The 61304-nt window shown below is 46.0% G+C and overlaps 2 protein-coding genes across 3 annotated transcripts in view; one reads left to right on the top strand and one right to left on the bottom strand.

Moving 5' to 3' along the window:
- Positions 1-687: 687 nt before the first annotated feature.
- Positions 688-27617, bottom strand: PEX10 (peroxisomal biogenesis factor 10). The gene is made up of 6 exons (XM_083163322.1): positions 27350-27617; positions 20822-20902; positions 14492-14886; positions 13319-13494; positions 5372-5507; positions 688-4076 (listed from the first exon to the last, which is right to left on the bottom strand). Exons 1-6 carry the CDS (start codon positions 27459-27461, stop codon positions 4008-4010), a joined length of 969 nt encoding a protein of 322 aa, XP_083019448.1. The 5' UTR covers positions 27462-27617; the 3' UTR covers positions 688-4007.
- A 25595-nt stretch (positions 27618-53212) lies between these two features.
- PLCH2 (phospholipase C eta 2) overlaps positions 53213-61304 on the top strand; it is a 595308-nt gene continuing 587216 nt past the window's right edge. For both annotated transcript variants that reach the window (XM_083163311.1, XM_083163318.1), the window contains exon 1: positions 53213-53359. The gene's annotated coding sequence lies outside the window, so the exon portion shown is untranslated. The remainder of the gene's footprint in view (positions 53360-61304) is intronic.

Raw genomic sequence — 61304 nt, 5'->3', positions numbered from 1 at the left:
GGTCGACAATACAATCCACACCCCTGATCACTGCCACCCCAGGAATAAAGAGGATTGCCTGATGGCAGCGGGAAACTGTCATCTGTCAGACCACAGTCATTAGGTCGACCCCGGAAGGTCGACTGGCCCCAAGGTCGACATGGGTCAAAGTCGACGTGACTTAAGGTCGACATGGGTTGAGGTCGACAGTCATTAGGTCGACATGAGTTTTTCACTGTTTTTTGAGCCGACAGGCGGTATTTTATGGCCTACCATCCACTAGGGCGCGGTGGGAGAATAAAATAGTGTGCCCGAAGCATTGCGAGCGATGCGAGGGGCTGCGGTTCAACTCCAACTGTGTCCATGTCAACATTCGGGTAAAAAAACTGAAAAACTCACGTAGACCTAAACACATGTCGACCTTTGACCCATGTCTACCTTGGGGCCAGTTGACCTTCCAGGGTCGACCTAATGACTGTAGACCTAAGTCTGGTCTGACAGATGTACCGATTCCATGGCAGCATTGCCAGTGCTGACCTGACCTACCCTAAATAGCTTAACAAAAACGCTTGGCATACATCTGAACGTGTATGTATGCCCCTATTCTGCCTAAAATAGTAAAGCTAGGGTCACTTTTACCATGTATTAATGTTGAGACATTGACATTGAGATAACGGACCATTTGTGATAAAAACTGAGAAAAAAAAATTAATTCAAACACATAGTATTTAATCCTTTATAGCAAAACGTTACTGAATGGACTCGTTAATGCAGAAAACAAATGACATTTGAAACAATAGCAAACGTTTTTTTTTTAACACAAAGATTCAGTGATTATCAATTACATTTATCCAAACTTCTGTATATATTAATCAAACATTATTCAATCAAATCTGCTGTCAAACAATACAATAACAATACAATTAGGTGCAAGTTAGGAGTAGTTTTGGCGATGCCAGGTCAGAGATAAGCAGTAGTAAGTGGCTGATGGTCTTTGCACAGCGAAATACAGTACATACAAGTTATTTTATGAACAGGTTAAGCATTAGAGTGTTGTAAATGTCGGACTCCTCTCAAAAATTCAGCTATGCGTGAGCATTATAGTGCAATAATCCAATATAGTAGTAGCCTGGGCTCTGGTATTTCACTCAATGTGGGGGTCGGCCGACGTTTGCTTGGGCCCTGTGAATCTTTCCTCCAATACTGCAGAAATGAACGCTCAGTGGAATGAGGCGAGTATCACTGGACTGTCGGAGAGAGCAGCTACCCACCTCAATGGGATACCAGACCCCAAGAAATACTCTGTTTATATTCATCTACTTGTACCACCTAGAACTGAATTCCTTTTGTATGTAGAAGATGTTCTTGTGAGGCTTGAGAGAGTAAACCAGTCACTTAAGGTGCCCACACACTAGCCTTCAAATCTTTGGTCCGCCCTGGACCAAAGATTTCAGGCAAGCGCACATCTTTACCAAAGATTTTTCTTAAGATCCCGTGTGCGTTCCTATGGATCTTTTGTTAAATCTTCTGATCTTTTGTGCAGCACGTAAGATCAGAAGATTCAGCTAAAGATCCACGGGAGTGCGCATCGGACCGATATCGGCCGATTTTCGACAGATTATCAGTAAATATTGTACGATATATCGGCCGATTTATCGAAAATCGGACAATCGGCCAAAAAAATCGTTCTAGTGTGTGGGCACCTTTACACATTGTTGAGAAGTCTTTCAGTTGACTGGAACAACATTCACAAGAGCACAGCCTATTAATTCACTTAAAACCGATGGCACAGATGAGGCACGAGTGACTCTGCTTCAGTAACCAGCAAAGGGCCTACAGAATAGATGAGCAGGGTTACTCTAGGCAAGTGGTTCCGAAACTAAAGGTGCCCATACACGATACAATTATTGTATGCAATTTAGACTACTGTAGATTGAATTGCATACATTTTGCAATGTAATGCAATCTAGAACAAACAGCAGCACATACTTTTTGTGCTTTGTGAAGTTACGTGCACACATTGAATTTTTAAATTGTACCATCTACGTGCACCTTTAGTCCTCAAGCTAGGTACACACACAAAGATTTATCTGTTCAATCTTTCTGGTGGGAACAAAAATCTGTAATATGAGCAAATTACAATCAACATCTGCTCCCAAATGCAGAAAAATAGACAAAAACAATTGCTGGGAAAATTTGTTATATGACAATGATTTAAACAGTTTGTCTGACTGACCATTGTATGTTTTCCAGCGTTTGGGAGAACGTTTTTGAATGTCCTTTGCTCCCATGTTTTTCCATGTTTCTGTTCGCACCAGATAGTTCGGACAGATAAATCTGTAGGTGTGCATCTAGCTTAAGGGCCCAAGTTTTAACCCTTTGAGTGCCAAGTGAATTGGTCAGAATCGGTGTGAAAATTGCCGAGCAAACCTTTTTTATTCGTCATAATGACCTGTGATGTTTACCTTATATAGAAAATAATATTGTTTTACACATTTTTTTAATTTGAATTTATATAACAAATGTGGGTGATGCTGGCATTTTTCTACGTTATTTAGCATATCTCACAGCTGTTGGCACTCATATTTTGCGCATCTCTTACAGAGATGTTGGCATTTTTATCATATATTTTTGAGTCTCTCACTTCAAGGTATTAATGATAGGGTTAAGCACAGGTGACAATGCTTCATTTATTAGGAGTAAATCTCCTGTGTCAAGCATTGATATCCTCACAGCCTGGGCCGGTAGGGGGCCTTGAGGACAAAGGGGGTAATTCAGAACTAATCGCAGTTGTGCAAATTCCCACGGCTAAAGATTAGCAGACTGAGCATGCATATGGATTGCAGTATGCACGCACAAAGCCAACCAACTCGACTGACAGGACGCCGCCCATTTCCTGGGATTTGTAGCTGGATGATGAGGAGCGATATTTTTGCACACCTTTCGCAGTGTTGTGCAGGGCGAGTTCTTACACTGTCTGGGTGGTCACTATCTGGTCGCAGGGCTCTTCAAATTCACACAGCAGGGATCAGGTCTGAATGACCCCCAGCGTTTGAGAACCACGAAGCTAAACGATGACACTTACAGTATATTGCTACATGAAAGGCTCCTGACAATAAAACGTTCTCACTCCCCTGGCGCAGTGTAAAGGAAGTGACAAAAAAAATAAAAAAACAGTCGTAAGGACATGCTGAGATTTGTAGTTCTTCGAAATCTGAACTCTTCTCTTTAATTTAATCAAATCGGTGGAACTAGAAACTACTATTGGGCACTGTATTTTTTCTTAAATAGGTTTATGTGTTTTCTTTTTAGGTCTAAAATGAAAGGATATAAACATTGTGCAAACCCATAGTCTCAGCAACACAATATGTATACATCGGAGTTTGGGTGGGGTAGTGGGTGCAATACTGTGGTTTGGCAGCAGCTGTACTTTCTTGCAGCAGAACAGTAACAGGTAGTCAAAGCCTAGTTTACATAGCAAGAAGCACAGGAACCTGTAGCTTCCAGCAGATGGCACTAGGGGGCCGAGATACCTGCAGACTGCTGTTGAGAACAACAAAGTGCGCGTGTGTGAGTTCATGTTCTATATAATTATACAGAGTCACGTGTATGTATTGTATACTTGCTCTGATTACACATGGAGGCTGCAATCTTCAATTATGAAAGAGATAAAACCTTCAGAGTCCCAGCCTGCTAATCTAGATTGTTTCCTCAACATATGTACCTTAAAAGAAAGAATTTCAAATTCACTACAGAATTCTAATCACAAATCAGGTATTTGAGCCAAAACGTAGCTGTGTTGCCTGTGGCAGGAGTCCTGTCTGTACTGGGACACGCTCAGCTGACAGTTTACGCACAATCATGTGACAGCACACATCCTGTAAACATCATACTGTTAGTTTGGCATGGAGTACTTGTGCTTTCATGGAATGGGTTAGAACACGTCAACCCTAATTGTGATCCTAAGCAGCTGCTTAGGTAGATGCCTCGTGAAGCCCTCGGACATGGGGAGACCTATAGAAAAGTCTTCATCGGTAATGCCGCAGGTAGACCAGTTTCTGGGGGTGAAATTTCTCTCTGCATAACGGACATTCAGCCTGAAAAGATGACGAGTACAAACAGTTACCACATGAAGCGCGTACGGTTCCACAGCGTCATCATCTGCTTACAGTCTTATGACACTGGAGTGGGGGCAGCAGAAGAATTACTATGAAAGAAGCATGATCAGCAGTCAAACCTGAAATCTACAGATCCTTATTGTAGATCCTGATCTAAATCAATCCGAACATTACCAGTCCTGTTGACCAATCTTCCAACAGGACCTTATCACCCCAGAACAATGGGCTTAAACCTCTTCTCCTTTATGTGTGGCCTTTTCCCAATGTCCAAAGTGCAGCCTACCTAGAAGTCTCATAGAAATAGGGCTACATCCAACATGCAAGCCATCAGCCATATAGCCTCTCTCCATGCTGAAAAAGTCTGCACCGTGTAGAATATAGTATTATTAAAAACAATCTTCTAAGATGTAAATGTCATAATACAAAAATATCGTATGACAAATCAGACCATTCTAATTAAGGGGCTAAATCTGTTATCTGAAAATGAACTATTAATGCACTATTTTAAGTGTTTTCATTATGAGCATGAAGTAGTTCTGTCGATTCTATCTTTAGTGACCCATTTAAGTAATGAAAATGATGTACGATGTTATTCTGGAGCGCTGTAAATCAGGAAAACAGATGGCATGTATTTTTTCCAAGCCGCATCATATAGAAATTAATTAAGCAATTACAGCACATTCTGCGTACAACACTCTCCTTGATGTAACGGCATAATTCATGAGTAAACATCACAGCACATGCATTGTAGAACATAAGGCTTCGATAGTTTGTACACACATCTGTGACGTCTGGTGTTCTGTGAGATGCGTGTGTGGGAATAAGGGTCGTTACACAGAACGCAGATTTGGGCATCGAGAACCTGCTCTGCTAGAAGTACAAAATAATTGAATTAACATCAAGAGAGAACCTGACAGAGTACAATGTATAACCGTTTAGGATACATCGCAATAGGCAGATGGCTGTGAGGCTTAGCCCGAGCCAAATCTCATGAGAATATTCAAGAGTCACTAACACAACACACACACACACACACACACACACACACACAATGTCTGATGGGTAATTGGAACTTGAGTGTAGTTGCAATCTTGTTTATTTGTGGTTATCTACAGTACTCAATTCTTTGACTGCAAAACCAGTTATGCCCAAAAAAAATACATTAAGTTCTGTCAATTGCATGGATTTATAATGTACTTTTTATGTGTTGTTTAACTGGAGCTTGCAGGTGCTAGAACTACACCACACCGGATAAGAAAACAGCCAGCCCTCACCTTGGTATTACACCACTCCGTAATGCACTCCCAGCAGAAGAGGTGACCACAAGGTGTCGCTGTGCTGTGCCTCCGCTGTTCTAAACACAATGTGCATTTTACCGTCCGCTGATAGGATTTTTCTTGTGGTGGTGCCCTAGAAATACAGATACAAAAGAATTTCAAACACAATAGATTAGAATTAGGCTACTGTTTTTTCTCGGGGCAGCATATTTACAAAAGCCCATTTGCTTATCTTGACCAAACTAATGTGTATGTACTAGCTTATTTGCTACCAAAGATAAGGGGAGATTTTGTCCCCATTTCAAAGCAATCTCACTAGATCACTTCTGTAGGGTACACACCAGAACGATCATGATTGTGAGACGATCATGCGATGGTCGAGCGATCTGTTGGAGCACACAATCTGCTCATGATCTGTACCCAGTTGAAGGGATCGTTTTCAAATAGGATAGGTAGGATCTGCAAAATGACCAGCGGGGACTCACATCAGATCTAAAACATGCCCAATTTACATACAATCAGTCGAGATTGTATCAAAATTGGGGGGGGAATTGAGGCCAAATCGATCTGGTGTTTACCCAGCATTAGAGGGCAGGGCCTTACCAAGAACATCTGAACACCCCTGCTCTACTCCCTTCACTTAAGGCCCCCATACACTAGCCGATTTTGGTCAGATTTCGGCCAGATCAGTTGGATCTGGCCGAAATCGGACCAAAAAAGGGATTTTTGTAAGAACTTACCGTTCGAATCCCTTTCTCTGATATGGTCCTGGTGACACAGCTCAACACTGGGATGTAGGAGGGTCCGAAGGAGCCAGGCACCTATCCTAAAGTTTTAGAGGGTAGGCTCCTCCCCTACTGCATCCCTGGACTCTTCAGTTCAATCTTTCAAAGCCACTGGAATACATTAACTCAGTACAAACGCCTGCACATATTATATGCACATTTTATAACAGAAAACTGTTAACTTTTAACCATTTTAACATGAACATCATGAAACTTCTGGCATACTTACTGAGCGTAAGGGAGGGATCGCTGTGTCACCAGGACCATATCAGAGAAAGGGATTCGAACGGTAAGTTCTTACAAAAATCCCTTTTTCTCTTTCAATGGTCCTGGTGACACAGCTCAACACTGGGACGTTCCAGAGCCGGTCCTTTGGGAGGGTACGCTCAGGTCTGCAGCTCTCAGCACTGCTCGCCCGAATGATGCGTCCTCCGACGCGAACTCATGGAATCTATAGAATTTGGCAAATGTGTGAACAGATGACCAAGTGGCAGCTCTGCAAACCTGCTCAGCTGTGGCCCCATGTCGAACCGCCCAAGAGGTGGCAACTGACCTGGTGGTGTGCGCATTTATTTTGGCCGGTACTGGTCTACCCACTTTGGTGTATGCAAAGGCTATCACAGACCGCAACCACCTAGCAATAGTCTGCTTAGATGCAGGCCAACCAATTTTGTGTACGTCATACAATACCAACAATGTGTCAGTCTTCCTGACACTCTTCACTCTGTCCACATATATGCGTAAGGCACGCACAACATCCAAAGTTCTCAACTTGTCCCTTTTCTTAGAACCCTCTGGGGGTTGAAACACAGGTAGAACTATCTCCTGATTTAAATGGAAGGTAGATACCACCTTCGGTAAAAACTGAGGCACTGTTCTTAAAACAGCCCTGTCATCATGAAAAATTAAGAAGGGAGATTTACATGACAAAGCTCCCAATTCCAAAACTCTTTTAGCAGATGCTACTGCTAACAAAAACACCAGCTTCCACGTGAGAAACTTAAAGTCAGCCGACCTTAAAGGTTCAAAAGGTGCCTTCTGAAGGCATTCCAAAACCAGTGATAGATCCCAAGGTGCTACTGGTTGCTTGTATGGAGGTTTCAACCTGGATACTCCTTGTAAAAAGGTTTGAATTTCCGGCAAAATGGCTATCTTTTTCTGGAAATAGATGGACAAGGCCGAAATCTGCACCTTCAGTGACTGAAGGCTTAGGCCCGATGAAAAACCATCTTGTAAAAATGCCATCATTCTTGATAGCTTAAAATGAGATGTATGAGCCTTTCTTCTCTCACACCATCGAATGTAAGTCTTCCAGACTCTATAATAATTTGCCGAAGATACAGCTTTTCTGGCTTTTATCATCGTCTGTACTACTGCCTCAGAAAACCCTTTTCTTTTCAAAATGGTGGTTTCAATAGCCAGGCCGTCAAAATCAATCGATCTGAATCCAGGTGATTGAATGGGCCTTGTCTTAGAAGGCCTGGTCTCAGAGGTAGACGCCATGAGTCCACAGACAACCTCTGAAGCCTCGAGTACCAGGATCTCCTTGGCCAATCTGGAGCCACTAAGATCACTGGAACCTTCTGCCCCTGTATTTTCTTCAGAAGTCTCGGTAACATTGGTACTGGTGGGAATGCATACAGGAGATCTCCCTGCCAGTGAATAGTCATGGCATCCACTGCCTCCGCTAGTGGATCCCTTGTTCTGGCATAGAACCTGGGCACTTGACGGTTGATCCTGGATGCCATCAGGTCCACATCCGGAGTTCCCCACATCGAAGTGATTTGTTGAAACACCTGAGGGTGTAAGCTCCATTCCCCTTCCTTGAGCTCCTCCCTGCTCAGGAAGTCGGCTTCTATATTCTCTATTCCTGGGATGAATATAGCCGATACAGCTGGAACATTCTGTTCCGCCCATAGGAAGATTCTGGATACCTCCCACATGGCCAATCTGCTGCGTGTACCTCCCTGGTGATTCAGATACGCCACAGCTGTGGCATTGTCGGTCTGAATCCTCAAAGGGAGGTTCTGTAACCTGTCTCCCGCCAAGGAAATCACTTTCCAGACAGCTCTCAGCTCCAGGATGTTGATTGGTAACGCTGATTCCTCTGCCGTCCACAGGCCCTGAAGCCTGAGATCCAGGACTATTGCCCCCCAGCCCCTGAGACTGGCGTCGGTAGTTACTATCAACCAGTCCCAGGTCTGTAATGACCGACCCCACTGAAGGGAATCTACTTCTGTCCACCATTTCAAGGATTCTCGGGTGTCCGAAGACAGCACTATCATCTCGGATTTCATGGTCAAAGTGTTTCCTGACCAGGCTGACAAAATGTTCCATTGGAACCTCCGAGAGTGGAACCTGGCAAATTGAAGCGTCTCGAATGACGCCACCATCTTCCCCAGGAGCTTGAGGCACCTCCATACTGAAATGCTCTGAGCCCTGAGAATCTCCTGGACTAGGGTGACCAGATCCCTGGCCTTTACCTCCGGGAGGAATACCCGATGAAGATGGGTGTCCAGTATGACTCCCAAGAATTGGAGCCTTTGTGACGGTACCAACTGAGATTTTTGCAAATTTAAAATCCAGCCGTGAGCCTGCAAAAAACTGATGGCCTCTGCCAAGTGACTCTGCAGCATGGCTGCTGACTCTGCTTTGAACAGGAGATCGTCCAAATAGGGTATTACTGTGATTCCCCTGAGCCTCAGCACCGCCGCCATTACTGACATTATCTTTGTGAATACCCTTGGCGCGGTTGCTAGCCCAAAGGGTAACGCCCGGAATTGTAAATGCAGGTCTCCTATGGCAAACCTCAACAAGGTCTGATGCTCCGGGTGTATAGGAACGTGCAAATATGCGTCCTGGACATCCATGGACGCCAAAAATTCTCCCTGGTCCAGACTCAGGAGTACTGACCGTAGGGACTCCATTTTGAAATGGTCTACCCATAAATGAACATTTAGGGATTTCAAATTTAGTATTGGTCTGAAAGACCCGTCTGGTTTGGGCACCAGGAACAGCGTGGAGTAAAAGCCTTTCTTCCACTCTGCCCTGGGGACTGGTGTAACCACCCCTTTTTCCAAAAGGGAGTGAGCTGCTCTCACAAGAGCTGTACGCAGCCGTGCCTCCTTTGGTAAGGATGTGGGGATGAACCTCTTCGGAGGCGGCCCTCTGCAAGGGATTTTGTAACCCTGTGTTATAATATCTAACACCCAGGCATCCTGGCCTAGAGAAGCCCAAGCGTCCCTGAAGAGTGTGAGACGCCCCCCCACTTTTGTCACTGTCGGGCGAAGCCCCTGACAGTCATGCAGAGGGTTTATCCTCTCCTTTTGTGGCAGGCTTCTTGTGAAAAGAGCCAAATTTTGACTTTTGTGTCTTGCCTCTAGAGGACTGAAACCTTCCCCTGAAAGACTGTCCTCGAAAGGACGCACCACCTCTAGGGGAGGGCCGAAAGGACGGCTTAAAAGCAGAAAATCTGGACGTCTGCTTTGCTGAGGAGGCCGGCAGGAATGTACTTTTGCCGCCCGTGGCCTGTTTTATAATCTCCTCTAATTCGGTACCAAAGAGTACCTTTCCTTTGAAGGCTAATGTTTCCAGAGCCTTCTTGGACTCATTGTCTGCTTCCCAGGCTTTGAGCCAAAGCACTCTCCTGGCATTAATGGAGACTGTGGACACTCTGGTTGCCATTTTAATAGCTTCCTCCTCTGCTTCCACTGCATATTCTGCCGCTGCCTTAATCTTTTCTGCAAGCAGTAATGCTCCAGGGTCAGCCTGCAGCATGGTGCATAATTCACCAGCCCACTCTATCATGGCCTTAGAGACCCAGGCTGAAGCAATAAGGGGCCGTAAGGTAAACCCCACCCCTTCAAAGATAGCTCTGAGGTTTCCCTCCAGCTTTTTATCCACAGAATCTTTAAAAGCTGCACCGCCCTGTACTGGCAATACAGTAGCCTTGGACAAACGTGCCACTGAAGCGTCCACAACTGGGACCTTTTCCCAGAGCTCCGCATGAGACTCTGGCATGGGGTACAGACTAAGGAATCGCTTAGGCATCTGAAGCCTCTTATCAGGAGTTTTCCAAGCCCCTTCTAACAATTCCTGTAACCCCTCATCTGAAGGAAAAGTAACAGCCTCCTTCCGCTGTCGCTTAAAAACACCTTTAACAGGAGTCTTATCCTCCACAGACAGCTTTAAAGCCTGCTTCACAGCTACAATGAGATCCTCTATACCAGCAGCAGAGTTCTCTTCCAAATCATCACCCTGATCCCAGGGGATGTCAGTATACTCTCCTTCCTCTTCATCTACCACAGTAGTTAAAGCATAAGACCTTCTAGGGGTCCCTGCCACATCATCCATTTTGTCCAGCATTTCACTGAACCTGTTGATCCCTTTAGCAGTATCCTGCATCACCTGAATCAGCGCAGGATCTGCCTGGGTAAGAGGCAAGGAGCCGGACGACTGCTGAGATGATGGCATAGGTCTCTGTGATTCTACCAGCCCATCACTCTGCCTGTCCAAAAGCTGCACCAAAGCGTTAACTGACCTGCCTAGGGCCCTGGCCCACGCAGGTTCCATCTGCTCTGCCCTATGGGGTTCACTGCCCATGGGTCTCACATCAGCGCAAGTAATACATAAGCCCCCCTTGGCCATCTGCTCAGGGACAAACTTTTGTGTGCAAACATTGCACGCGCTCAGTGCACTGAGGGCTCCCTCCCCCAAAACCACAGCCTGATGCTCAGACATGATGCAAGTGATAAATGTATATCTATCAGTATACACAGTGCAAACAATGTACAAGCGTTTATACAGAGGCAATGCACCCAGTCACTTATCTGTCTGTTGGTTTCAACTGCGGGGAAGCGATGCCCAGGAAATCCAAGTCACTCTGCCAGGATCAGTAAGCCAGCTCAGCTCCGCTGCAAGCGTTCTGAAAGGCGCCAAAGTCAGAGTGAAGGAAGAGACCACAGGTCCCTGCTGCTGCGGGGTCCGTGACCTTTTGGCGCCAACCACCCCCAGCCAGCCGCTCCTTAGGTAGGATTTCCTAGTTCCAGTGTCTCCCCCTCAACTGGGGATCACTTGGAACATGCCTGTCACAACGCTGCTGTCCTCTCATCTAGGAGCTCAGCGTGTAAGCTCCGCATAAAATGGCCGCCGCCATCACGGAGCGCCTGTCCCCCATGATCCCCACCTAAATGTGGAGCCGGTTTCAGGGTACTCCGGAGCCCAGGCAGCCTTTAAGAAAAGGCTATAAGCGCTGCACAGGGAGACCAGACAGTGTCTCCCCTGTGCACAGTGAGCTGACAGGACGCGCTTCTGTCAGCTCCTGCTGCGCTAGCAGTGTGAGGATTCACTATGAGAATCCTCACACTGTGCCTACCTAGCTAGGGTGAAAGTTAATAAAACAATAAAAATCCCCTAACTACTCTAATTCTTCGGCTGCTCCTGCAGCCCTTTAGAATAGCACCCACTCCAGTGGGCACCTAACACGAACTGGAGAGTCCAGGGATGCAGTAGGGGAGGAGCCTACCCTCTAAAACTTTAGGATAGGTGCCTGGCTCCTTCGGACCCTCCTACATCCCAGTGTTGAGCTGTGTCACCAGGACCATTGAAAGAGAAATCGGCTAGTTTTGATGTCCCCTCAGATCCGATGCGCGGTCCCGTGCGCATCGGATCTGCGTCGGGTGGTCGGACCTGCTGCACGTCCGACCACCCGACTTGGGACATCGCGGCGGTGGAGGGAGCAGGGGGGGCTGGGGACGCTGCGGGGGACACAGGCGGCATAGAGCCGGGCAGGGGGATCCGGGAGCTGTCAGTACTGAATAAAAAAAAAAAGCCCATACAATGAATGGGCGGCCTGTGATTGGCTGAGCGCACTCTCAGCCAGTAAGCAATTGGCTGAGAGAGCGCTCAGGCAGTCACAGGCTGCCCATTCATTGTATAGGCTTTTTTTTCTAGCACTGACAGCTACCGGCTCCCTCTGCCCGGCTCTATGCCGCCTGTGTCCCCCGCAGCGTCCCCAGCCCCCCCTGCTCCCACCAGCAGCCCCCCCCCCTGCTCCCCGGGTTTTTTACATGTGATAAATCGAGACGATTTATCACATGTAAAAAATGGCACATCAAGTGCCAATCTAATCAAGCAGCCGGGGAAGCTCAGGGGGAAGTCGGGGGCGACTTGTCCTAAGGACAAGTCGCCCTAGTGTATGGGGGCCTTTACTGCCTGGAAAATGCTGTAGATTGTAAGCTCTCAAGAGTAAGGCCTGGGTTTTTCTTCCCTACCTTATATCATCAACAGCAGTAAGCTGAAGTTTGTCCCCCCTGCTGCGGATTTGGGTTCTATGGCTGCTGATGCAGCAAGTGTTATACACGGTGTCCTTGTTCTGCTATGTTGTGTTCTTTTTTTGGTCTTTATGCTGTTCCTGTTTACTTAAGGGTTACGGTATAAGAGATAGACAATGTCTATCTCCACTAACCACTAATAGTCAACAGTGACTAGGTCGACACGCACTTAAGGACGACATGCGTTTTTCAGGTTTATTTGGGGCCTTTGTCAACATGGACACTGCATAAGTATACTGTTGCGGTCCTTAGGCTTCGGGCACGGTACCTGGCTGCTCTCTGTGCACTATGAAATTCTCACTCTATGCCCACTTGGATAGGAAAGTAAATGAACCAAGTTGGAAAAAAAAAAAAAAGTGACAACAGCATGTCGACCATACCATCAACCATGAGCGATTGACCAAGTTATTGTCGAGCTAGACATTGTCGACCAAGGGACCGCATACCCATTGTAAGGCCCTGCAGACCCCTTGTCATGCCCTATAAAAGGATAATGATCCATGTAAGGATAGTAATGTGTCACTGTCCAATAAGAGCTTACGTTCTATATGTCCTACACTATAAACCAATGCATTCATACACTGGGGTACATTTAACTCCGCTGTATTTATTTGGAGGAAACCTAAAACAACTCCGTCCATACACAAAGTTCTCCCAGCACTGTAAGGCAATTACAATGCATCACTGTGCAGACCACAATTTTCGGGGAGGGTGGAGGTAAGTAAGGATTCAGACAGAAATAAAAGAACAGCAACGTTCTAACAGAAGTTCTCCTCGGTTCTCCATCTCTCGGTCTGTGAAGAGCTTTGTTTGCCCTTCATTTTTACCTCTGATATGACATTCTGCGATGGAGCTTGAATTTCTGCTGGGCCTCCTGCTTCTGCTGAAAGTTATACAGCTGAACACACAACAACAGCATGAGATGAGCGAGTGACACCGCACCGAGGAGGCTGTAACTCCTACGCACTAGCCGGTCATCCCCAACTGATCCCCGGACACGAAGCTGTGGAAGAATGAAGCCAGCAAAATATTTAGTAATAGAAGACAGATATAAAAATATTATAAATACAAAAGTAGTTATTGACCCAGCATCTGATGGGTCAACCTCAGCCACCCGATCTCGCCCAATCTCTGACCCCTCCCCGTTACTTATACCCTCCTAGTCTTGGTCAAATTCTGGTGTGGGTAGCATAAGCAATATGGAAGTCCAATGCCGCCGACGATGATGATGTGCACTTGGTCTCAAAACACCAAACTAGGCAGAATGACCACCCATATATGAGTGTTCCCCAATGCCCAGCATTTCCCCCAACATCCAGGACTAGTGTTTACATTCCTTAAAACTCATAAAGGTGTAAGGCCCCACATGATATGGGCTGTTCCCTCCTCTGTTATGTCCCAAGGTTCTGTCTCCAATTACCCTTAAGCTGGGAACAAATTTGGCAACATGCTCCATGAGCGATATCGTTAACGATTTCCCTTCAGCTTCACGGAAAACAGAAACACGTTGAAACAATGTATTAAAGCATGATCATTCATTAAAGGGGGACTGAATGTAAATGATCACAATAGGAGACCGGTCATGAAAGGCACTTGTAGGAAAGTAGAAAGAAGGACCCTGATCTGTCCTTACTGCCAACCATTGAAACTTTGTTGACTTAGGAGGGAAAACTAAATACATTTTAACTAAGCTCTTTATTGTATTTACATTTTGCAAGCTAGAATCTCAATAAGCAACAATGGCCCAGTATCTACTGTCAACTGGGACCTCTGGATCTGTTGTGACCATCTCTGTGCATGGGAGGGATCCAATATACAGTATGGCCTAGAAATAACACCAGGCTCCAGAATGGACGCCCTAAGAGCCGACTGCCTCTTCGTGTTACACCCTCCTGTGCGGGTTCTAAGACCGCGAGATGGCTACAGAAGTACCGGTATAGGGAGGTCACAGGGGGCACTGAAACATGTTATTCGTACAATTACACAACAGGACTACTTACATATGTGATTCCAGTTACACGCTTGGCAATATGATAGAACATTCCATTCATATAGAAGGTGGCCAGATGAAACCTTCTGAGGAAGGTAATACTTTGTCTGACCACATAGACAGCCTTCACCAAAGTCTTTTTCTGCTGCTCTGTGAGAGCCGATATCTTTCTGTGAATCCATTTCCGTATCTTGGAGCGGCGATGGGAGCTGCTGTGCGATACCCGGACTCCATCTATTTCAACCTGAAGCTCTTGTTCCAGACGCACCAGCTCCTTATCCAGTAGGTAGGGGAATAACGTGTGACAGCAGATGAGCAGAAAGCGCTGCAGCAGGGACGGCACCTTCCTCTTGGATGAATCCACTTGGACAATATTCACATACTCTTCCCCAAGAGTCTGGTAACCTGGAAAACAGATGTATAGTCATGGCGGTCACAGCAGTGCCACTACAGGAGAACCTGGTTAGAAACGGCGGTACTTATGTAGTATCTGGGCTGCCGATTTTTTGATTGTATGCCTTAAGTTAAGGTATACAATCAGATGCGATGCGATATCGCATCGCATACGACCATGCGATGCGATGCGATGACCCGATTTTTCCATAGGATTCAATGTTAAAATGGACTGAGTCCATTTTAACATGGAATTCAATGGGAAAAAGGGGTCCTTTTCATACCCCTACTATCCAAGTGGGCATGGAGTTGGATATAAACCTGTGGCGAGCGTAGCGAGCCACCGAGCCCGAAGCGTGGCGAGCGAAGTGAGCCCCGCGAGGGGACGGTATTCTGTGTCCCCTCGCGGGGCTCGCTACGCTCGCCACGCTTCGGGCTCGGTGGCTCGCTACGCTCGCCACAGGTTTATATCCAACTCCATGCCCACTTGGATAGTAGGGGTATGAAAAGGACCCCTTTTCCCATTGAATTCTATGTTAAAATGGACTCAGTCCATTTTAACATTGAATCCTATGGAAAAATCGGGTCCATCGCATCGCATGCGATATGGTCGGGTGCGATGCGATGCGATGGACACGATTTCAAAATCGGCAGCCCAGTTACTACATAAGTACCGAAACGGCCATTAAAACATATTTCCCAAGAAGGGGTTGTGCCTGTCATTTACCGTTTGCCACACAATCAGAGTTAGGCTTATGTAAGTATTTGGGAAGTACCGTATATACTCGAGTATAAGTCGACCCGAATATAAGATGAGGCACCTAATTTTACAACAAAAAACTGGGAAAACTTATTGACTCAAGTGGGACCCTCACTCGAGTATAAGCCGGGGGGACTTTTTCAGCATAAAAACGACATGTATCTGCATAATCCTGCCACAAAGCCTTACATGATACCAGTAAAATAATGACAATGACACTATCGAATGCCACAATTACTAGAATTTAACCTCTGGAAGTAGAACTTTCTAGAGCAGGCATTCCCAACCACGGTCCTCAAGGCACACCAACAGTGCAGGTTTTAGTGATATCCAGGCTTCAGCACAGATGGTTTAATCAGAATCCCTCAGAAACGAATTAAGCCACCTGTGCTCAAGCCTGGATAGCTACAAAACCTAGTGTTCCCGCTAGGCTGTTTTAGCTGGGCGCTGCGCCCTGCCCGATTTTTAAAGTGCAAAATGCGCCCTGCCCCTCTGGCAGCGCCCCGCTAAAACAGCCTGCATTGTCCCCTCTGTTGTGACCGGGGAAGCCCGGCGTCGCTGTACTTAGCGATGCCCGGCACTTCCCCGGCAGTGTACAGCCGTCCGGGTGGCCAAATGGCCAAAATGCGGTCCCGCCCCTTTACGTGACGCCGCCGGCCGGGCCCGCCCCTTTTCGTCATGGCGCGGCCCGGGCACGCCTCTTTTGTGACGTCGGTGGGCCCGGTCCGACCCCCTCCCGCCCTAGTTCCTAGAAGGAACACTAAAAACCTGCACTGTCGGTGTGCCATGAGGACCGTGGTTGGGAATGCCTGTTCTAGTAACACTCAAAAGAGGTATGTGCTCCTGCTATTTCTTCAGACACAGCCTGTAACATGGCACCTGATTGGTTGTGACTATCTCTCTCTGTGTGGCTTAGTACACACACCCCAGATGTGATAATATATGTATTTTTGCATGTATGTTGTAAAGCCATAAGTGGCAATTCCTCTCTAGCACAACTAGCAGTACACTTATGTCAATTAGTTCTAAAAAAGGTTAGTGACTGGCACCTTATTTAGTTAAAGTAATTACCATAGCTTGCAGACAAGGAGAAAATTAGTGATCTCTTAACAACCCCTCACTTAGGGGTAGATGTATGAAGCAGTGATAAGGGAGGAGAAGTGATAAAGTGCCTGGTAACTTTATCACCGGCCAATCAGCTCCTGACTGTTAAAGTACAAGCTGGGACAGGGACAGCCAGGAGCTGATTGGCCGGTGATAAAGTACCAGGAACTTTATCACTTCTCCTCCCTTATCACTGCTTCATACATCTATCCCAAACTGAGGAAGCAAAGCGGTCTATGAAACGTATTGCAGACACATTAGTTTATAGTTGCACAGCTCTCAAAGTGAAGCTGCTAAATCTTACACAATTATGTAGGTTCCAAAAATTAAGCTATTAGACTACTTAGGGTGAGATGTACTAAACCCTGAAAAGTGATACAATGGAGAGTGATAAGCCACAAACCAATCAGCTCCTACCACTCATTTTTCAAACACAGTCTGTGACATGGCAGGTAGGAGCTGATTGGCTGGTGATTTATCACTATCTAAGCCTAGTTCATCTGGCCCCTAGTGTCAAATAGTGACTTTTTTTTTTACTTATAAACTAGTTTTGGGGTCATGTGGCCGAGAGAGTGAAATAAAGCATTCCCATTCACAGGTTGAGTATCCCTTATCCAAAATGCTTGGGACCAGAAACATTTTTGGATAATGGATTATTCCGTATTTTGGAATATTTCTTTTATATATTTGAATGAGGTCTCTTGTATTTATGTTGTATAAGCACATCAAAACACATGAAATAGTAGAAGTACATTTTGAAAACAATGGTTTTCGGAATAATTTGGGTAACAGATATTTGGAAAAGGGATACGCATCCTGTATCTTGTTATTTTATTAGCACTAGGTACCTTTGGCTATTTTAGTTATCTGATCCTGCCGCCGGGCACATGTCCCAGAACTACTAAATGTAACCTAGTTACCGGGCTGTATACAAAGGCCATGATTGGGCATTAGCCAGAATCAGTAACGGTTGCCGGGATACAGGTTATATACAAAGACCCCATTCATTTAATTAGTGTGTTATAAGTAAACGTCAGCTTTTTATTTATATTCTGCAATTTTTGTTATTTTTAATAAAATGTTATAATCTGCCTCCTACTAGAATCTCTGCTGTTAAATTTACGTGTATAATTATTTATTGTTTGACTATACACACCAGATGCTAATTAGCATCCATATTGACAAGTATTTAAAATTTTAAACCCCATGAGGACTGATTTCAAATACCTTTGAAAAAGTGTCAGTTTAGACAGTGAAACGCGTCAGCCCTACACCCCATAGAAACATAGAATTTGACGGCAGATAAGAACCACTTGGCCCATCTAGTCTGCCCCTTTTTTTAAACATGTTACCTCAATCCATATTTGATCCTTATTTTTTTGAAAGGATATCAATATGCTTATCCCAAGCATGTTTAAATTGTACTACTGTATTTGCGTCTACCACCTCTGTTGGGAGGCTATTCCACTTATCTACTACTCTTTCTGTGAAGTAATTCTTCCTCACATTTCCCCTGAATCTTCCTCCCCCAGTGTCAGTGCATGTCCTCGTGTTCTGTTGCTCCTCTTCCTGTGAAGAATGTCTCCCACCTGTACCTTGTTAAAGCCCTTGATATATTTGAAAGTTTCTATCATGTCCCCCCTTTCCCTTCTCTGCTCTAAAGTATACATATTAAGATCTTTTAGTCTTTCCTGGTACGTTTTGTGATGTAGGCCATGCACCATTTTAGTTGCTCTTCTTTGTACAGTCTCTAATGTATTTATATCCTTCTGGAGATATGTCCTCCAGAACTGAACACAATACTCTAGGTGAGGTCGTATCAATGACCTATACAGTGGCATTATTACTTCTTTCTTTCTACTGCTGATACCTCTCCCTATGCAAACAAGCATCTGACTTGCCTTCTTCATTGCTTTGTTACATTGCCTACCTGCTTTTAAGTCCCCTGAAATAGTGACACCTAGATCCCTCTCTTCCTCAGTAGTTTCCATTATAGTGCCATTTATACTATATTGAGTCTTTGGATTTCTGAGACCCAAGTGCATGATTTTGCATTTTTTGGCATTAAACTGTAGTTGCCATTCTCTTGACCATTTCTCTAATCTGCCTAGATCCTCAATCATTTGTTTTACCCCTCCTGGTGTGTCTACCCTGTTGCATACCTTTGTGTCATCTGCAAAAAGGCACATTTTACCCTCAATTCCATTTGCAATATCACCAATAAAGATATTAAAAAGCACCGGTCCAAGTACAGATCCCTAGGGTACTCCACTTGTAACCTTTCCCTCCTTTGACTGTACTCCGTTTACTACAACTCTCTGTTTTCTGTAATGCAACCACGCTCTTATCCATTCAACTATCTTAGAATCCAATCCCAAGCTTTCAAGTTTATTTAACAGTCTGCGATGTGGGACAGTGTCAAAAGCTTTACTAAAGTCTAGATAAGCTACATCTACAGCCCCACCTTGATCTATTACTTTAGTCACCCAGTCAAAAAAAAGTCAATAAGATTTGTTTGACATGATCTTCCCCCAGTAAACCCATGCTGTTTTGGATCCTGTAAATTGCTGGTTTTGAGATATTCTACAACTCTTTGTTTTAAGAGTGTTTAATCAATTTCCCTACTACTGATGTAAGGCTCACTGGTCGATAGTTGCTTACCTCTTCCTTGCTTCCACTTTTGTGCAGTGGGACTACATTCGCTGTTTTCCAGTCCTCTGGGATTACTCCAGTAGCTAGTGACTGGTTGAATAGTTCCAGTGCCTTACAGAGACCGAACCAGCGCAGGGACCTTCCGGCTTAAGGGAAACCCATCCCCACCACAGGAACTTTTCCCTCACCCAGCATCAAAATCAGCATATCATCTCACCAACGGACATTCTCCGAAGGAACAGGGTACACCACCCCTTGCAGCAGAAAATATTGCCAGTAACACCCCCAAAAGGGACATTCCCACCAGGGTGCACTAGGAAAAGACTCAAAGTTCTTATTGTGATTAAAATTCCTCCATTGATCCCATGGGTGACTATATCATGCATATATGCTTTGTTTTAAACAGGATTCTAAAATATTTTGGTACCTGTTTCCTAGCAGGGTGCCCAGATTTCCTACGTACGCTTATGTAGTGAAATCGCATCGCATGGGCCATTTTAGTGCCGTGCGATGCAATGCGATTTTTTTTAATGTAATTTATTCACTGCTGTGTTGGCCACAGGGGATCGCATCGCACCTCCCGCAAAATTACATGCGATTTTATAGGGTGTGATGCAATGGCATTAGCTATACACTTGTATGACATACAATGAGGATTTACTGACACCCCCCCCCCCCTATCCACGCCACCCCGAAGCGTGGCGAGCGCAGCGGAACGCATCCTCCCGACCTTTTCATATGCCCACTATCCACTTCGGCGTGGAGTTGATTTTATGGATAGGGGGGGGGAATGGGCACTAAAACCTCATTGTATCTCATCCCAGTGTATAGCTAATGGCATGGCATCGCACCCTATAAAATCGCATGCGATTTTGTGGGAGGTGCGATGCGATCCCCCGGGGCCAAGATCCTGGCTCCAAGAATTATCACTGGGAAGAGGGTGTCACCAAGAATCAGGGATTCACGGAGCAAAGTAACATGATGATATACATTATATCAATACACCAGTAAGCACTGGAGAAATAACCTATAAATTAAATATGAAAAAGATGTCGTAGCCCAAGGAAAACATTTATTTTCTATCCAAGAACTTACTTTACAAAATGGGGTCTATTCAATGCCGTGGTCGAGAGGTGACAGCGAGCAGGGCTTCCTGCTCGATGTCACCACTCGCCCTGTCAGTATTCAACTCACCCCCCTCATACGCCAATTTGGGGAATCGGCGTATGCGGCTGCAGAAGCAGCGAGACTTGCGGCTAAATACAGCGGGTTCGCTGCATTAGCCACGGGTCTCGCTGTCCTGTGATGGCGACAATTCCCCCAGAACGTTGAATAGGGTGAGCGGCCGGCAAGGGGGTTAAACAGCTAGGATCGCTGGTTTTCTGCGGCATTGAATGCTACCCACTGTATAATAAGCACCTCTTTACTTACCGGAAAATGTTGTGAGTGTGTAGTAGGCGAGATCACAGAGCAGTTCCACTTCTTTCCTCCACTGCAGCCACTTTTTTGCACCTTACAGAAAGAAGAAAAAAAAAATCCATCAAACAAATAAATAAAAATGCAAATAATAAAGAGCACAAATCATATAAAGTGGTTTTGAGATTTTTCTTTTAAGTTATTGGTTATATTTTCCTTCAGTCATCTTTAAGATAAACCAATGAACAAAGCCTGTAAGCCTGAGAGTTCCTGCAGCTAGATATATTTAACGTTCTACTCACAGCTGCAGGTACCTGCCAAGGGCTGCACTGAAAACAAGGGATATGTTAGTAAATCATCTTACATTTATTGATGGTGCAGCTTTAAAACTTTTAGAGCTGAAATAGGGGCTATAATAAATGTGAACAGACTCCGTCTCTCATCCTTCTGCCCCAGTCTACAAGCTGCAATGTATAAATATTGCTGAGCTATGACTATATCTGACCTCACCCTTTGTCACTCGTATAAGGTCATTATTAATATTAGTCACAAATTATAGTCATTCTTTAAACAGCCGAAGCAAAACACACAATTGCGCACTGTAAAGTCAAATGTGTGTGTGTGTGTATAAAATGCCTGGCAGAAAATATAATAGGGTCATTATCAAAGAGAGAGTAACTAATACCCCTTTTACTTAAAAAAACCCGGATCCGCCCCGGGATTTGGAAGAAGGGTCCAAGTCGGGTCGGTTCCGGGATTTTCACCGTTCACATTGCGGTGCCCACCCGCAGTGTAGATGGAGGCGGTGCTCGGATATGACATCATCTTAAATCGCGGGGACCACAGTCATCCCCGCCGGGACCGCCAATAGTACACACACACACTAACACCAGCCAGCTCCCCAGTATATAGTACACACACGTGTAACACCAGCCAGCTCCCCAGTATATAGTACACACACACACGTGTAACACCAGCCAGCTCCCCAGTATATAGTACACACACGTGTAACACCAGCCAGCTCCCCAGTATATAGTACACACACACACGTGTAACACCAGCCAGCTCCCCAGTATATAGTACACACACGTGTAACACCAGCCAGCTCCCCAGTATATAGTACACACACACACGTGTAACACCAGCCAGCTCCCCAGTATATAGTACACACACACGTGTAACACCAGCCAGCTCCCCAGTATATAGTACACACACACACACACACACGTGTAACACCAGCCAGCTCCCCAGTATATAGTACACACACACACACACGTGTAACACCAGCCAGCTCCCCAGTATATAGTACACACACACACGTGTAACACCAGCCAGCTCCCCAGTATATAGTACACACACACACACGTGTAACACCAGCCAGCTCCCCAGTATATAGTACACACACACACACACACACACACACACACATGTAACACCAGCCAGCTCCCCAGTATATAGTACACACACACACACACACACGTGTAACACCAGCCAGCTCCCCAGTATATAGTACACACACGTGTAACACCAGCCAGCTCCCCAGTATATAGTACACACACGTGTAACACCAGCCAGCTCCCCAGTATATAGTACACACACACGTTTAACACCAGCCAGCTCCCCAGTATATAGTACACACACACACGTGTAACACCAGCCAGCTCCCCAGTATATAGTACACACACACACACACACACGTAACACTAGTCAGCTGACTGTACACCTAACTGTGTACACTGACACCAGCTCCTCAGTATACACACACACACACACAGGGGTAACACCAGCTCCTCAGTATACACACACACACGCGGGGGTAACACCAGCTCCTCACTATTTACACACACACACACACGTGTAACACCAGCCAGCTCCCAATTATATAGCACAGACACACGTGTAACACCACAATGTAAAAACAAATTTTGTGCGTAACTGAAGTTTTGCGCTAAAAGCGGCTATGGATAGTCTCTGGAACTAAATAGGACCTACACCAAAAAGGTCCTGAGGTTGTTTACAAGATCCCCTAGTGTCAACGCGTTTCGGCTCCTTTAGAGCCTTTTTCAAGACATGTCTTGAAAAAGGCTCTAAAGGAGCCGAAACGCGTTGACACTAGGGGATCTTGTGCATCTTGGACCTGCCTGACCAACAGAGGTAACGTTGGACACTTTAACCTTTCACTCTGTCTGGACCTTTAACATCTACTTGTGATTGTGTTGAGGCCCCGGCGTTGCCTCTTAGGTCACCTGGTCCTTTTTGCATCTCTTTTTTTAATTTTTTATCTAAACGTTTTTATCTTTTTTGTACACATATATATGTATTGTACGTATCTATAGTCCAATTATGGACTTTTTGTAAATTAAAGATTTTTCAGTCTATACATCGTTTTTTTCTTTGTTTTTTCTGGGGTCACCAACACCCACATTGAGAAATTCTTTGTGGAAACAAAAAGATCCTTTCTGACATTACAAAGAAACCTTGATGCGTCTGGCTCCAGTATAAAACACCGTGAGTGTGGTACGCTATCTTTAAGACTTCCACCCTGAATTATATACAAAAGATACCTTGATGTGCTTTAACCTACCATCTTGGATGTGAGTAGGGGTACGCCAAATATACATCCATTTCATCTGATATATAAAGTTTTGGGATAACCTCCACAAAAGATACCCTGATGAGATTTAACCCACCGAGTAACCAGTGAGTGGGGGTACGCTTACCTATCCTTTCTGTCAGAAAATTTTGTATTGAAAAAGATACCTTTATGGGATTACAATATATAATATTTAAGTGAGTAGAGGTACGCCCCTGAAGTAAACTTCGAGACAAAATCTAGAAATCAGGAGAAAACCAATTCCTCCGTCAATTTCTTGAACTTTATTTTTTATGATTTAGTTGTGTTGAATTTTTTTGTTTACACAATGTACATTTTCTTCATTTCATGCTTGTTTTGAGAAAAATAAGAAAACACACGGATTTAACACTTTAAAAGGATTCCTTCAAAGGACCGACACCCCTACCTCCCTCCCATTGAAAACATATGACAGGGAAGTACTTTTGATCTTACATTCGTGCACATTGATTTTGTTCACTTCATTTTTTCACGGTTTTTTTGTTTTTTTGTTTTTTGTATTTAGTTTGCTAGCGCTGTGAACTGTTTCTGGATCTTAAAACCTAATTTTTTACACGTGTAACACCAGTCAGCTCAGAGCATGTACACTGACACCAGCTCCTCCGTACTCCTCAGCTGACTGTACACCTACCCGTGTACACTGACACCAGCTCCTCAGTACTCCTCAGCAGACTATACACCTAACCGTGTACACTGACACCAGCTCCTCAGTACTCCTCAGCTGACTGTACACTGACACCAGCTCCTCAGCTGACTGTACACCTAACTGTGTACACTGACACCAGCTCCTCAGTATACACACACACACACACACACACACACAGGGGTAACACCAGCTCCTCAGTATATACACACACACACACACACACACACACGGGGGGGGGGGGGTAACACCAGCTCCTCACTATTTACACATACACACACACACGTGTAACACCAGCCAGCTCCCAATTATATAGCACAGACACACGTGTAACACCAGTCAGCTCAGAGCATGTACACTGACACCAGCTCCTCAGTACTCCTCAGCTGACTGTACACCTAACCGTGTACACTGACACCAGCTCCTCAGTACTCCTCAGCTGACTGTACACCTAACCGTGTACACTGACACCAGCTCCTCAGCTGACTATACACCTAACCGTGTACACTTACACCAGCTCCTCAGTACTCCTCAGCTGACTGTACACTGACACCAGCTCCTCAGCTGACTGTACACCTAACTGTGTACACTGACACCAGCTCCTCAGTATACACACACACACACACACACAGGGGTAACACCAGCTCCTCAGTATATACACACACACACACACACACACACACGGGGGGGGGGGGTGTGTAACACCAGCTCCTCACTATTTACACACACACACACACACACGTGTAACACCAGCCAGCTCCCAATTATATAGCACAGACACACGTGTAACACCAGTCAGCTCAGAGCATGTACACTGACACCAGCTCCTCAGTACTCCTCAGCTGGCTGTACACCTAACCGTGTACACTGACACCAGCTCCTCAGTACTCCTCAGCTGACTGTACACCTAACCGTGTACACGGACACCAGCTCCTCAGCTGACTGTACACCTAACCGTGTACACTGACACCAGCTCCTCAGTACTCCTCAGCTGACTGTACACCTAACCGTGTACACTGACACCAGCTCCTCAGCTGACTGTACACCTAACCGTGTACACTGACACCAGCTCCTCAGTACTCCTCAGCTGACTGTACACCTAACCGTGTACACTGACACCAGCTCCTCAGTACTCCTCAGCTGACTGTACACCTAACCGTGTACACTGACACCAGCTCCTCAGTACTCCTCAGCTGACTGTACACCTAACCGTGTACACTGACACCAGCTCCTCAGTACTCCTCAGCTGACTGTACACCTAACCGTGTACACTGACACCAGCTCCTCAGTACTCCTCAGCAGACTATACACCTAACCGTGTACACTGACACCAGCTCCTCAGTACTCCTCAGCTGACTGTACACTGACACCAGCTCCTCAGCTGACTGTACACCTAACTGTGTACACTGACACCAGCTCCTCAGTATACACACACACACACACACACACACAGGGGTAACACCAGCTCCTCAGTATATACACACACACACACACACACACACACGGGGGGGGGGGGGGGTAACACCAGCTCCTCACTATTTACACATACACACACACACGTGTAACACCAGCCAGCTCCCAATTATATAGCACAGACACACGTGTAACACCAGTCAGCTCAGAGCATGTACACTGACACCAGCTCCTCAGTACTCCTCAGCTGACTGTACACCTAACTGTGTACACTGACACCAGCTCCTCAGTACTCCTCAGCTGACTGTACACCTAACCGTGTACACTGACACCAGCTCCTCAGCTGACTATACACCTAACCGTGTACACTGACACCAGCTCCTCAGTACTCCTCAGCTGACTGTACACTGACACCAGCTCCTCAGCTGACTGTACACCTAACTGTGTACACTGACACCAGCTCCTCAGTATACACACACACACACACACACACACACAGGGGTAACACCAGCTCCTCAGTATATATACACACACACACACACACACGGGGGGGGGGGGGTGTAACACCAGCTCCTCACTATTTACACACACACACACACACACACACACACGTGTAACACCAGCCAGCTCCCAATTATATAGCACAGACACACGTGTAACACCAGTCAGCTCAGAGCATGTACACTGACACCAGCTCCTCAGTACTCCTCAGCTGGCTGTACACCTAACCGTGTACACTGACACCAGCTCCTCAGTACTCCTCAGCTGACTGTACACCTAACCGTGTACACGGACACCAGCTCCTCAGCTGACTGTACACCTAACCGTGTACACTGACACCAGCTCCTCAGTACTCCTCAGCTGACTGTACACCTAACCGTGTACACTGACACCAGCTCCTCAGCTGACTGTACACCTAACCGTGTACACTGACACCAGCTCCTCAGTACTCCTCAGCTGACTGTACACCTAACCGTGTACACTGACACCAGCTCCTCAGTACTCCTCAGCTGACTGTACACCTAACCGTGTACACTGACACCAGCTCCTCAGTACTCCTCAGCTGACTGTACACCTAACCGTGTACACTGACACCAGCTCCTCAGTACTCCTCAGCTGACTGTACACCTAACCGTGTACACTGACACCAGCTCCTCAGTACTCCTCAGCTGACTGTACACCTAACCGTGTACACTGACACCAGCTCCTCAGTACTCCTCAGCTGACTGTACACCTAACCGTGTACACTGACACCAGCTCCTCAGTACTCCTCAGCTGACTGTACACTGACACCAGCTCCTCAGTACTCTTCAGCTGACTGTACACCTAACCGTGTACACTGACACCAGCTCCTCCGTACTCCTCAGCTGACTGTACACCTAACCGTTTACACTGACACCAGCTCCTCCGTACTCCTCAGCTGACTGCTGTACACCTAACCGTGTACACTGACACCAGCTCCTCCGTACTCCTCAGCTGACTGCTGTACACCTAACCGTGTACACTGACACCAGCTCCTCCGTACTCCTCAGCTGACTGCTGTACACCTAACCGTGTACACTGACACCAGCTCCTCCGTACTCCTCAGCTGACTGTACACCTAACCGTTTACACTGACACCAGCTCCTCCGTACTCCTCAGCTGACTGCTGTACACCTAACCGTGTACACTGACACCAGCTCCTCCGTACTCCTCAGCTCACTGTACACCGACACCAGCTCCTCAGTATGCAGTCACCACCAGGCTACGGTGACTGGCAGAGGGAAGCGGTCACCACATTGCCTGAGGCCACATGATGCAGGCTATAGGGCAGCGTCACGGGCCATCGGTGTCTGCCCTGAGGCACCGCACTCACCTGCGACAGACTGGCAGGCCTCATGCGCCTGGCCCTTCAGGCAGCCCTGAAACTGCTCATCCTTCTGGCTGCTGCGGATAAGCAGAGGCTGGTTGGCGGGAGGGAAGGCCATGCCGTGATGGAGAGCGCTCTAGCGCCGGCGCCTTTTTGCCTCATAACCCGAGGCCCCTTCGTTTCCGGTGACCCGAAATAACCGAACGGCGACCAGCAGACGAGACACCTAGGTGACACTTCCGGGTGTACCTTGCGTCTACCAACGTGAGGGCGGGGCTAAGCGACGGCTTAGGGGTAAACGTTACCATAGAGACTGGCTGCGCTGTCCAATGTCATAGCACCTCACACACGCGCATGACTACCATTGCCCAATAGAGGGCGCTAATCAGCCCGGCCTGGCTGGCAAACGGAGCCATGAAGTAGATTATATAGACAATATCTAGGCCGACAGTCAGTAGGTCGACACAAAAAATGTTGACATACCTGCTGTTGACATACGATGCTGCCAAAAGGTCGACACATGCTTATGGTTGACACAGGCAAGGTCGACAGTGAAAAGGTCGACATGAGGTTTTCATGATTTTTCAGTGTCTATGTAATCGTAAGTCGACATGGACACCATTTATATGTACCATGCCCTCTCGCATGGCTTGCTTCGCTCACCATGATTTGGGCACACTATAATATTCCTACTCTACATCAGAGGCGGAACTAGCGAGTAGTGGGCCCAGGTGCAAAAATATTCTTTGGGCCCCCCGCCCCACTCAAAATGGGAACAGTGTGCACCAAAGACGGCTGCAGTGTGTGTGTGTGTGTGTGTGTGTGTGTGTGTGTGTAAGATTAGGGCTACAGGCAGTGGGATGTGTGTGTATGGTTAGGGTTATAGGCTGCGGGTGGGTGTGGTTAGGGTTATAGGCTGCAGGTGGGTGTGGTTAGTGCTATGGACTGCTACGGGCGGGAGAGTATGGGTAGGTTTAGGCTGTGGGGAGGGGGATGGGTGGGGTTAGGCTGCAGGTGGGTGGTGAATGGTTGGGCTGTGGGGGGGGGGGGTATATGTATAGGGTTAAGTCTATGGGGGATGTATAGTTAGGGCTAGGTTACTGGGGTGTGTATAACTAAGGTTAGGCTGAGGGTGGGGTGTTACAGTTGGGCAGCAGGGGAAGGGGGGTGTATGGTTAGTTAGACTGGGAGGGTTAGGGTTTGTGCCCTCCACCCCCCCCCCCCCCCCCTTAATATGATAACATATTTTTTGCCTCCAGCTTCCGTTTTATTTTAACAAGTTTTATGCAGCCCCCCCCCTATAATTCCTAATGTTTCAGCAATGTATATTATATATACACTGCCCCCTCCCTCCAAGTAACTTACCCCTGGCACGGCAGCTCTGCTGTCTGTGATGCTCACGCTCCGCCACTCCTCCTGGAGCCCTCCGTGCTCAGCCTCAGAGCAGACAGGAATTCACTTCCTGTCAGGCTCCAAGGCTGAGAGCAGCAACAGGCAGCCTTGCGATTGGCTGCCTGTTGGAAGGAGGACGGTCACCGCCAGACACAGAATGGATGCAGGGCGCTGCTGCCTTTGCTTCTGCATCCATGTCTGCCCCACACATACACGCACCTGCCGCCCTGCTATGTACCCACTGCCACCCGCGCGCGGCCATGCACAGTATAAAAAAAAAGAAACACAGAACTCTGTCATGCCGGGCAGGCGGCAGCACCGGGCCCCTTTAACCCCTTGGGCCCTGGTGCACTGTAGTTCCGCCACTGCTCTACATTATGCCCACTTGGATAGTAAAGTATGAAAAAAACGCTTTTTTGGGGGGGAAAAAAACTAATCTCAACCTTTTCACTGTCTAACTTGCCTATGTTGACCATAAGCTTGTGTCGACATTTTGGAAGTGTCGACCTAAGGTGTTTGGAACCTTTTAAGGTGTTGAACTAGTTACTGTCGACCATTATTGACCACTAGTGACTGTCAACCTAGACATTGTCTATCGAACGACTGCATACCCAGCAGTGGTGGATACGACGATCGTACCACAGGTCGCTGGCGGCCAGGGAAGTGACGAACCAGCCTGAGTATACTAGGTGGCTCTAATAAGTAGACGAGGGGGAGAAAGTCTGAGATATCATGGTGCTGTCTGGGATTTATGCTAAGCAATGAGGTTGAAATAATGTTAGGGATTGAGAAGTGTCTATACATTGTAAGCTTGCGAGCAGGGCCCTCCTACCTCTATGTAGGTTTGTTTCTACCCAGTTTGTTTTATCATTGTTGTGACCAAGTCTGTTTCCTCCATTTACACGATTAACAAATATCGGAGTTGCTAAAACTGAACCCATTGTTACAGAGAACCAGTAAACTTTGGAACATATTGCGCCACAGAGCGAGTCTCAGTGCATCAAACACCCCTTTTACACCTCCACCATGGGTCACACCGTGTCCCTTTAAATGGGACTTCTATCCAGGTCCTGACCTGGGTAGAACACGGCTAGGACCTGGGTAGAGGGCGGTGGAAATGGGTACGCCGGGTCATCCGACTCGGCTCCCGTTTACATCAATGGGGGACGTACAACCTGCTATACTCGTCAGACAGCAGCGGAGGAGGTGAATGGATGCCTGTGTGCGGGATGAGGGCTGGGGGTGCACGGGGACTGGGGGCAGCCCAGCAGATTACCTTAGTGCTGGGCTTGCCCCCAGCACAGCGGTCCGGGTCCCGGAGGCGGAGATCGGGGCTTGGAGATGATGTCATCTCCAAGCGGTGGCTCAGGAACCGCCTGCACCAGGTGGGGAAGCGCTGGTGTAAAAGGGACCAAACGCTAGTTCGCACCCGGCTTGAAGCTGGGTCCAAAAACCCGGGTGTGACCCGGTGTTTTGGTATAAAAGAGGTATTATATTCTCCATCTTCTTCTGATTCAGAATCCTAATTTCCTTGATGCCGTGGCTGCTCATCCCTTCATAAATTGGCAACTGCTGAGCATTCACATTTTAAGATCTTTGGTTTCCATTGATTACGAACAGGGATGCATTGGCCTGCCGGGAAACTGGGCCATTTCCCGGTGGGCTGGTCCAGATTTTCACATGGCTGGGCCGCCGATCGTGCTGCCAGGGTCGGTCCTATCAGTGCCGGTGCTAGCGTCATTCCATATGCCCCCCCCGGGCAGCAGTGTTACCACAACCTCACCCCCCGGCAGTAGCTGCAAATTCCAACCCCCCCCCCCCGCCGCCACCGCCCCCCCCCCCCGCTAATAACCCCGGGCAGCACCCAAATTTTAAAATACATATCATCACTTATTTATCCGCAATCAGATGGTTTCACAAGGGAACTTCTAATAGACATTCTTGTTTAACATGTCATCAAGAGGCAGTGGATACTTTTCCCTACTTATGGGCCTGCTCTATCATTTAATATTTCTGGCACTTCATCCGTAGGTATGTGGGTGCCCAAGCTCATTATTCATGTCCCATTTCTCCAGAATGGGCAATAAGAGGAATTTTTATGGGTATGACCGTCGGGCCGGATTAAGCCTTCAGGAGGCCCGGGGTCACTTTAGACAGGGGGGCCCCTTCTCAGTTGTCATTACTGGCTGCAAACTGCATGGGAGAATATTACACTGTCAAAGCACAGAGTAAAGGCTGCATATACGTGGTTAATGAGTAACTGCAGGGGGTGGGGGAGGGGTGTTAATATATACATAAATATATATATATATATATATATATATATATATATATACCACATGAAACACCTGTGTTTGTCGCTCTGTACCTTACTCTGTAAGAGCCCTGACAGGCTCAGTGCTGCCTCTAATTAAAAACCCTCCCATGACGAGGCCGCTGCTGCTGATGTCCTCCATGGGCCTGACAAGCATATGATGAGCTCCACCAAGCAGAGCTCAGCACAAGTCTCTCAGTCTCTGACCTCTTGTGCAAAGTCTCATGGGACTTAGTCAACTCCCAGTAATGCACTAATGCAGTCAGTGTGCCTTTGGTCCCGATGCTCAGCACCATTAATCATTGTCACATTGGCAGATAGGTGAAGCTGCAGCACTACCCCACTCCCATGCACAAAACCTTTAGCTTAAAAAAAAAATCAGCTTTTTTTTAAATAAATTTATTGAAAAAATATATATTTATAGTAGAGCTGTATTGATGTTACGATCCTGTATGTATGTATTTTGTATTGTTATTGTCTGCAAGTGTGGAGCTTTGTGTTTACAGTCACAAATTGGTTGTGCTTGTAGATGCGGTCGCTACTGAATCAGGCCTCGAGTGTAGTAGCAGCATCTACCATTAGCACATTGTAGTGATATGAGCAACATGTCAGAGTAATGAGAGAATACTGTGGCGTAAAAACACTCATCTGTATAAAAGGGACTTATTTTATCTGGCATTTCACTATTTCAGAGGTACAGGTTGAGTATCCCTTATCCAAAATGCTCGGGAACAGAAGAATTTTGGATAACAGATTATTCTGTATTTTGGAATATTTTTATATTTCAATGAGGTATCTTGCAAAGCACATCAACAAAATGAAATACAAACAAATACAGTATATTTTATTTGTGCATGAAACAAGGTTTTACAAAACAAAGTACGTGAATGAAGGTTCCTAGAATATTTGTGCGCCATCTCATATATATGATGCCAAATGTGAAGAATATTGTTATGCACTACTACGTATATAGTTTACTATTATTATCATTGTTGTCCTATTGTCTGATATACCATGTCACATATACCTCATCTTATTGTAAATTCATCACATTGCTCGATTTGACTTTGAACCCGAATAAACATTAAAAAAAAAAAGTTTGTGAACAATCTCAGGCACGGACAATGAATGCCAAGCAATCATGTACTTGCACATATTTACTATCAGTTACATGTTATATCCCCAGTAGTGCCAGATACAGATGTCCCCAGTAGGTTTTTAGCAAAAAAATAAAAAATCTAAGTACATTTTGGAGACTATGGTTTTCGGAATAGTTTGGATAACGGATATTTGGATGAGGGATACTCAACCTGTACCTAGGATTATGTTTGAACACGGCATACAGTACTAGCAATAGACACATTATCATTAGTAATAATTTGAAGTTAATATCACCGCTTATTTGTATCCATTGTTTGTTAACTAAGGCTCCGACATGGAATTTTTATCCCGGCAATTGATAAAAAGCGCTTATTGGCTGTGCAGCATGGCGCCGCGTGATTGGCTGGGTATTTCTGGGTTCCAGATTGAAGCTTCTCCATGCCTGCGGTCTCTGGCCCACAACGACCGGTTTGAGGTACTTGTAGACTTCAGGATGGAGGTAACACTGGACAAAATCAGGGCTCTCCTCCGGCAAAAATACCTGCGTCGAGTGAAAGCCCTCTCCACCAAAAATTGTGCCTTCCTCCTCCTGGCATAACACTGTGCCAGGTAGCACAGTGTAAGCATCTGCATAATGCTCTGATTTGCTGTAAGCAGCAAAACACACATAGCACTCATGACCTCCGGGTTCTGCAACTTGTCAGCCATGTTTAATGCAATGCAGTGAGCAGACACCTCCCACTTTTGATGACCTCATCTCTGTGTGCCTTTAAAACTGTCCTTTTCTTATGACACAGAGATTTGCAGGAAAAATCCGGCTTCTGTGTGAAAGGGGTCAACACGGGAAATACCCGGGTTTTTGTTGCTGTGTGAAAGGGGTTCAGCACCTTTCAGCCTGGTTCTACCCGGGTTTTTGTATCGGGAAATACCTGGGTTTTTGGGGATTTTCTGTCTGAAAAGGGTATCACACAGCTGGGAACACGAATGAGACACGGGAAAAACCCAGGTAAATACCTGGGTCAAAGTCCAGGGAATTTAGATCCGTGTTGACCCTTTCAGACAGAAAAAAAACCCGAGTTGACACGGCAAGAGCCGGGAAATTACCGGCTTTTATTTTCTGTCTGAAAGGGGTATAAATTTGTTTTTATTGACCAAAATGCTAGGAATATATTGTTTTTCTGGATAAAAAAAATCCCACAAGTTAAAGCATTATACCTAAAACATACTATACTGTATAAAAAATACTCCTGCATTCTCTCACTTTTCTGCTGGTTTTCTCGCTTTGTATAAAAGTGCTTCTCATAGTAACTGTGGGAAGAGGCAACTTGTGATCCAAAGACAAAGCCAGTGGTGTAACTTCCAATTGCTGAATTGGGTAAGAGACCTTGTACAGAAAACTGAGGTCTGCAAATTACAGCAGTAGGGGGCCAATACTGTGGGTGAAGGCCTGGCTACCATGGGTTTAGTGAGTACTTTGTGGGCACCATAGCAATACTTTGAAGGTACCCTATCCCAATCCTTCTAGAGATACCTCTCCATAATGTATGCCCCATAATACTGTTCTAGTCAGGACCGGTTCAAGGCACCTGAGCACCCCAGGCGGAAGGGGGGGGAAGCGTCCTGGCGCTCACACTCCACGAGGGGGGTGAGGTGATGCGGCTATTGCCGCTGCGTGTCGCTCCACAAGGGGGAGGGGGTTTGGTGGCGGGTGACGCTGTGGTTGGGGGCAGGCAGCGGGTGTCACCCGCAGATTAGCACTGATCCACAGGCGAGCTCCAGGGGGGGCGGGGGTACGGCTCCCTGCTGGGAGGATGAATAGTACTTGGTTGGGCTTGGCAGCTGCTTTCTTCTTCCTGCTCTCCTCTGGTGGGAGCTTTCCTGCTGCTGCTGCTCCTCCAGCAGCTCAGTACCGCCCTCTAGTGGCAAATGCCTAAAGCTGCCTAGTGGTGGCGCCGGCCCTGGTTCTAGTTTATTTGAAGGGCCATACTGTATTAGTGACCTAGTTCACATTATGCCACATTGTAGAGCTGCCAGTACACTTTATGCAATACAGTGCCCCCAATTCATATTATGCCATACATTGTCCCCAGTTCATAGTATTCCACATTACTGTGCCAAACTATTGTTCATTCACTGCATATTGTTCCTTATTGCAGTACCCCATTCCATGTTATGCAACCATACAGTGGCCTCTGGTTCAAAATATGCCACATTACATTTAAGAATATCAATTTATATATTTTAATTAAAATTATTATGTTATTTTAAATGGTATGCCCTCACAACAAACAATGCCCTCTATACACATTTGTTTCTAGTATGTAAAATATATGACCCAATCAATGGCTCTTTATATATATATATATATATATATATATATATATATATATATATATATATATATATATATATATATGTAAAAAATATCATAATAATAATAGTACCTGTCATTTGTTAAATTAGAGCACAAACTGGTATATTACTGCAGATATTAACTTACTGTACTTTGCAGTGCTGCTTTTGTGCCACTAGATGGCACTAAGACATAACTTTCAAACTAAGATACATAGAAAATGACAAGCATTTAAACATCAAAGTTTTTTGGCCACAAATGCAGCTATTGTGCATAAAATATAGGATTTGGGCTATTTATGTTTCTAATCATTTGCATAAATGTTTCCCTAATGTACGATAGCATACAATGCACAGTATACAAATTACATTATATAGCTTAACCTTATTATTCTACAAAGAGGAAGAAATGATTAAAGCTTTGTTGTAACCCATACAAGTAAGAATGCTGAAAAGGACAAAAAGGACAACAGATATATTACATGGTTGGTTTCTTAGATATTTAGTGAAAACCTATAAGATAATATCACAGTGCTATAGTGAAATGATTTTGTGTGATGTATGTACTGTACGTCATGGGGTTCATTGTATGCAAAAGCCAACACTGACCTAATTAGTTATAAACAGTCCCTCCTAGAGCAAGGCCAATACAGGGAGGGAACGTGTCCAGGTCAAACATACTGTAGTCAGATAAAGGTGGCGCAGGGGAAACTGTATCCTGGGCCCCCACTGTCAGGGTGCCCCTCGGCCACAGAGCACTGACATCATTAGCTTTCTCTCTTGGGCAGCAGCAGAACTAGTCAGCCAGAATACAAGCAGGACAGTATGCAGCACAGGCAGAGACACAGAAGTATCCGGTTCCGGTACCGAAGGAGGAGAGATAGGAGGGGGTAGAAAGCTGTAAGTAACCCAAAGATCTAAAATTCTGCTCCTTCCCACATAGGCATCTAGGTCTTGTGTAACCTGTTATCTGATGAGAACATTTAGGTCTAGAGAGAGACCCCTTTCACATCGCAAATGCCGGGTCTCACCAGGGATGTGGACAAGGGTCCATCCCAGGAGTGACCCAGCATTTGTGCTGTTTGGTGCTCACAGTGACCCAGCTTATTGCCGGGTCGATGATGTCATCCGGGGGGGCCCGAGCAGTGGCTTGTCAGGCGGGGGAGAAGGCAGCCCTGAGGTGACGCTGTTGCCTCCTCTCTAGAAGTGAACGGGACCCGGGAGGCACGACCGAGTTACCCGTTCACACTGCCCAGCAACCCGGGTCTGACCCGGGAAGAACACTGCTTATATCGCGGGTCGGGTTGCTGGACATGGCCCTTTCACACCGCACGCCCACCTGAGTCGATTCGGCAATATCCAAGGATCCTGTCCCAGTGTGTAAGTGGTATAGAGGCTGCTGCTATTCTTACATGTGACAAGACACATTATAGATTTTTTCCATGTGTATTTTCAGGTTGTTTAAGTTATTTTTGTTCCATCTATTGTCCCATTGGATGAACTGTAAAGTAGCTAAGCAATGAGTGGATGCTACAGTATCTTGGGGTTGTGACAAGCTTAGGCCATACATGTACTTTATCCCACCCCCACTCAGTGGCCTTGATCATTAAGCTGAGCCTACCTCTGCAACCTGTAATACACAGGAGATGGCTTCTTAGTAAGAATGGAATGGATACGATAGAACCGTTGCTACTATTAGACTACTCTAGGCAATTCCTAGTTTACCACAGACACTTCTTTTAATAGGATACGTACGGATGACCAGCAGTCAAGATGCCAGCAGTCAGAAAGCCAACGCCGGCATCCAAAAATGGAATCCCCAATAGGGCCTAGGTAAGTATACTCAGGGCTGCTGAGAGCTATGAGCTCTCACACTGTCAGTGTGTTACAGTGTGAGAGCTCACGCTGTAGGGGTGTGCTGCTGCTGTCTGGGTGGGCGGGGGGGGGGGGATCAGACCAGGACGTTTCAGACTTTGGACGTTTGGGACATAGACAGCTGAATCTGGTCTACAAACACTACGTCGTTGCTTCTATTGATTGCACTTGTTTGATCTTTTCATATAAAGATATTAAAAAGGTGAAGAACAAATTTCTCTCATTCCCAAACCAAACCCCCCTATTTGATAATTCTGATGTCATTCCCCTGATGAAGTCATTTTATGACAAAACGCGTCTGAATTTTTGTCATCTTAACAGAAACAGGTGTCAAATCTTTGTCTGATATGAATTTACATTTTGATATGTTTTAAATCAATTTTATATAATACACCAACTGTGTTAAATTTTCACATGAAAGTGGTGGTCACTATTCAGCGCTCTCTATATCTTTGTTATATCTTTGTCTATATATATATATATATATATATATATATATATATATATATATATATATATATATATACACCTTTCTGCCATCCAGTGCTTTAATTACAGTACTTGTTGCCTTGCTGCTTTTTCAAGCTGACAAAGAACTAGAGCAGGTAATTCCTCCGAGATCAGATTTCTCACATTTCACATTTAAATTTTCTCATTTTTTTATAGAATGAATTCAGAAGAGAAACAGTAGACAGCCCTAATAAGCTCCAACGCACAAAAGGATCAATCAAATTCATCTCCAATTTTAGGTTACTGAATACATTTATTCCGTGCTTCTATAAAACCTGTATGGTCAGACAAGAGATATTTGGGCTCTTTTTAACAACAAGAAAAGGTTTTAGGAGATTTTTGCTACTTTATTAAAAATAGAAAACTAAGAAATCACGATTACATAAGTACGTGTTTGCTCAATACTTGGTTGATGCACCTTTGACAACAACTACAGCCTTCGAGTCTTTTTGTATATGATGCCACAAGCTTGGCACACCTATCTTTGGGCTGTTTAGCCCATTCCTCTTTGCAGCACCTCACAAGCTTGGCACACCTCTTTGCAGCACCTCACAAGCTTGGAACACCTCTTTGCAACACCTCACAGGCTCCATCAGGTTGGATGGGAGGTGTCGGTGCACAGCCATTTTCAGATCTCTCCAGAGATGTCAATAGGATTCAAGTGTGGGCTGTGGCTGGGCCACTCAAGAACATTCACAGCGTTGTCCTGAAGCCACTCCTGTGATATCTTGGCTGTGGGGCCTACACACATAGGTATGAATTCAATTAGTGTTGGATCCATTCCGACATTCATTTGTCGGAATGGATCTGACGCTACCTATTCAAATCAGCGGTCAAATCCGAATGTCGGAATTGGCTGCTGATTGATGCTCACCCAGCCAGTGTCTCTGGCTCACCCAGCCAGAGACCGGATGAGCGACGGTGTGAGGTGGGCGGGAGGCAGGATGGCACTGGGTGAGAGCAGGATGCGTGAGCCGGATGGATGAGCCGGGGGAGAGCAGGACGGCAGTGGGACAGGTGAGCGCGGCGGAACGGTGCTGGAGGATGGCGAACGTGACGATGGCACCGGGTGAGCTGCTGATCCTCCCTGCCTTATTCCGACATCTTTTCATGTTGGATTGAGATTGCCCGAATGGGGCCAAATTTGGCTGCATTTCCATCAAAAGCAGGTGGATTGGAGGAATAACCGCAGATCCTCCTGCTTTTTCCGACCTATTGGAAAAAAGCAGCCAGGATTGAATAGGTCGGCCTAATTCAGTCGAAAATTGCAGACACGGTTAATCAGCTGTGTCTGTCCAGACTGTATTGGGACCTACACACGTAGCGATCCCTGGGTATTTTCTAAGTGATCTCACTGGATCACTTAGAAAATGCCCCTACATACGTTGATATTGCACAGGCTATTAATATCGAGCACGCTGGATAAATCACGGGGTCAGGACCAGTGTTCTGGACATGACAGATCCCTCATTGGCACATCGCATCACTCAGAACGCTCATCTATGTATGCAGCTTATTTTTATGTATATCAAATACCTTTTTTATAACACTGGCTGATTGACAGACCATCCTAATGTGGAGTTTTATAAAGAGTTTCCTTGCGCATCTTCAGAGCATTGGTGAAGAGCCGTAATTCCCAATCCTCCGCCGCAAAGCGTTTAAGGTATTCAGAAATGAAGCCACTGCTTCTGCTTTGTTACCGCCTGACACAACAATTTAGAGGATTATGATAAGACTTTGCTGAAGCTGGAAAAACAACCATCAGAAGGCAGAAGTGTTTTTCTTTGTGTTTGACATATTTTAATAATGCATATTACCGTGAATACAGTACTTTTCCATTCTTAAAACTGATCTTGAGTTATCTCAGACGTGCCAGTGTTTGCTCTTTAATAAAATGTAACTTGTCTCAGAATGAGCTTTAGATTAGTGTTCAAATGGGCTTAGTGCTACAATTCATTATTTCAACTTTGTTCAAACTTTAACCCTTTCAGCCATAGCACATATTCATGGATTACGGGGGAGAAGGAATCTCTGCAACCTGGGCCAACAACTGTGCCGTTCAATTCCCAGACCAGTGGGTAGAAATACTGAATGAGAGGGAGCAGGACTATATACCATAGTTAATGGATGAGTTTGCATTTGGGCATTTATAAAAAATGAATTTGCAGTCCAGATAACATTAAGGTTTTAAATCTTGGACATTTTTTTTTAAGCGGCAAACTTGGACCCTATTATATATGCCCCTTGGCATAGCATCAATACAATATGATGACCAGCAGCCCAGCTGGCAACACAGATGGCAATAAGTACTACAAATGTATTATTTGTTCTTAAACAAATTGATGCATTTTTTTCTGCTTAAACATACTTTGGGAGACATTGGGTGTATATGTGGACATGGCACTTGCAATATCCACACAATACTAGTCACACACCTACAGTACATGCACTAGCCACACCCCCACAGCACCAGCCACATCCCCACAGCACCAGCCACGCCCCCACAGCACTAACCACAGTTACTCCATTTCTCACAATAGATCCCTGATCATTTCAGTTGAAAGACCATGTAGCCCTTTATCGTCCCAGACACCCCCACTCTGTCTTCCTGATCCCCTCTGCCTTCTCCTTTCTCATCCCTTCCCCCCCCCCTTTCTCTCTCTCTCTCTCTCGCTGTCTCTTATTGACTCTTTTTCATGAAAACCTCTCACTCTCTCCCTGACACCTCTCTCTCTCCCTCCCCCTCTCTCTCTTTCTGTCTCTTATTGCTTCATTTTTTATGAAAACCACTCACTCTCTCTCTGACACCTCTCTCTGTCTCTCCCTCTCTCTGTATCTCTCTCTCTCTCTCGCTGTCTCATATTGCCTCTTTTTTCATGAAAACCTCTCACTCTCTCCCTGACACCTCTCTCTCTCTGTCTCTCTGTCTCTCTCTCCCTCTCTCTGTCTCTCTCTCTCCCTCTCTCTGTCTCTTATTGCCTCTCAATCTCTCCCTGACACCTCTCTCTGTCTCTCCCTCTCTCTGTCTCTCCCTCTCTCTCGCTTGATGCTAACCTTAACCTTAGTTCTTACCTCCGATTTGTGTCAGTTTTCTGACCGTGGGGATTCAGCTGTCGGGATCTCTAGATTTTGATCGCATCCCTATTACACTGCTCAATAGAGATACTCCAGCAAACAGAGAAAGTAGTCCTCTAGTAAAGGAACTGGCCTTTGATGTGGAAGAATGGATCATGTATTTATTTGAAGAACCTTCAACATTGCCTGTAAGCAGTATCTGTGAAAATTGACCTGGGTTGAAGACACGGGATTTATAGTGTCTACAAAGTGATCATAAATGTGTTATAAATATCAGCTTAAGCTTAATGCAACACAACTGTGATCGGTATAGAAGCATAAATAGACATTCAGGGGAAATAGACTAAGATAGGCGTTCTATGTCAGATGGGATATTGCTATGGGTAACCAATCAGATCCTGGGCCTTATTCTGGTCCGTTTGCATGGACCAGAATATTCACAGGGGCTCCGATGGTGTTCAGGGTGTTCACAGGGCGCACGCATCCAAGTGTGCGGGCAGGGGGGGGGGGGGGGCGTTTACATATGGGAACGCCCAGCGTTTCATGGGCGTTCCCATGAGAATGTGTAACATCCATTCGCAGGCCCTGTGAGGGAATCGCCCTTGTGAATAGGTGGCGGCCAGGGCACCATTCACAAGGTGGGGTTTGGTGGACTCAAAAGGCTGCGAACTCGCAGCCTTTGCGAATCAACTAGAATAACCCCCACTATGTATTATCTTATACAAAGTGCTAAATAAATGAGAAGTAGATTCTGATTGGTTGCCAATAGCAACATCCCATGTGAAAAAGAACTCCCATCTTAGTAAATTTCCTCCTCTGTGCAGGGCCGGCGCCACCACTAGGCAGCTTTAGGCATTTGCCTAGGGCACCGGCCACTGGAGGGCGGTAGTTGTGAGCAGGGACCCCCGGATGGAGGTAAGCGGTAGTCATTACCCCCCCCCCAGTGACTCAGCAGCCGCCGCCGCAGCTAACCTCCCCCCTCAGTGACTTGTCGGCATCCCCTGCGCCCCCCTGGAGCATCACTGGCAAATATGTGGAGCGATGCAGCGGCCACATTGCACCCCCCCCCCCCTCCGGAGCAGTACGGTGGCCGTATCCCCCCCCCCCCCCCCCGGAGCAATGCGCATCCTCCCTCCCCCCCCAAGTGGAGCGTGTGAGTGCCGGAGTGCCCGCCCCCCCCAGAGCAATGCGCATCCTCCCTCCCCCCCCCCAAGTGGAGCATGCGAGTGCCGGAGTGCCCGCCCCCCCCCCCCCCCCGGAGCATCACAGCGGCCATATCCCCCCTCCCCTCCAGCAACGCGGTGGCCACATCGCGCATCCCTCCCCAACCTCCCCCACCCACCTGTGGAGCGGGTGAGCGCCGGGGTGCCTCTGTGTGGTAAGAAGATTAATGAGGATACTTAATTTTGGGATAACGTAAATAGATTTTGTCACAAGCAATATCATACAATCTGGTTTTGCTGTGGAAGATTAATCACTAAAATTAAAGTGAATATAATAAAGCTAAACTACACAAAATGAACTCCGATTGTTGGGGACAGAGGCATATACTGTATATCTGTATCCAGACAATACTAGGAATTACCAATCCTTCAATAAGGCCGAAGTCACATTGGTGTCCTGTGCCAGAGTATCTTATCATTCTAATAATAGAACATTTAAAATACACATATATAATTATATTCAGATATAATAATGATATAAGCTATAGGCCATACTTTACTTAGCTCTTGAGTGGCTGTTAAAAAAAAATGCTAATACTGGTTTAATTTCACTAGTTACAGTATGACGTCTATTTAAAATGAATAAATAAAAAGGCATCAATGTATCTTGTATGCATAACTCGCTCGCTTTTTATCTCAATTTGCATATAAACACTGCAGCCGGTCCCACAGGGCACAGACATCACTGAGAGAATGATGCAGTCAGTGGCGTAGCTAGAACTTTTTCACCCCCCTGCCAAAAAAAATACAGATGCCCCCCCCCCCCCCTCCTGCGCGAAGGGGCCAGGCGGTGAACTACGGGCACCGCTGACTGAGCTGACAGGCGACCCAGGCAGCATTGAGCACTGAGCTGGTCCCGCTCCATGCATATCTAATGAGCGGGGACCCAGCGCAGTGCATAATTAATGAGTGGGTCCCCACCATAATTGTACCCCCGGTCACACCTTGAGCAAAGCCATCACTCTATCATTGGTTATACCATCATTGTACCATTGATGACACCATTAGTCACATCATCACTTTACCATTAGTCACACCATCTCTGTACCATCGGTCATACCATCATTGTACCACCTGTCATACCACCAAGACTTGCACCATCCCTCCTTATCCCTCCGCATGCCGCCGCCACATTCAGGGTCCCACAGCGCAGATCTCCTCCTGGCTCCGTCTCCTCCTGCAGTGCTAATGAAAAATTACCATCACAAAATGGCTGCCCCCTAATAGCAGACAGTTGTTAAGGATGCTAGAGGAGGCCGCCGCCTCCTCTAGCATCCCTTCACAACTGTCTGCTTTATGGGGGCTGCCATTTTGTGAGGGGCGGTTTTCATTTTCAGGAGGAGATCAATCTGCACTGTGGGACCAGGAGGAGATGGAGAGTCCCGGTCACACAAACGCATAGTAACCATAGCCCCGCAGACCGACGCCCACAGTTACTCAGCGCCTTCCCGCCACAGCGGGGGCTGCGGGGCTATAGTTACACCACTGATGGCAGGTGATGTTTATCCACCAAAAGTATACCCTCCTGTGTGAGTGTTTCCATGTCTTTGGCTGTTTCATCATTATGGCGTGTACACATTGGAGGTTATTCTGGTTGACTCGCAAGGCTGCCAGATCCCCAGATGCCGCCTGCATTGCCGTTCGCCCCCCCTCCTCGCATGCCGCCATCCCCCGCACAGCTGTGAATGGATGTTTAGCATAAACATTCATTTGCAGCCTTGGGTGCGGGGGGAAATCAGTCGAAGATCTGAGACACCTCTGTGGTATCTCAGAACTGCGGGCACCCTGTGCAGGAAGTGGGCGGGCAGCTGACATCTGCTGACATCAGCTGCCCGCCCCTGCACCCGTGTCATTGGGGAATTACCATGAGAACGCTCAGCATTTTCATGGGAATGCCCCCATGGGCGGATCCCCCAGCCCCCCGCCCCCCCCCCCCCCCGCACTGTTATGTATGAGCTCCCGATGAATAATCTATTCGCCGTGGCCACTCGCAAACAGCGGATGCACATGCGCGTAACTAAGCGCATGTGCAGTCACGAAAAGTTGGTTCCCCATGAGAATGCACGTGGGATCGATTAAACCAGAATCACCCCCATTAGCCAATTATCATTAACGATACGCACAATAACGATATCGGCTAATGTCCCATATCATTAATTATGCGCGGTCCAGCTGGTTGTGATCGACCTCCTCTGTCATCCGCACATGCAGTCAACAACAGCAATGCTCCTGGATGTGGCCACTGAACGATGTCTTTATTGATATTGTTTAATGTGTATGCACTGTATGGTTTGTCAGGGAGAACAGCCAGTTCAAGCAAAATTGTTAACAATATCAATCATGGACGATACTGTCTAATGTGTACCCAGATTGTGCCTTAAAACTACACATGAACGTGTTACATTCCTATATTTGCTTCTTTGTTTACTAACAATTCTCTTTAGTTCTTTTTAATGCACTCTTTTCAAAACAGCCAGAAAGCAAAATTTAATTGAAACCTTGGGCCTAATTCTGCTTGGCGAGAAAATCGCTACTTACCAAGCACTGAAATGCCGCCCCGCTGCGAGATCCCAGATTTGAACACAGGACCATTCTTGGCGCGACAAGGTATTTGCAAAGTGAAGCTTCCCTCAGTGACTCGGCAATAAGCCAGGTCGCTAACGTCCCATGGGGGCGGGGCGGAGTGGTGGCGCATCATCAGGGGGTGAGGGAGGAGGAGGCACTGCTTGGAGCTGACGCTGCCTCCTCACTATAGTTTAAACTCGTTTACACTGCCCAGCAACCTCGGTCAGACCCGGGTAAAACCCTTCTTTTAACCCAGGCTGGAATGCCGGGTTGCTGGACCTGGGTTTTTCTTTTTCCCATTTTCCCAAGGCACAGAGACCCGGGTCGACCGGCAACAACCTGGGTCATACCCGTGTTATTTGTGTGATGTGAAAGGTGTATTAGCGATGTCAAAGGGGTATTGTCAGTGGCATAACTATAGCGCCGCAGCCCCCGCGGTCTGCAGGCGTTATTGTTACTCCCCCAGCTCCCCCCTCCTTGTGGGTGAAGCGGGGAGCTGGCAGGAGCGGGCAGGGGGGTCCGTGCGGTGCAGGGGTATCTGCGGTCAAAGAGGTCCCTACGGCACTGAGTATTAAGTTGGCGGGGTCCCTGCAGTGACCTGGAAACAACTAGCGATATCTGCCGGGCGGCGGCGCGGGGAGCGCTTCTGATTTTGAAAGCACTGGCCACACGCTGATTGGCTGAATCTCAGCCAATCACCGTGCAGCCAGTGTTTTCAAACCCAGCAGCGCTCCCCCCACCGCCGCCCGGTGGATAGCGCTAGATATTTCCAGGTCACTGCAGGGACCCCCCAACTTAATACTCAGTGCCGTAGGGACCTCTATGACCGCAGGTACCCCTGCACCGCACAGACCCCCCTGCCAGCTCCCCGGGGGGGGGGGGGTGTCTTGTCTCTTAAATGGGGTGGGGGGGGGTCTTTTTTCTTAACGGGGGTGGGAGGGGGTGCCGAAATTTTCTGTTAATTGTGTTATCGTCCCCTTCTGTGACAGATCCACCTGCTGTGACTCCGTTTACAATGTTGCATTGTCTTTGCTTACCACTATTGTGTCTAATAATAACGATTTGCTAATCGCACCTACTTTTGTGTTAGGCCTCACCTACAGTAAATTTATTCCAAACTACATAAGACCATTTTCCATATATTTCCGGGGTCATTTTGAATTCCAGTTACCCCCTGGAGTTATACACAGTAAGAAAGTATGAATAAAAAGTAAGACAGCAAAATATATAAGTTTTTCTTTATTTTTACTTCCCAAATAGAAGTAAATGTCAGCATCAACTAAATGTTCACAGAACAGCTCAGCTAGCACAGTAAAAAACAAATCACACTTATAAGTTAAGCAACTTGTCAAAAAAGAGCAATGAAACGGGAATGATGTGAGGACTGGCCATGGAAAATAAAGTAAGTTTGTTTAGCAATGACAAAGAGAAATCAGGTATCAAACACATTCTTTCCTGTAGTATAGAGAAACAAGAAGCTGATGACAGAAAAATCACTAACGCCGGCACTATCAGCTTACATCCTCTGTCACTGATTGTCAGGGAAATATACTGCAGACAATTGGATGTTTTTCTTTACCCTCAGCATCAGTTTCTTTGGGGAGATTACATTATAATGGTCAAAACTTTATCACTGCATAGTATGTCTGTACCAGGGCTGGATTAAGCCTTCGGGCGACTTTAGACAGGGGGGGGGGGGGGGGGGGCCTCTCCCTCTTGTCATTACTGGCTGCAAACTGCATGGGAGGATATTACACTGTCAGAACACAGAGTAAAGTGACAATATTAGTAGCAAAGCCTTGCATGTAGGTCATACATATGTGTAAGTTTAATTGTAAGCAGGGCCGCCGACAGGGGGGTGCCGTGGGTAAAGCTGTCCCGGGCCCCGGCCTCTGGAGGGGCCCAGGCAGCTGTCCACAGTGGCACGGCACCACCCCCCGCACCCACACAATGCATCCCCCACCCGGCGCCCCCCCAGCCAGGCACACACAATTCACAGTGCAGCCTGCAGAGCGCTGCCGAGCCCAGGATACAGAGGGGCTCGGCGCTCTGCAGGCAGTGAGTGCTCCGAGTCCCGACCGTTCATGAAGGAGGGAGATGCCGCACTGCTGCTGCTAGAGGGAGATGTTGCGCCACCGCTGCTGGTAAATAATAGTAGTTGGGGGGGGGAGGAGGCAGGGTGCCCGCACGCGCGGGGGTAGGGGGGGAAGGGGGAGGCGGGGTAAAGGTCAGTCTCGGGCCCCAACATTACTAGTGGCGGCCCTAAATGTAAGGATATGTTATAAATTGAATTATACATTAAAGTTAGGAACATTGTGATAAGAGAGTACATGTAAACTCCAAAGTTGTTGGGAGAGTACACGTAAACTCCACGGGTAAGCATGCTAGTCAGGGCATCGGGATTATCAGAGAGTTGTACCCATATTATATGTGGTCTACAACTGGAGGTTGTCAGAAAGAATAGGGAACAATGATATGGGAGGTTACGTACAAACCTGCTGGTATTAAGGGGGAAATTTACTAAGAATACGAATATGATCTTTCGTATTCGTATTCTTAATACGAATGAATACGACTGCATACGGCTGTTTTAGCCACAAGCAAATTCGTGTTCCGGAGGGAAATTTCCAAAGCAGTCAGATACGACTGCTTTGTAACCCTCCGATGGCGTATTCATTCGTATTACTTCGTATTAGCACCTATATATATGGCCGCTAATACGATATCGTATATGCAGTCTGCACAGATCAGTCAGATCCGTGCAGGCTGAAGTGTGTAAAAAAAAAAAAGTAAAAATAAATAAATAAAATGCGCCCCACCGCCTCCCAACACACCACACCCCCCCATTACATAAGGTCCCGCGGCCAAAACATTAACCCTACCGACCAGTCAGCCTGGGCAGGGGTCCTGGGGGAGTGGGGGCCCCCAAAATGAAGGGGTCCCCCCGTCCAGGACTTACCTGACCAGGCTGAAGCCTGGTGCTGTCCCCGGTACCCCTGGGCGTTGGGTACCGGGCTGATGAAAGTGGTAAAAAATAGAAATTAAAGCTATTGTCTAATACTGTGGAACTATGAGTCCCAGCAAGCCTCCCCCACATGCTGGGACTTGGAGAACCAGAAGTCCCAGCATGCGAGGCATTAAAGGGCTCGCTAGAACTTGTAGTTCCACAGTAATAGAAATAGCTAAATAAACACACTGACACACACATGAAAAATAAAACTTTAATACATACATAGTCTATACATACTGATACTTACCTATCTTGAGCCTGTAGGTAGGTCCCCGTCCATTGGCCCGGGTGTCCTGGGGTCCGGGAGTCATGCGGTCCGTGGTCCAGGAGTCCTGGGGTCGGGTGTCATAGAAATCCATTTGGGGACCTGTGAAAGTAAATTCTACTTACCAAGGTCCTCCGACGTAGATTGGTCCTCTTGGTTCCGCCAGAGTCCAGGAATCTTGGAGAAAATAACAAAGCGCAAAACCCTAAAACCATCGCACTGACTGTTTCATCTTCAGCGCCCCTCCCCCGAATGATTCTATTGGCCACCTAGAGGCCAATCAGGAGCCGAGAAATTCCCCCAGGACCCCTGCCCACTCCCCAGGACCCCAGCTCAGGCTGACTGGTCGGTAGGGTTAATGTTTTGGCTGCATGACCTCATATAACAAATGTCCCCCAGACTATGACATTACCCTGCTGGCTGGTTGGGCCTGGGGCTGGTTCTTAAAATACGGGTGACCCCTGTTCATTTTGTCCCCCGTATTTTGGGAACCAGACCCGGCCCTGGAGCCTGGGGATGGTTTTAATAAATCAGCGGAGCGCTATGTCAATTATTCCCTGTTTTTTAAAAACCAGCCCCGGTTCTTTGAGCCTGGAGCTGGTTACGGAAGTGGGGGGACCCCACGCCGTTTTTAAAATGTATTTATTTTTTTAACCTCTTTTTTTACACTGAAGCCTGAGGCTTCTGCTAAACACGCCAAAATGAAGTCTATTTTCCTGCCATATATGGCTGGCAATTAGCGGCCATTTTACGCTAATTAGCAGCCGTATTTCATATTAGTAAATTAGGAACCACCATTCTTGCGAATGGCGATTCCAATCGTATTCTATCGATGGTGTATCCATTCGTATTTGTAAATACAAATACGAATGTGCCATCAATACGAATACGAATTGGCGTATTTTCGGGATAAAAGACTGGAGGAATTATGCAGTCTTTTTAAAGAATAAAAAGTACCTTTAATTAATGAAAAAGTCTGAAAAAGTCTGGTGAGTGCCTTGTCCTTGGACTTGTATATATATATATATATATATATATATATATATATATATATATATCCATAATGAAAGTGGCACTCAGAGGCTTTGTAGAAAATGTATTAATCCAATTAAATGGTGCATGCTAACCGACATTTTGAGTTCAACATTACTCCTTTTTCAAGGTAAAGAAGTGTAAAAAGCACCTTGAAAAAGGGATATTGTTGACCCTGAAAAGTCGGTTACACTGCACCATTTAAGTGGACACATTTTTTTAATGAAAAGCCTGTGTTTTTCCCTCTGTGCCATGCTCTGTAGGAGACCTCAAAGGCCCAACGCGGCTTCTGATAAAAACCCTTCCATGATGAGGCTGCTGCTGCTGTCCTCCAAGGCCTGAGAAGCATGTGATGAGCTCCACCAATCAGAGCTCAGCTCAAGCCTCTCAGCCCCTGACCTCTTGTACAAAGTTTCATGGGACTAAGTCAACTCCCATTATTGCACTTGTGCAGTCAGTGTGCCTCGGCTCCAAGATGCTCAGCACCATTAATCATTATCACATTGTCTGTAATGACTGCAGTTTTTAGGATTGTTATGGTATATCCGATAGTACAGAATAAGCAGAATAATATATGTAGCAGAAATAGGACTTCTCAGTTTACTAAGAAATTTGAGACAGTTGCCAGAACTGGTTTTTGTAAAGCTTATATTATATCCTTCAGGGCAGTGGTTCCCAAACTCTGTCCTCAAGGACCCCAAACAGTTCACAGGTAACTCAGCAGGTGCACAGGTGCACTCATTACTCACTGACACATTCTAAAAGATCCGCAGGTGGAACACAATTTTTTCACTTGTTATTCTGTGAGGAGACCTGAAAAAATGTGCACTATTGCATACCTCCCAGCATGTCCCTCTCCAGGAGGACACATTGCTCTGTTCCTGGTCTTCCCTGGTAATGTATGATTGCGAGCACCTGTGGTGACACCTTTATTATCAGTTACCTAGCTCCCCACAGGTGCTGGCAATCATACATTATCCATCCCTCCCAGCATGCCCCTCTCCAGGAGGACACATTGCTCTGTTCCTGGTCTTCCCTGGTAATGTATGATTGCGAGCACCTGTGGTGACACCTTTATTATCAGTTACCTAGCTCCCCATAGGTGCTGGCAATCATACATTATCCATACCTCCCAGCATGCCCCTCTCCAGAAGGACACAATGCTCTGCACCTGGGCTTCCCTGGTAATGTAGGATTGCCAGCACCTGTGGTGACACCTTTCTTATTAATTGTACTGTTCAACACAGGTGCTGGCAATCATAGATTAATATGAAAGTGCAGGAGCAGAGCATTGTGTCCCTCCTGGAGAGGGTCATGTTGAAAGTTATGCTATTGGGTGTCCTTGAGAACCGGATTTGTGAACCATTGCTTCAGGGCAGGGTAATTGGCATCTTTATTGGTGAGCGTCAGAGCCCGGTGCTACTCTGTTGCATAAAGTTATACCCGGGTCCTGTCACAGTGTAGGGGCAGGCACTGCACACATACTGGACCCAGGGGACACCACCCAGCACCTCTGCACTCCCCGAGTGATGAAACGGGAGGTTCAGATCATGAGGCCATGCTCCCTATCTACATGTCCATGCCCCGCCTTTTGTTTTGCACAGCTGCATGCAAGTGTGCATGTGTCACCACAGGTAGGGGGGCCGGTGCCTGCTCCCCCCCCCCCCCCTTCCTCAACAGCCCCAATGAGTGTAGATGTCTAGTTTGTCAGTAGTAAAATACTGCATGTGAGACATAATCCTGCCTAAAGTACCTTGTGAATGTTACGTTGGCTACACACTATACATTGTATCTATTGTACGATGTATCATTAAAATGATATATGGGACACAATTTAATTGTGTACCCTTATTGGGGGACGGGAGCTGCCTCTGGCAGGCACCTTCCTCCCCCTGTCACCGCCGCTGCTGCCTCCCGTCCCGGTACCGGCACCTGTGTGCTGTGATGATTGACAGGCACCGGGACACATGTGTACCGCGCATGCAGCCATGCATGCCCATGCAGCCATGCATGCCCATGCAGTCCAGCTATCATTTGATGATGGGCTCACAATATCCATCCCTACTGCCAGGGAAGTTGGCGCATGCAGCAGCTCATAGAAGCAATCTTGGTCCCGGCGCCTATACAATGTAAGTTACAGGGATCGGGACCAGCGCGTGCGCAGTAGCTATATAGGTACTGCGCATGCGCATCTGCGGTTTTTGCACGGCAGCCCGTACAAAGGTGTCCCGGAGGGAGGGAACACATCCCAATGGGACTGCCTTTGTGACTGGCAGGTCGGACTTCCAATTGGAAATCACTGCCAGTCACAGTGAAGCCAGTGCAGTCTCACAGGCGGCATCTGGCTTCACTACAGGGGCGGATTTTACCTGGGGGGGCTGCAGCCCTACAGCCCATAGGTAAAAACCGCCACTGATTATTGCTAAAGATATCACTCAGTGTGTATGCACTATATCAGAGGAGCGGTGGGTGGCGTGAGGCTGCTGCAGTCATTGCGCCCATGGGAACGCCCAGCTGCGAATTTCACAACTTTGCGGGTCAACCAGAATGAGGGCCCTAGGCCATATATGCCTGTATTCATCGCATCCACTGAGTAAGTCCCTGGCTACTCCTAGCTTGCAATGACTGTTGCCAAGTGGATAAAATGATTCGATGGTGAGCCTGTAACGATGGACTTTTGACATTTTTTCGCTCAGCTGCAAATTTAATTCTCGGCGTACACATTCATTCGCAAGTCGCGGCATCTACCTGATCGCTGGAAGCTGCTAAACAGCTCAACAGCGATCAGGTCTGAATTACCCCAATATGCCTGGAGGCAGTGAAAATGACTTTGAAGTACAATGTCAGTCTAAATACAGTAGCTCTGCAGTGCATGCAGCCGAACCAAAGACTGTCTGATTGATTGCTCTAGTCTAGACATTCCGAGCATCTCCATGCTTCTAATACTAAGGGGGAAATTTACTAAAGGAAATTTGTAAAAAATAGGTGTATTTGTATCCAGAAATACACTTATTTTTGACATTTACTATCCCGAAAATACGGCAATTCGTATTCATATTGATAGCACATCAATACGACTTTCTGGATACAAATACACCTATTTTTTACAAATTTCCTTTAGTAAATTTCCCCCTAATTGTCTGCATATACTTTTATTTCATCTTTTTATCACTTGTTTCTTTATTTTACTTCTTTATAACATTTATTATATCAATTACAGTTTAAAATGTCTAGTATGTTCCATGTTCCTGCATTCATAATATAACTGGTAAAAACACAGGACTTCATATACAGGGCCAGAGTGATAAACAGCCAGCCAATCAGCTCCTGCCTGACTTTTTCAAACACAGTCTGTGACATGGCAGGTAGGAGCTGATTGGCTGACTGTTTATCACTCTCTATTTTATCACTTTTGAAGCTTAGAGAATCTGGCCCTTAGATAGATGTAAAGAGTTGGGATCATTGGTCTACAGCATGATGGTCGACAGTTATTAGGTCAACACCATTAGGTCGACATGGGAAAAGGTAGACATGGGTCTAGGTCGACATGGGGAAAGGTCGACATGTCTATAGGTCGAAAGGTCATTAGTTTGACAGGTCGTTAGTGCGAGAGGTCATTAGTTTGACAATGTCTAGGTCGACAGTCAAAATGTCGATATGGGGTTTTTCACCGTTTTTTTACCTGCGCTCGCAATGCGTCGGGCACGGTGCCTCGCTACGCTCGGCACACTATTTTATTCTCCCGCCAGGCCCTAGTGGATGGTACGGCATGAAGTACCGCCTGTCGGCACATGTCGGCTCAAAAAAACAGTGAAAAACCCCATGTTGACCTTTAGACTGTCGACCTAGACACTGCCAAGCTAATGACCTGTCGAACTAATGGCCTTTCGACCTAGAACATTTTCCCATGTCGACCTAGACCCATGTCAACCTAATGGTGTCGACCTAATGGTGTCGACCATCATGCTGTAGACCAAATTACCGCACCCCGATGTAAATGCCATTTGTGACAGTGGCCCTATTTGCAATGTGGTCTGTTTGCTCTGGCGACTCTGCACTTGTGGCCCCCTGCTCTAAGGTTTTTGCTCGAAAGGATGACAGTAACCATGTCAATGTTAATAAGGTGGACAGTACAATGTCGGCATCATAAAATCATCATGGTCAACAGTCAACATCCTCAAACTGCCGACAGGTTCACAATGTTGACAACTGAAATGTTGCCGTTTGAAATGTTTAGTTCCAGAATGTCTACGTTAGTAATCAGGGGGAGAATACTCACCAGAAAACTACCATTAGAGGTCTGACCCGAAAGTGATTTGGGCTGTCAGGACCCAGAAGAAGAAATCGGAGCTGCCGCTGCAAACAAGAGTTCCTCATGTGGATGTATCAGCCTGGTAGAAAGAATGGTATGTTAGACATGATGAATGTCACAGTCACTATCAATATGGTGGGAATGTCGACATTTTTATGTTGACCTGACTGTTGATCATATGGAGCTGCAACATGGGTTGGAGGCAGAAGTAGATTAAGAGGAGAATCTGAAAGTAATCTCTGAGCCCCCCTGACAAAGAGGCAACCTGCCAATGATCAGTTCCCATGTACATGTGGTAGGGAATATAGATTGTAAGCTCCACTGGGGCAGGGACTGATGTGAATGTTCAAATATTCTCTGTACAGCGCTGCAGACTGTTAATAACATAAAATAAATAATACTTATTCCCCTCACCTGCTCTGCAACCCGTCGCTCTTCCCCTGTGCAGGAATTATGGGCATGCTGTGACTTGTGGTTCCACAGCTGGCTAACCTTGGGTTATCTACATACAGAAGAAAGTGATGAGAAGAGAAGTAACAAGAATGCAGTGAATGACTGAGCCTACTGCCTTGCCTCTGGTATATACATACAAATGAATTGTTGGTTTCCAAATGACGCCAAATGGTAATTTTTTCCCCTATAGTCTGGCAAAAAAGTGAAATATTAGGATTCAAATCTATTTCAGCAGCTTCCAACCTGAAGAACAGGTTTCATTCCTATCCAGATAAAAAGGGCTTCCTTACAGGAGGTGGTGACTCCCTCTTTATACTCCCTCCCACATTGTAGTTGCTGTTGCCCTGGAGCTCACTTGTTTGAATAGGGGCTGAATTGCTGGGCTGAGATCACTGCGGGTCGGGAAGCAGGGAAGAAACTTTGTTGTTCTTCAGCTTTCTCCTTGGGATATGTCAGGTTGGAATTTACTATGAAGAAGGAATTATCCTAGCTGGAGTTTGTGGACAAGTTCCCCAGCAGACGGTGTCAGTGAAGAAGGTCAGACATCTATGTCAGCTGTAATGTATGTGTCTGATATATATTGCATGGTTCTTTTGTTACAGTGAAGGGGAATATTGCAGTGTGCAGGCTGCTAATGTCACATGTTGGCATTGCTGCAGTGATGGCACATATCAGAGGTGTGCTGGGGATCTGCTGCTATTCCTGCTTCTTTCAAAGTCGCAGACACTGTAAAAAGTTTTCCCGGCATTATCTCACTCACATCATGTCTGTGCTACAGTATCTCTGCCTGCTGTCATTGGCTGTGAGATCAGCCTGCTGTGGTTATTACAAGGGGATTATTTTTAGATGGTTACATAGTCAGTGGCGGCACATGTCTTACCTCCATGGGGTTCTTATATATAAGGTTAGCTAGCAATTACCGGGATGCAGAAGTATCATCGTCAGATGTTTGCTGATTCCTGGCTGTGCATTATTCAGGTAATATGTAGTAAGCTCGATACGCTCTGTACGATAAGCTTCCCGATGACATCGTTAACGATATCAGTTACTGATATCAGTGGTGCTCCCGGACTAACGATTTAGCGCATACACACTGAACGATATCGTTAACACTATCGTTCTGTGACGTCGAACATGCATTCGCTGGCGGTATATACTCAGAATTTCACTGCACATTCAGACAACGGGCAGGGGTCATTAAACACCCACGGGAGCATGCATTGTTAATGATACGGTATAATGCGCTAGACTACAATATCGTTAGCAATATCGTTATTGTGCATATCAATTAAAATGATTGCATAGTGTGTATGCACCTTTAGAGGGGTATTCAATGCCTCTGACGGCGAGCAGCGCCGATAGCTCGCCGTCAGAGTATTCAACGGCCTCCCCTTCACTCCCCATTTCCACATTGCTGGTTCCTTTCAGCGAGGTGGAAACGGCGAGTGTGCCCATCAAAACGGCGGGGCTCACTGCAAAATGCAGCAGACTCACTGCATTTGCAGCGAACCTCGCCATTTAAGGGGATCCGGCGACTATTCCTCCCAAACATTGAATACGGCAAGGGGGTTGGACAGCGAGGATGGCTTTTCCTCGATGAAAATAAGCCATCGCCGTCGTACAAACCCCCTCGCCGACGGCATTGAATACACCTTTTAGTGTTAAAGGGCGAGATGTACTAAGCCTTGAAAAGTGATAAAATAGAGAGTGATAAACCACCAACCAATCAGCTCCCTCCTGTCATTTTTCAAACACAGCCTTTGACATGGCAGTTTGGAGCTGATTGACTGGTGGTTTATCACTCTCCCTTTTATCACTTTTCGAGCTTAGTACATCTGGCCCAAAGAGAGATAAAGTATATGGAGATAAACTACCAGCCAACCAGCTCCTGTCATTTTTGAAACACAGCCTGTAACATGGCTTTTAGGAACTGATTGGCCTCTACCTACTCTATCTCTCCTCAAGGCTTAGCACATAGACCTAGGGATGGCCACCGACCATCGATGATTCGAAATCATCGATGGTTCATGGCCGATGTTGAACACTTTTGCCATCGATGGGGAAGAACTAGATGGTTTTGCTCCATCGATGGAACAGCAAAACGATGTTTTAGCTCCGCCCTGGGCACCCGCGAAGCACGCCCCCCGTATTTTGATTGGCCCACAGGCTAATCAATCACACCCAATGGATGACCATCGATATGTAAAAATATTGATGGTCATCCATTGCACTATCGATGGCCAGTTGCAGAATTCCCATCGATGGAAACGATGGCCATCCCTACATGGACCCCTTTATGCGCTATTTGCAGGCGAATACATATATCTTATGTTGTGACAAGGGGCAGTATTCAATGAGAAAAATTCACCCTGTTTTATGGCGAATTTGTGCTTTTTTCGGCTTGGACGGAGCATTTTGCTCTCCAAAAGCGAGCAACCCTATTCAATGTGAAATATTCTTATAGTCTTTCTAAGTGATTTTCGCCGTGTCTCTCCGTGTAGCAGTTCTCCATCTTTTCATGGAGAGCTGGAATGTGAACTTTTAAACTAAAAGTTTTTTTTTTTTATTTTGGTGTAAAAATATCAGGATTTTTTTTCTGTGAAGGGGCATGTTATTTTTATTCATGTGTTTATAGCACATGAATATATATTTAATTTAAAAAATATATATTTTTTAATTTTTTTTTTTTTTTACACAGAGCAGCCAGCAGGGGGCCGTAGCTCTCGAGCCACTCATTAGATATTCATATATTCACTGCACCCGATCATTACATATGCACGATCGGGTGCAGTGAATACTGGGTCCCGCGCTGGCTATGGGGGGGGGGGCAGCTTGTGCTGCCTGGGTCCCGGGGAGCCCCCTCCCCTCCACATATGTTCTGGGGCAGCCAGGGAGACTTTAATCTCCCTGGCTGCCACCGTCCCCCGGCTCCCTGCCAGCTCCCTGCCGCGGGCGCTCGTCCGCTGCAGGGGTTAAGACTCGCCGCGAGTGGCGGCGAGTCTTAACCACATTGAATAGAGCGAGCAGGAGAGGCAGCGAGCCCTCTGGAACACGGCGAGTGCATGGCGAGAGAAAAAATCTCTCGCCATGCACGGCAAATTTTTCACATTGAATACTGCCCAAGGCCTGAATTATCTTCTGCCAGTGACTCATTACAGTACATCGCTTCAAATTATTACATGCCTACTCATATTATTTTCTACCAGTGTCTTATTACACGGCTGCAGACATATTATTTTCTGACCAACATATAAGCACAAACACAAATAGATAAATAGTGGTGTTATATCACAAAACTGAGATACACCGAGAAACGCAATTCTGAATAGAAGTTTTTAAATATTTATACGATTTCATTGATAATTGCTATTCATATTGGTCCTCTCAATATTATACCTTTAGGGCTCAGCTTTGCCCCCACCAGATGAGCAGTACTCAGATATATTGGTATACATCCTACGGAACATACTTTGAACAATATCGCTCAATTTGACCCTCCGTTTAATATTTCGGCCAGTGTGTATGCAGTGAATGTTGTGCGCTTATCCGGCTTGTTAATGAAGGTCAGACATATGCGAAAATCCCGGGTTTTTTCACATGAACGCACCCAAACCCAGGACCAGCGTATGTCTGAAAGGGTATACCCGGGATTTCACTCCCGGATACTGAGCACCTGCAATTGACCAGGGTTTTTCCCGGTATTTAACTCCCGGGTATAATACCCGGCTTATGTCTGAATGGGTTTACCCGGGTTTTTCAGTTTGAAACATGTGATGTTGCTTTTTTTTTGCTGCTGGGGCGTGTCCCATATTAATGATGAAACACTGAAATGCTTAAAAAGCCTGGCTTATGTGTGAAAGGGGTATACCCGGGTTTTTCCCGGATTTGAGGTGTAGTGTGAAAGGGGGTCTGTTACTAAAATCCCGGGAGTGACCTGGGTTGAAAATCCCGGGTAAACCTGGCCAAAATCCCGGGTGTATGTCTAAAAGGGGTATTACTGTCTTGGCACATGCAGCTCAACTTTGGCTATTTTGTTGTGACGTATTACTAGACTCTAGCTAGATTGTTCATCATTTGGCATATCGTTAGGTGCACTGTGTATTAGGGATGCCAATCGCTGCCCATTTTTTCAATCCCCCCCCCTCCCAAACATTACATGGTGCGGCCGGGGAGTGGGGCAGATGTTGCCGGGGTGCCACACTGAGCGAGAGGCAGACGTGTACGGGGTTTCAGCCTGCACTGTGACCTTTGACATCACGTCATGCAGGGTCAGGAACAGTCGGGCAGCATCTGAGCGTGCGCCGTGATTGAAATCTTGGCGATTTTGAGGCCAAATCCAGTGATCCCGTCAATCCCAGTCCCGGGATTGGCCACCCTAGTGTGTATGCATAATATAGTTTGTCCAGGACGGGTTGGGATCATATGGTCGACAGTCATTAGGTCGACACCATTAGGTCGACATAGGAGAAGGTCGACGTGTGAAAAGGTCGACATGGTTCTAGGTAGAAAGGTCATTAGTTCGACAGGTCGTTAGTTCGAAAGGTCATTAGTTCGACAATGTCTAGGTCAACAGTAAAAAGGTCAACGTGGGGTTTTTCACTGTTTTTTTACCTGAATGTCAACACAGTTGACATGGACACAGTTTAAAGTGCACCGCAACCCCTTGCATTGCTCGCTGCGCTTGCGATGCGTCGGGCATTTTATTCTCCCTCCACGCCCTAGTGGATGGTAGGGCATGACATGTCGGCTCAAAAAACAGTGAAAAACCCCATGTCGACCTTTTGACTGTCGACCTAGACACTGTCGAACTAATGCCCTGTCGAACTAATGCCCTTTCGACCTAGTATCATGTCAACCTTTTCCCATGTCGACCTAGACTCATGTCAACCTTTTCCCATGTCGACCTAACGGTGTCGACCTAATGACTCGACCATCATGCTGTAGACCAAATGACCGCATCCCTCCAGGACACTGAAAAGTTCAAGTAAAATTGTTCAGCAATATCTTTCACTGTACACATCGTCTAGCGCAGGGGTAGCCAACTCCGGTCCTCCAGAGCTACCAACAGGTCACAATTTTCTAGATCATCAAGCTGGGACACAGGTGCACTCATTACTGACTGACACATTATAAATGATTCACAGGTGGAGCTAATTACTTCACTTGTGATTCTGTGAGGAGACCTGGAAAACGTTAACTGTTGGTAGCTCTCGGAGACTGGAGTTGGCTACCCCTGGTCCAGTGTGTATGGGACATTAGAAGCACCTGCCCATTTTTGTTTGTTTATTACATATTACTAGCCTAGTCATATAGCAGATGTAGCATCTGTAACATAACATTTTCATACTACATGTGATATAGACGCCTCCTTCACGGTAGCAATTACTATATTTTGCATTTTATAACCAATGTAGCTGCAAGCTGATGACAGTCTACCTGCACACTAAATTAGTCATTTTGTCACAAATTAATTTGTATTAAGTTGCATAAATATACACGGCATGACGCTTGGCTTTGCCCGCTTGTATGGGAAATGTATTTTTGCCTTTCTAGGAAGTTTAGCGACTATATCGCACCTAGAAGTATATAAAATGCAGCGCTAGTAGTCAATGGCTACACATTATTTTCAGACAATTGCTATAATATGGCTACAACTGTATTATTTATAGATATGTATTACTGATTGTTACAAATTACATGACTACTCCTTATAACTGTGACTTATTACATGGCTACATACTGTAGTAGGCATTACATGATTAAACATATTATTTTCTGAATGTTAAACATCACATAACTACTGCCCCTTTCAGACCGCACTTTTTACCCCTTATTTTGCCGTTTTTTTACCGTTTTAAAACGGTAATTTGTGCAGTCTGAAAGGTGCAGAGTGAATTTACCGGTTCTATTGAACTGGTATTTCTAAACGGTAATAAAGCAGGGTCCTACCCGTTTCAGACCCGGTTTTTTTCATCCTCTGTTTTCTATGGGTTAAAACGGGTTCAGTGTTGTGAAGGGACAAAAACTGCACTGAAATACCGTTTAACCCCTTCACGACATATGACGTATATATACGTCATATGTCGGTTGCGGGGGAATCAAGCCAGCTCACGGAGTGAGCTTGCTTGAAAGAGAGCAGGTAATGGCTGTATATTACAGCCAGGTCCCTGCTCTCACGGCCACGAGCGGCGAGTTCGCCGATCGTGGCCGTTTAACCCTTTAAGCACCGCGGGCAAAGCGCCCGCAGTGCTTAAATAGCTGATCGGAGGGGGGGCGCCCCCCTCCGGCGCCGATCGGGGCCCCCCGCAGCGAGATCGGAGGGTGCCGATCGGTTGCCATGGTAGCCAGGGGTCTAATGTAGACCCCTGTGCTGGCCGTGTATGCATACCTATTACATCCTGCCTCAGGCAGGATGTAATAGGAAGTGCATAAAATCACTACATTCAGCCATAGAGCTCTATGGCTGAACCTAGTACAGGCGATCGCGCCCCCTAGTGGTCAAGTACACTAGGGGGCCTTGTAGTAAAAGTTAAAAAAAAAAAAAAAAAGTTAAAAAAAAAAAAAAAAAAAATTAAAAGTTCAAATCACCCCCCTTTCCCCATTTCCCAAATAAAAATAAATAAAAAAATAAAAAAAATAAACATATTTGGTATCGCCGCGTTCCTAAAAGTCCGATCTATTAAAATATAACATTAGTTATCCCGCACGGTTAAAGGCGTAAACGGAAAATAATCCCCAACGCCAAAACTACGTTTTTTTGTCGCATCGCCTACCCAAAAAAAAATAGCTAAAAGAGATCAGAAAGTCGCCCATATCCCATAATGGTATTAATTAAAAAGTACACTTCAGCCCGCAAAAAATGAGCCCTCACCCAGGTCCGTAGGTGGAAAAATAAAAAAGTTATAAGCCGCAGAACATGGCGACGCGACGCAAATTCGAAAAACCGTAACATATTCTATTTTTTTTTTTAGTCGTAAAACGTAACGAAAACTATATAAGTTTGGTATCACCGGAATCGTAACGACCCATAGAATAAAGATAACCCATCATTTTAAACGAACTATGAACTCCAAAAAAACCGTAACCAGCGCAAAATTGTGGAATTGCGTTTTTTTTTCTTTTTACCCCACATTGAATTATTTCCTGATTCCCCAGAATATTATACGGTTTAGTAAATGGTACCATTAAAAAGTACAACTTGTCCCGCAAAAAAAAAGCCCTCGTGTCTATATAGCCGGAAAATTAAAAAAGTTACGCTTATTTGAACGCAAGGAGGAAAAAAAAAAAAATTACCTTAAAAGGCAATGTCGTGAAGTTAAGGGTTAAGGACATGCGGTGTGAAAGGGGTTTTAGCTGGCAGACCCGTTTTTAGAAACGTTTTAAAATACCTGGTCAAAGCCAGTTTTGCGGTCTGAAAGCAGCATAATAATCAGAATAGTTTCTAACACTGACTTATTACATGGCTACTTGTACAGGTTGAGAATCCCTTATCCGAAATGCATGGGACCACAAGCATTTTTGATAAGGGATTTTTGCAGATTTTGGAATATTTTGTTTTTTCATACTTACCTGGGCAGTGCCCCAATGGTCCCCCGGTGTCCATGGGGTTCCCTGGCACCCACGGCAGCCTTCGGAATCCTCTTAGTGGCATCTCTAGTCCCATGGGTGCATTGCGCAAGTTCACCGGTGACGTCGCTGGCGCGTCCATGCAATACATCCTTGGGACCTGGGATGCCGCTGAATAGGATTCCGATGGCCGCCGTGGACATCGGGAGACGAGGTAAGTATGAAAAAAGAGGGATGGGGGAAAAAAGAAAACAAAATATTCTGAAAAACCACTGTTTTCGGAATATTTCGGTTTTTGGAATATATGGATAAAGGAGACTCGACTTGTATTATTATCAGACAGTTAATAAAAAAACTATTTATAGTCATTTTTTATATATTTATATGGCTAAACCTTTAAAAAAGTTACAATTCCTTAATTACATATTTACTAGACATATACTTTAAAAAAGAAAAACTATTTATTAAAGCTTCAGTATAAAGCAATAAAAGGTTATCTTATAAAACTTAGCTGTTGTCTGCATTAAAACACAATTATAAGATATTTCAACTATGTCAAAATGATACATCACAATTTCACAAAATCAAAGATATAAATCAATTAAAGCATTTAAGTTGTTAAGAGGATTGGAGAATCTTCCAAAAGTACACGTGTTTCGTACCATAAAGTTCTTTCAAAGCATTTCCAAAGTGAGTCCTTCATAGGAATCGGCAAAGTCTCACTATAACTATCCCATATGTCAAAGACTTTTTTAACACGGGACTCCTTTTGAAGCGAGGCTTCCAGCCAGTTCATGTGAAGTTTTATCTTAAATATTGTAAGAGAAGGTTTTGTAGATTGTGTCCAGAGTTGTAATATGGTCTTACGTGCAGCCGAAGGTAGGTAAGCTCAGTAGGTAAGATCCCAAAGAGCGCT

The sequence above is a fragment of the Crinia signifera genome, chromosome 19 (assembly GCF_055691185.1).
Source record: "Crinia signifera chromosome 19, ASM5569118v1, whole genome shotgun sequence".
NCBI classification, from domain to species: domain Eukaryota; kingdom Metazoa; phylum Chordata; class Amphibia; order Anura; family Myobatrachidae; genus Crinia; species Crinia signifera.
This window is presented reverse-complemented; position numbering and strand designations above follow the sequence as displayed.

Bases quoted from the DNA above. Each gene is read 5' to 3' on its own strand.
- PEX10 (XM_083163322.1), bottom strand. From the start codon at position 27,461: ATGGCCTTCCCTCCCGCCAACCAGCCTCTGCTTATCCGCAGCAGCCAG. The intron at 20,903-27,349 runs GTGAGTGCGGTG...TCTTTCTGTAAG, and splicing joins GGCCTGCCAGTCTGTCGCAG to GTGCAAAAAAGTGGCTGCAG. The intron at 14,887-20,821 runs GTAAGTAAAGAG...TCTGTTTTCCAG, and splicing joins CACACTCACAACATTTTCCG to GTTACCAGACTCTTGGGGAA.